Here is a 64,914-nt window from a genome sequence, read left to right as displayed (position 1 = left end):
ACAGATAGGACTTACCTGTTGAAGCATATCCCCTGCGTGTTATCCTCAGAATCTCGTTGTTTGCACAATAAGCCGGCACAATGGCTAGTATTCAGCTCCCGCTCGAGGCATTTACCTCGCGCCTGAACCTCACCGAAAGACTCAATGGCATTCGCTCCCAGTCCATGTCCAGTCGCTTCGCCAACCTACGGCCCGTCTCCGAGTTCTTGGATATCAAGCGAGTCTCTAAGCCGGCCAACTTTGCTGAATTCCAGAGCCGCGCAAGCTACAACCTCTCCTACTTCTCTAGCAACTATGTTGTTGTTTTCATTGTGCTCAGCATCTACAGTCTGCTCACCAACCTGGCCCTCCTTTTCGTCATCCTCCTTGTTCTCGGAGGCTCTTATGGTATTGGTAAACTGGAAGGCCGGGATCTAGATGTTGGTATTTTCCGTGCAACCACTAGCCAACTCTACACTGCTCTTTTGGTTGTTGCACTTCCCCTAGGTCTCTGGGCGTCACCGTTGTCTACTGCTTTGTGGCTTACCTGTGCTACCGGTGTGTGCGTTATCGGACATGCCGCGCTGATGGACAAGCCGATCGAGAATGCTTTTTCGGGGGAGGCGGTCTAGGTGGTCGACCGCGAGCTCCTTGTGATGTGCCCCTATGGGGAAGACCACTAGGGGCATTGTGCAGGGGGAAGAGTCAGAGGAGTCAAAATCGGCTGACGGAGAGTGAAAGTGGTGAAGAGGAAGAAGAAGACGAAGACGATGAAGACGAAAGTGATGGCGAGGAGGAGGAAGGCGAGGAAGATCCAGGAGTGTCTTTGGTTCCTTTTGTCGATAACAGGAGAAGGGAGACTTGTGGTGGTGAAGTGGATGAGATACCCGGAGAATGGTCTGAAAGTGATGAGGATGAAAGCATGGATGAGGCTGAAGACTCAGATGGTGAGAATAATGATGATGGCTATGATGGTGTGACTGGATATGACGGGCATGAGCTCTCACACAATGACACTATTGCGTATGCAGTGGAACTTGCCATGCGAGACGACGATGATGTTCTGGTTGAAAATGCGCTTGAAAAGATTCGATATGCACGAGCGAACCGGTTGAACAACTTCACCCTTACGGATAGGGAGGTTGACGCATTGGAAAGGAGGAGACGACGGAATGCCGAAATTGGACCCAGCCGGCCACGCACCCCAGCTACCAACGGAACAGTTAAAACGCCCTCAAAAGGGAGTGCCAGGCAGATATACAGCTCTTCTAAGAAAAGTAGGCCATCTGACACCGTGAGCGTTGCCGATACGACTTATTCATCACCGGCATACCTTGGGCACTACTCTGTCCCATCCTCTCCGGTTCCTAGTCATATATCTCTAAGGAAATCATCTAACCGGCTTAGGCAACCACCTGCAACATCGCCCAGACATGAACCAAATTTCCCACCACCGCAGCCACCGCCACAGCCTCAGTTTTACCCCTTCGACCCGCATCCCTCAATGTTGCCTGGACCTACTACCGCTGGAGCAATTCCTCTGTCTGTGCCTCAATCTCCATATCCTATGTACCCCCGGCCGGCATATCCACCTCCGCCTCCAAACATCATGTGTCAGCCTGTGTATTCTCCTTTGCCTTACAATAACTATCTAAATCACCCCTCTCCTGACCCGTTCGCAATGCATGGGCCACCTCTTCCATCCAACCAAGCTACCAATGGGACTGGCCATAGTGTTGACGGCGTCGAAACCATAAACACTACCTCTAGTAGTAGAGACGAAGGATTTGCCCGCCGAAGAAAATCATCAACGAAATCGTCTCCTAAAAAGACACAACCCGCTTCCACAAAACCGCCTGACACACCCAAACCTGATCATGCATCCCCTGCCTCGCCTACTATGACAGAGACTTCCAAGTCATCTTCTTCCAAACCTACTACCACCGCAACTCGGAATGGCTTTGTTCGACCAAAGAGGAAAAAGTACAAATGGATTTAATACTCGCTGCCTTTCATCTCCCTCGCCGACCAGTTTCTTCTCCTGACTCTTAACCTGCGCAATGTCTCTTGAAAGTTTTCATTTACCGGGACGCACTTCATGGGTACTGATTTTTAATGCCATTAGACTTGTACATCTCGTCTCTTTCAAGATTATACTTCTCTTACCTTCTAGTCGGATACTTTCCAATTATTAATTGTCCTCCAGAACGAGCTGCCATGCTCTAATCTCCTTTCCATTGTCCATACATTGCAGCTATCCTAGATAAAGTTCCAGCGAAGTTAATCAATGCCATTCACGTACTGAGTGATCCATCCAAAGCCCATTTTTGATAGATCCTGTCTATACCTACACTGTCGATTTCATTGAAGAGGCATGTACTTATTCAAATGCCAGTCGAGGTTACTGCCGGTTTTTTTTTTTTTTTTTTTTTTTTTTTTTTTTGGATCCATAGCCTGGCGACAGGGCTAAAATGCAGCATGTCCTAGGATTATGCAGGGACAAAGCAAACCGACAGATATCACACTCGGAGATTCAGCTTGCTCCCACCAATCGCCAACGAGGAGGCCCCATGGAGGATGAATTCAGCAAACCAGCCGTGTTGCATTTGACTTTTTCCAAACAACCCAGGTATACTACATGATATTTGGCTGCCAGACATGGAACACCCGCTATCCGCATGAAAAATAATCAGCGAATAAAGAGCTATGGAGCCCGTTAGTTATTCTGGTATAGAGGAAATGAGAAACAAGAAACAAAGTCAACCAAAAGTCTCTTGACTTTCTGCTCTTCCATTGGGCAATAATTACTGTCCTATTTCGGCCCAGATAGCGACGATCCCTAGTAGTTCCACTGACAGGCCAGAGCTCTCACTTCGCGATCTATCTATCTCCTCGCTAGATCTTTGGCGGCTTCTCACAGATAATCTCACGAATCCAACCACTGCAGCGTCGTAGTGATGTTGACGTTGTAGTTGTAGTAATTGTTGTAGTTGTCGAAGTTGAGATGCTGGCTCGTGCTTCCCATGCGGGTCGAGCTCTCCCGTTAATGCCGAAATTTAACTCCGCCGGCTTTTAGCGGGTGCGGCCGATGACATCATCATCTGACAGGCCGCGAGAGCTTTTTTTTCCCGAGACTCGACACCTGGCACGCTTCGTGGACACATTGCTCTATACACATAATAGACAGCCAGACTCTGCAGTCGACGCGGAGTAGGAGCTGTGACATTCGCTCAACTGTTATTCCTGTCTTCTGGTTTATATATATCCTCAATTGCCGTCATTTGTTACCTATAACCGCCCACCCAGGAAACGCCGGAATCTCGAAACCCACCTTAGTTTGCCTGGCTAACAAACTAGCTGATTCGACACCATGTGGTATATTTCCTACTGGCTTTTTCCCCTGGTGGCAGCCTGCGTATGGCTAGGTATGGCAAGCCTGACCCCAAAAGCACAAGAAGAAACCTGCTGATAAGCCCGGATAGCGACACTGATAGTGCTCCTGGTGCGGTGGAAGATTGATGGATCCCCCGCATATCCGTCAATGGAACCAGGCCAGTCTATAGCGTATGGTACCCGAAAAATAGCAGCAATTCGTTGCATTGTACTGACTTTGATTTCATAGATATATATCGGACGTAGCTGCACAAGGCCTCAAGCCGCTGTTTGTAGCGGGATGTGCCGTCTCGTCTGTATTCTTTGTGCTGGCATTCATCTCGGAACGCTGGCTACGGCATAAATATCGCCTTGTGCCGAACAGAGGAGTATATGATAAGACTCTTTCTTTGCTAGCGATATTATTCTCCATGGTCGGGGCAGCTGGGCTTATTCTTCTGGCCCATTTTGACACCCTAAAACATTCCCGCCTTCACGGTGGATTCCTGATAATGTTCATGTAAGTTTGGTCCATCCTCATTACGCCAATTGCTAACATCCGCACGTTACTAACGTATATTGTGTTGACCAACGTTAGAGGAGGGTACCTGCTCAGTGCTCTATTCATATGCCTGGAGTACCTCCGCCTTGGAGTTGAATACAAGGAGCACAAAATCATCTTCATGAGCTTCCTGGTCAAGGTGTTTTTCATTTTGGTTGAGCTAGCACTGGCAATTGCATATAAAGTCCTTGGAAAGAGAAGACGAACGAGAGACACCGCTGCGATTATTGAATGGGTTGTTGCTTTCATTTTCGCGCTATACGTGCTCTCGTTTGTTGTTGACTTGTTCCCTGCAGTGAAAAGCAAAGATCATATTCCACAAGGCGAACGTTCTCGGGCCATGGCTCAAACATCCTCGAGCCTGGAGTCTGGGTCCTATCCCTCGACGCAGCCCCGGCTGAGCCAAGAAGCACAACTGGCTACCGATCAGATGGTGGATGTAGGAGCTACGTACCGGGGACGAGTGGGTGATGGAACCAGAATGCCCGCTGCCACTTATAATCCGCATACTTATAGACAGACGCCGCTCTCATGAACAGGAGATTTCGTATGTATATAGGATTATGATACCCACTGCATATAAATGGGAGGAGGCACTATGATGGCAACCCGGAGCATTTGTGTGGTCAGAAGATAACAGTATAAAACTTAGCTAATGATTGAATAGTCATTATGATATAACTAGCATTCTAGATAATCCAAGCAGGTTGTGCCTATTAATTTACCTGATGAGGATGATATTTTGACTGACCAGGGACTGGTCTTTTTATACATCTGGAGGATTACGTGCAGCCAGCTAGCTGTATAATAGGGGGGGAGGGAAAGAACTCGGGCTGAACAGGCTCATAACGAGATGATGATTATTATTAAGAGATGCCTTGAAGAACTTTTCAGAAACTCCATACCCAGCAGATACGCTGTAAAGCTAACTAAAAGAGTGGTGTATATTTATATATCTATCTAGTTACCAAGCCAGTCAAATCAATAATCTGCCCCTGACTACCCGTTAGGTCGACTATCTGGCTGTCATCAGGATCATCATCCAGAACTATAACTCCTTCTTGTCCGGCCTGTTGGTTGTCCCGTACGGAGTATATATATATATAGATATAGATATAAATAGATACATGAAAGAAAATAAACTATCTCCTTTCAACCCTTTCTATCATCTCGTAGTTGTATTATGGTCGATAACGGTGTATACCCTTGGATGCAAAGATTAAGCCATTTTTGCGGGTGTATTGGTCCTCGATGGCACCCGACTAGCTGGACGGCCGTGGACTGGCGATAGGATTCTTCCCCAGAAGCTGCGTGGAAAGGGGGTTCACTCCAAGGTTGGGCTCTTTGAGCTTTGCCGTTAAGGAAGTTGATTTGATGGTCATGCCGCGAATCCAGAGCCCACTGTAATCACTGGGAACCTGACACTGCAGGGTCAACGAAACCCCGGAACTTGTACCTAAATATTTATCTGGCGTCTTTCTCATGGCGAGTAGGCACCAGTTAAGCACGTGGATGCCCCCTTCACTGAGGCATTTAAACACCAGTAAAACCCGGTGATATGTTCTATCGGTGTCAAAGGTTGCTACATGTATCAATGCAGCGCACTCCGAAATTGCAGCGATAATGGAGAACACGTATGCCAGACATAAGCAGCGGCTGCTGCTGCACCGGGGGAATAACAGCATTCTGGGCTGGTACGCTAATCCCACCCATCCTAAAGCCTCTAGAATAAGGTAGGTAATCAACCAGCCACTTTTTTCTCGGTATAAAACCAGAGTTGTCTTCCTCAACGCGGAAGACCCTGCTCTGGACAAAACGAGGACCGCTATGCAGGTTATCCAGAGCCTATTCTTAGAAAACCAACTTACCCGGCCATCGTAGGCTCTCGGCTCTCTAGTAGGAGCAGAGCCACCTATCGGAGCAAAGAAAATCTCAGCAAAATATTTTTGACATATTTGCTTCTTTCTCCTTGCGTCGTCTTGACCTTTAACTGCCGACTCGCAGTAATTGGAGACGGCATCGGAGGCCAGCTACTTCCTTAACAACTGGCGATCGACTCTGGAGAGTAAAAGGATATTAGCAGGAGGAAATAGTTGATCTAAGGGAGAGGGGGTGAAAACGAACTCGTTGGCTCCTGGATCCATCTCGAAACGGTGATCAAAACGGATAGGAGGTTATCGAGGGAGGCGTATCAAGTGTTGCGCTTTATTATGGAAGGAAGAAGAAGAAGTTATTCATTCGTGTTCTTGTGCCCTCGGGCGATGGGTTAAAACCGAACAAGAGATCAGGCCATCGTTCCTCTTCTGCCTCTGCTTTCTTCTTCGAGCTTCTCTCCGCCTCTCCTTCTTCTCTTGCTCTTTGTCGGGTCGGGGCCACGGCAGGGCTGGGTAGTTAGTTAACTTAGTTAGCATAGGTGGGCTGATGGTGTTGCCGGTGCTGCTTGCTGATGCTGCTGTTACCGCCGCCTCTGCGGCCTCCAGCGCTGTTTTTGCAGTTGCTGCTCCAGCTGCCGCAGCTTCTGCTGGTCCTGCTGTTGTTACGAATGTTGTTGCTTCTGCTTCCTCCGCCGCCGTCTGCCAGGCGTCTGCTGCTGCAGCCACTGACGCGGCCACCGTAGGCCAGTGTGGTTGTTGTTTTTTGTTGCTGCAGCTGCAATTTTTATTCTGGCAATGATCTATGGTGTTTATTCAGTTTAATAACTATCGGATCACACGTCTAAGGGCTTAAAGGAGGATGTAGAGTGCGTGGACGGGGCTATAGGGTATACACAGCACTTACGTTGGGTTAAACCACTGGGCTAAAGGGGGGAAGCCCCTGTTTTTCGGGGTAGAGAGTCGTTATATCATTGACAGGTATATACCAGAGAGCCGGCTCTGGACGTCGAGATGTTAGAAGCAGTGTATGGTAATGGTATCTGAAGGAAAGGAGGAGAGACAAACTCCTTGCTCCTGGGTTCGTCTAGGAATGGTTACCTAGATGGAGGAGGTTTATACGTAAGGGTATCAACAGTGGCATGTTGGCGGGAGGGGAAGCTGTAAGCTGGAGCAACCGAACGTCGTGGGAATGTGAAAAAGAGTGATGATGAAGAGAAGAGAAGAAGAAGGAAAAGAAGAGGAAGAGGAAGAGGACGAAGAATAAATAAGAAGAAGAAGAGGAAGAAGAGGAAGCCGAAGGTGAAGCCACGACGTGAAGACGAAGGCGTGAAGGAAAAGGGGTGAATCGTGGGTTCCCCCAGGCCTGTCAGTCAGTCACTAGTTAGTTAGTGAAGGCTCCCCTAGTTAACTACGAAATCTACGAAACGACAACTCTTCGGAGCCCGCCTGTCAAAATATATCCTACAGACATTGTCCGTAACCACAGGCCAGCCCCTCGTAAGAACGAGGGATGTCTTGCTTCCCTGCATACCTAAATGGGACTCCTCTTCGCGTTCTCGCCGGGGGATAGCACAAATGGCTCGAAGTATCTAGTTAGGCCCCGTCGTAGTTGTGTGTTGCTCGTGTGTGTTGCTCGTGTGTGTTGCTCGCGTGTGTTGCTACCGTGACTATGTCTATATAGAGATTCGTCTCTTCTTCCTCCCTTTCCTTTCCTCTTTCTTCTTCTCTTTTTCTTCTCTTTTTCTTCCTTCTTCAGACCGCAAGAGACACCCACAATGTAAGTATAATGCATCCTTTTAGTTCCCTCGTCTATCCTACTACATAGCTGTTGACGCATGATAGCATATCCAACTTAATAACTACATTTCGATAACCAACGATGTCTACCCAAACACCAACAGAGCAAGCCCCAGAGCCAGCACCACAGGCAGCACCACAGGCAGCACCAGCAGCGCCCACACCAGCCGCCGCAAAGGTGGAAGCGGCGGCAGCAGCATGGAAAGCGGCGGCCGAAGAATGGAATGCAGCCGCAAACGAGTGGCTAGCCGTGTCAGAGGCCGGAGGAGCAACAGAAGCAGCAAAAGTTGCAATAGAAACAATGGAGGCAGCCACGAAATCGATAGCTGCGGCGAGAGCAGCAGCTGCAGCACTCGCCAATTGCCCTGCCCCTGCTGCACCAGCGCGCCCGCGCCGCCATCGGCCCCATCAGGTGGCCAAAATGAGGGCCAGGAGGGCTGAAAGACGCCGCCTGGAGAGGGAGATCAAGAAGGAGAAGGAGGAGGAGTAGTACTATTAGGAGCATGACGAAGGGGAAAAAGGGGACGGACGTTGATTCTCTTCTGTGTTTTTAACTAACAAGTTTGACTCCTTAACAAAGTGGAGAGAAACGAGCTCTTATCGATAAGGACGTGAAGTTAAATTAGAGCACTCCGCGCTTCTGCCTAAAGTTACGGTTCTTTTCTTCTTCTTCTTCTTCATCCTCAGAGCGAGCAAGCTTGACGGAACGACCGCTGGGGATGGCATTCGAGCAGTACAGCGTCAGAGTCCCAGGTAATTACCTACTTATGCGACTTCAGATTTACCCTGTCTTGCCCTGGCTCTGTTATTAACTAACTACGTAACTAACTAGGCCGCGTCCCGGACGCGCTTGCATGGGTCACCAGCTCCAGCCATGAGAGACACGAAGCGATCTCAGAACCTCCTGAAAAACGAAGAAGAATTGATAGAAACCGGCCTTGTATTGATCTACAATATGCCGCGGATATCTTGCCCCAGTATATTGCCATTGGTAAAATCGAGATGTTACTCGTAGGCCGGACCACCTCTGCTCGTCTCGCAGGCAAGCCCTTTCTTAGATCGCCTAGTCAGCTAATAATTCCGTGGTGTCCCTTAGGAATTCGATAAACCACCACTCAACCCTTCCTTGAATGATAAGCACGAACTAGATGTACCCGTAGTTGCACTGGTTAGAAACCCGCATCATACCAGACCCGGTGTGAATCTGGCCTTGTGGACAAGCACACACGAAGTACTTCTGGAAGAAGTTGAAGGTCTTGACTCTCGACTGGAAAATTGTCTTGTAGACGCTCTACGGACATCAATTTCAAACTCGACTTCTATATACTGCGCCCATGGAAAGCTTCCTGCTGTTTATTCGCAAACACACCTGAAAAGAGGCCCGGACGCTCAGACTCGATTCTACGTCCTCGAGACAAGAATACTCTGGATAAATTCTGCTGAGATAAGATATACAATACCCGACTTTGCGTTGAAGGCACTGTGGCAGTACTACAAAACACAGCTTGATTTGCCCGAAGACTCAAGCTACCCTCCGCACCCACTCCCAAAATTATACCCCCATGTAGAACCGCCACAGCTAGGCCTAAGTGATTTTTATGACAATGTCCATGTTCCTCCAACACAACAACACATACCGCAGATTGAAGGATTGGACCTGATAAAGTGCTCATTGTTTCCATTCCAGAAACGAACTGTCAGCTGGTTACTGACAAGAGAAGGCATGGACATTTTACCTGATGGAACTTTACGTCCACGGGAAGTTTCTGAAGAAATTCCACTATCTTTTAGCCGGGTGCTAGATGCAGATGGCCGACCTTGCTATGTTAGCCTACTCTTCAGAGTAGTCATCAGGAATCTATCCTCGTGGAACCATGCAGAAAGACGCTTGAGGGGAGGCATTCTTGCCGAGGAAATGGGACTGGGAAAGACTGTGGAAATGCTTTCTCTGATATGCGCCCACCAGCGACCCGACATAATCAACGGATCATATCCCCCCACTCCAGCAGGGTTGCTTGAATCCAGAGCAACATTGATAATAACACCACCTTCGATTTTGAAGCAGTGGCAACAAGAGATTGCTATTCATGCCCCAGGTCTTAGAGTCAAACATTATACGGGACTTAAAAAGAGCAAGGTAGATGACAGGGAACTGACACACGATCTGGCCTCCTATGACATAGTCCTTATGACTTATAAAGTTCTAAACACAGAAATATATTATGCAGAGGACCCTCCTGACCGGCCCTCCCGTCACGCTAAACAAGCTCCTAAAAGGAAATCTCCCTTGATGCAAATATCCTGGTGGCGTGTATGTATTGATGAAGCTCAGATGGTTGAATCTCAGTCTAGCAAACCTGCGAGGGTTGCTAGGATTATTCCACGATGTAATGCATGGGCTATGACTGGTACCCCATTGCGAAAGGATATCGAAGATATATATGGTCTATTGTCGTTTTTACATTATGAACCTTTCTGCCTCTCGGCAAGCATCTGGAAAAGAGTTTGCACATACCCTCCCGTCTTTAAATCGATAATTCGAAAGATTGCCCTCAGACATAACAAAGAAATTGTCTCCCGTGATCTTCGGCTGCCGAAACAAAAGAGAGTCGTCATCACCATTCCATTCACTGCCGTGGAAGAACAGCATTATGACCAGCTCTTCCAACAAATGTGCGAAGAGTGTGACTTGGACAGATCTGGCGCTCCCAAGTCATTCGAATGGGATGCGCAGTTAATACAGCCCCAGACACGGGCCGTTATCGCTAAGATGAGGTCGTGGCTATCAAGACTCAGGCAAGCCTGTCTTCAGCCTAAAGTTGACACTGCCACCGCCAGAACCCTTGGAAGTAATGGACCGCTTCGATCTGTTGCTGATGTGCTAGCGGTTATGATTGACCAAAATGAAACCAAGATACGGACAGAGGAGCGTACACTTCTCATATCCCAGATCCGAAGGGGCCAGATAATGGAAAATGCCCTGAGACCAAGGGAGTCCTTGGAGATTTGGAAAGACGCAGCGAGGAGATCAGGCTTAATAGTCAAGGGGTGTCGAGATCAACTCGATGAAGAGCTCAAAAGGCGGGCAGAACTTGCAAAGGAGAGTGTAACAAAAAACGAAGTCAATGGCGATGACAATGAAGAAGATGAAGGTAGCGGGGACGATGAATCCGAGAATGAACTGCTCAACAGGCTGGGAGTGCTTCGTCATCGGCTTCGAACCGCTCTAGAAATTGAACATATGTGTGAATTCTTCATGGCCAACGCTTATTATCAGATTAAAACGGACCCTGAGATTACTGAGCCTGACTCTGATAGTTTCCGCGAATTAGAAAAGCAGGAAGAAAACGGGTACGAAGTTGCGAAGTTGATCAGAAGAGAAATGCTTGCAGATACGATTCAAATGGTCAATGGACAAATCAACCGTCTCAAAGTCAAGGTGCAAAAGGACGGAGTATTCCATGTTCCTACAATGTCTACAGCCTTGCACTCTGTCGGCATAGTAAGTCGACGTTTGCTGGATCAAGTTGAAGATTTCTGCGATGCCATGAAACCCCATACCGATACATTCAACAAGTGGCTGGACCACATGGCACAGCTGCTTTTACAAGCGCTGGTCGACGAAGAAGAAGGCTCGGAACTGAAAGGTGACGAGTATGAATCATCGACGAAACACCAAGACGAAATGTACGTTTACATGGAAGGCCTTCGAGTTATGTTTGCAAGACATTTTGCCGCAATTACGGGCCAGGTGAATAACTTGATCACGCACGAAGTCGGCGTTGCCATGGAGAGGGCAAAAATCGGTGAAGGCCCAGCTCCAGAATTATACATTTCTCTCATAAATAAGTGTGAGGAGCTAAAACTGCCTCGTGGACAGCTCTCATTGCGAGGACTTGTGAATGAACTTCGCAACTTAGTTGTGTCTTTGGAACGGCAAGAAATACAAGGGAGTTCCAGAGCCCGTGCAGAGCAATTGATCGTTAAGGACATATTGCGTGAAGTGAGCAAGTTGTTTTCAGTTCAATCAAAGGCCATTCCTCCCTTAGAAAAGCAAATGGAGCTTTTCAGAAGTGTTATGAACAAGAGGCTTGAATATTACCGTCAGCTCCAACAAATTTCAGATACAGTGGCACCATACGACGAAGACCGAAAGGGGAAACCTTTGAATGAAGAAGACTTTGTCACTAAGCTAGAGGCTGAAAAGGAAATTGACTCCAAGCTCTCATCCTTGAAAGCAAAGCACCGATACCTTCTCCATCTCCGAGATGAATCTGGTACAGATGAAAACACAAGAGTCTGCATCATCTGTGATTCTACATTCGATATTGGTTTGTCTGCTAACTCCTTATCCCTTGACTCAAGTCAAATTCTCAAACTAAACGATTTCTAACACAAATGTATATAGGTGTGTTGACGATTTGTGGTCACAAATTCTGTAAGGATTGTATACGGCATTGGTGGCGTCAAAGCCAAAGCTGCCCCGTCTGCAAGAGCCGTTTAAAGATGAGAGACTTCCACGAGATTACCTACAAGCCGCAAGAGATTGTTGCTCAGGAAGAGAATGCACCCAATTCCGAACCAGGAAACCCACAAAAGAACCCTATATATTCTGATATAAGCTCAAAAGTGCTGGAAGAAATCCAGAACATTGATCTTCCCAGATCTTATGGAACAAAGATCGATACTCTCTGTCGGCACTTGCTATGGCTGCGGCAACATGACCCAGGAGCTAAATCCATTGTCTTTTCGCAGAATAAAAGCTTTTTGGTCACACTAAGCCATGTCTTCTATTGGTTCAAAATTGGTCATTCCAGTATTGATGATCCGTCTGGTATCGAACGGTTCAAAGAGGACCATACTGTACGTGCCCTGTTTTTTTATCCTGCTAACTTACGATCTTGTCTTTAACAACTGAACAGACCGAGTGCTTTCTCCTACATGCAAAAGCCCATGCATCCGGCCTTAATCTTGTTAACGCGACCCACGTCTTTCTTTGCGAACCACTGATCAATACTGCAATTGAACTTCAAGCCATAGCTCGGGTTCATCGTATTGGTCAGCATCAAGATACAACTGTATGGATGTACCTGGTTGCTAACACCGTTGAGGAGTCCATTTATCAAATCTCCGTGGCTCGCCGTCTAGCCCATATTGCACGTAGACGCGAAGAGAACCTGAAGAAAAGGGAACATTCTATGTCCTCCAGCTTTATATCCGAAAGCTACCTGGATCTGGATGGAAATGGCCATGCAGAATCGAACGGTACTTCCCATAACCCTCTAATGAGCCTTCGGCACCTGGACGAGAATACCCTTGAGTCTGCAAATTCCCATGAATTAGAAGACGTAACACCAGGAAATCTGTTCTCTGGGCCCGGTGCCGAAGGGGAGAAAGTTAGAGACTCGGATGTTTGGCAGTGCTTGTTTAGCAACCAGAAGAGAAATGGCACCCTCTCAAATGAAGTTGCAGATGCGGAGACAATGGGTGACGTCGAGAATGATGTCAGACGTGTTCTAAGGGCTACTGCAGCCGAAGCAAGACAGCTGAACGGTCCAATGCCTTAAAAACTCCTTGTTTATTTTTCGTACGGGTGATGAGTTGAAAATATGGGTTTCGTATGTCTATATATAATATAAGCACAACCCTGGATAGGTTGTTGTACATCTAGATGGCTGGAATCATTGATAAATATGGAAATGGCAATAAATGATGGGTAATTGTGTGCCTCCGTCTCTATATCTTACACCTTACCCGTCTATAGCCTTGATTCTATTATATATGTTCATAATAATACAGTTCGAAAGTAACCCCATTATCGGAAACGCCTGGCTTAACCATAAACAAAACGCTCATGTTTTAGTCTTCGGAAAGTAGTTTGAACCCTTCAAGGACGGCCTCATATACGCCAAGTGTGATGCCTGCAGAAGGGATAGAACGAAGTAGATGCGGCGTCAACCCACCATACAATGCCCTGAAACCCTCTTCCCTGCAGAGGAGTCGGAAGCATTGGACTACTCCAGTATATTTTACATGGCCATTGGCCATGGGGGCCTGTCGTAGTCTCGTCCGAATCACCTAAAAAAAGTTGTGAGTTAACTTGGACTTCCTGTCTTGTCTCACAAAAGGTTATATCGATACTTACCTCATGTGGATATGCAATAATAGAAGAAAGGAATTTCGAAAGTGCGGCGGCACCACCCATACCCAACAAGCCAGACAATCGATCCCCAAGGGTTTTGTTCCCAGTAGTACGAGCACAAGGCTCATCCTGGTTAGACCTCATCCGCACTATGAGCATTTTTAACTGCTCATAGAGTGCAAGATGGAATGTTGTTTCTAAGCTTCCCAAGTAACTTGCCGAGAGTCCTCTGTATAGTCCTCTGGGACCTTCTTGCCGCAAGACCTATCTTGCGCAATCAAAACTGTTCTTGTATCGTCTCGGGGCAGCTTGTGGACTGTTTGCTGACTGTGACTTGTCTAGTTGAAGACGTGTCTTGATCACCCAAATCGGGCTTGTGAGAGTTCCGGTGGTTAGGCCTGCAGTGACAGCTGAAATTATGTGACAGCCCATAGCATTTTCGCTATTCGACCCGAAAATCTGCGATTCGCCTATTATGCGTTTGACGTTCCCATAAGTGTAGTACTTAATGGCACTGGCTGGTACAACACCAGTTAAGTTCGGCCCAAGTCCTCGGAATAGCCCACGCCAGCCCTCAACATGGTATATCGAAAATAGTATCTGGAAAGTTTCACGAATATGACCTAGCATAGGACGAGACGCGTGAAAGGCTGGCTGTTGCATGACTTTGGGGCTGGCGGTTGATGAGAGAACTGGGCGGTAAAAGTCGGATTGTAATCGAGTTCTCAGGACATCAAGTGGCGATGTGAGAACTGCAGTAATGGCGCCTCCGGTACTGGATGGAAGAAGTATGCGGTTAGTGAAGAAGATTGCGGGTTGAAGAGTGGTCCTCACTTACGCTCCAGCGACCAGATGCGAGAGAGATTTAACGAAATCATTGTCAGATTTTGGTTTTAGCTGCGGGCTTGAAATAATAGTAGGATGTATTAATGATTCTTTGGAAGAATGCGCCATCTTTTCGTTCGTAAGGTGTAGCAACTTGGTGTACGATGGAAGAGGTTCTAAAATGGACAAGAAAAGGCGTTGTCAAAGTATTAACATATGAATATCAGGAGTAACTAGCCAGTGAAGATTAAGGACATGTTATCTAGGATTATAAGATCAAAATATATGAGAAACAAAGGTATAAGGAACGTATCGAGCTCGCTGGCTCTTCACAACGTGCTCGACAACTTTCTTATCCTCCTCGCTCAGATAAAAAAAAAAAAAAAAAAAAGAAGACGCCAGGAACAGAGTTTGATTATCGCTTATGTAATACCACAATCGATAAGGGCGCTTATTAGACGCCAAACGCGTGAATATTCAAGTTACTAATCCGATTAACCTTGACCCAACGTCAAACTTACAAGAACACGCCAGCTTCTGGTTGCCTTGGAAAAGTTGAAGATGAAATATAGTGACATCTGCCTGGTAAAAAACAACATATTGTTAGAAACTGATATCAAGTCCTGAACCTATAAAAAAGAGGCAATCCTGCTCCTACAGTACCAAATTTTCGGTCAGCCACTCGATAACCTTCGATAACAATGGTTGAAAGCACAGAAGAGAGGGAGCTTTCACTTGTATCCAAGTTGGAACTACGTGTTGCTCTTGCAGACTCAGATTCAAAACTACAATCTCTTCTTCATACATACCTTGCACCATTACTACTGAAACTTGCATCTGAGAATGCCTCTGTCCGAAACAAGGTTGTGTCTCTATGCCAGCACATAAATACCAGGGTTCAATCTCAGTCCATCGCTCTTCCGGCTGAGGCCTTACTGAAGCAATTCAAGGAGACCGATAATTCCCTTGTCAGACACTTCGATCTGATCTACATCCGACATGGACTTAATCGAATGGGCCCTACAAGTCTAACTCTTTTACCGTCATTGCTTCATGGAATATCCCAGTTCAATGGTTCTGAAGCTCAAGCTTCTATTCTGTTTAACTTGATACTGAAGCTACTACCCCTTATAAAGCTACCACCTAAGGGAAGCAGTGATGATTTAGACTTAGGAAAAAGCATGAAGCTTCTCCCGGGAGACAGCACATATCTCTCATCCTGGTTTGGAAAATTACTTCTTCTGACACCCACAATAGAGGCTTGCCCAGGCTTATCTATAGCAGAAACAAGATTTTTAAGTCGTCAGTCTTCAGATGGTCTAACTTGGGATCCAACAGCTCCCGGGGGCTTAAATATCCTAGACACAAAAGTGGCCGCTTTAAAATTTCTAAGCAGCGGTGTTTTCGATGACTCTGACCGGTTCATTCCTGCATTGATTGCAACTGCGGATCCCAATGCACGAGTCTCGGACATTGGAGATGACATACTGAAACGATTTCGCCCAGATTTGGAGTCTGATCATGTAGTTGATCTGCTATACTCCCTTTATCTAGGCTCGACAGAGGCTGGCGGTGCTTTACCTGCCCGCCCTGCATTGAAAATGAAAATTCTTCACTTTCTGAGTAAATCGGTTCAGGCAACTACCAAAACCCAGCATATCATTCGAATCCTTAATGATGCCCTTACCTCCGACAGTTTTGGTGGAGCCAGAGGGCTAGAAGTCTCCAAACTACGACAACAAATATTTTCTTTTGTCACCTGGTTGACGAGGATGGGGGCACCTTCAGACTTAAATTTGGTTGCGCCAAACATAATCAAAGCCCTGAGGGAAATGGTCGAGGGTCAAGGCTGGCCAACCACCAGCCAGCCATTAAAACCAGCCGAATTTAGCTCTAGGAGCCTCGCTTATGAGTCTATAGGGCTGCTTGCCCCGAAGATCGATCCATCTCTAACTAGAGAAAACGAAAACCCTATTGATATTGACTTGCTAGAGTGGATGTTTACTTCCCTAGGCTGTGACACCTCTGGCCCTCAGATTTTTGTCAGCATCGATGAGGCCCTTGGTGGAGTTCTTAACTCTATAACCAAAAACTTGGATCAGAACTCAATAGATCAGATTCGCCCTATTTTAACTAGGTTTGCCACTATTGAACCCGGATCTAGAGATGAAAAAACCGGGTTCAACATTGTGAGGAGCACACGGTTTGCTGCTGTCCGTTTTTCCAACCGTTGTATGCCATACAATGACATTTGTGGCAGATCTATTGATCTACTGGCCATTGCTGGCGGGCAAGATGGCGGACTTGAAATTGCAGAAGAGGGGGGGAAAGGACTCGATCCTTACTGGTATCGCATGTTAAATCCATGTGATAACATAGCAGCTCCAGTCACTGAGGGTAGACGATATGTCTTTCCGCGATTCAAGGAATTAGCGAAGTATCTGTTTGAGGAAGATAATGAAGAAAATGATGTTCTCCGACAAGCTCTTTGGTCAATCTTCACTTCTGAGAAGTACACCATTGTTTACGAAACTGCTATCACATATCTTCGAAATTTACTGCTTTGTGAAGCTCTAGTGAATACCGATGCGATTCAGGACATAGAGCACAATTGGGAGCAGCGTCTCGACAATGTTCTTTCGAACGACGAGGATGCTCGAGCTTCCATTAAGGTATATCTTGCCGAATGTGATGATGTTCTTCCATTGCTCCTGAATGCTTGCCTAAAGGGGCTGTTCTTAAACTCTGGGCAATCCGCTGGCCGGTCAGCCACTCATTTCATTGAAATTGCCTCTCTCACCTCCAACAAACTCCTTCAACCTCTAGTGAAACACAGTCAGGCCCTAATCGACACCTTACTCAAGGGAGCATCTCCTCAACAAGAAACGGCTGCTCAAGCCTTCGGCATCTTGATAAGCCACCCCAGCTGTCCTCAGGCACATAGGGGTCAAGCATGGGAGGCTTTGTCCCCCCATGCTACTAGTTGGCAGACCGCTATCGGTACTGCAGTATACAAGACTCGTGGAGCCCTACTAGGCCAAGCATACATGCTCTCCCGGCTACGAATTCGCGGCGCTCAGCTTCAAGAGCTGCATGAAAAATCACAAAAGTGCTTAGATACAGCACTCGATATATTGAAAGGCTCCCGAGATTCTGCACTTAGGAAAGCAGCTTATGATATCATTGGACAGCTCAGCCTTTCATCTGCCATTACTCTAGATAACATCCAGGGTGATAAGTGGGAGGCGATTATCGAATCTATCTCCACCGATGCTAAAAAGCACAGTGAACCAGCGATAACTGCTCTTGGACGCTTGTCTCTAATTATCCCAAAAGACGATACCGGATCTACCAAGGTAGACCAGCTGCTCAGTTTGCTTCATTCTCTACACGAAGTGAAAGTGATAGAAGTACAGTTCGCCATCGGCGAAGCCCTTAGTATAGTGGCAGAAGGCTGGAAATCGACTTCCCTAACATCCTCTCTAGATGTAGATGTCGAGAAGCCTTCTTCGAACATTCCCTCCCACGTGCTCTCTAAGATCCTTGAAAAGGTCATGGAGGATTGTAAAGCATCCAAACCGTCATTGAGAAAAGCGTCAGTCATATGGCTTCTCTGCCTTATACAATATTGTGGTCGAAATGAGGAAATCCAGTCCCGCCTCTGGAAATGCCAGCAAACGTTTATCTGGCTGCTTTCTGATAAGGATGAAACCGTTCAAGAGTCGTCTTCAAGAGGCTTATCACTGGTGTACGAACTGGGAAGCCAAAACCTCAAAGATGACTTAGTTCGTGATCTTGTGCGATCTTTCACCGCTGACAGCTCTAACATGGGGGGTGGGAAGATATCTGAAGAAACGGAATTGTTTGAGCCGGGAGCCCTACCCACTGGTGACGGTTCAATTACCACCTATAAAGACATTGTGGGCCTTGCATTTGAAGTCGGCGATCCGAGCCTGGTCTATCGCTTCATGTCACTAGCTTCTAATAGCGCTATATGGTCGAGTCGTGCCGCCTTCGGCCGTTTTGGTCTCAGCAATGTGCTGTCCGACTCCAGTGAAAACGGATATCTTTCTCAAAACCCAAAGCTATACCCAAAATTATATAGATACAGATTTGATCCGAATCCCAATGTACAAAGGTCAATGAATGATATATGGAATGCCCTCGTTAAAGATCCAAATGCAGTCATTGACGCCAACTTTGACGCAATTATGGAAGATCTCCTACGAAGTGTCGTGGATGGGAAACAATGGCGGGTGAGGCAGGCTGCCTGTGCCGGTATTGCCTCCTTACTTCAGGGTTGCCAAATCGAAAAGTATGATAAGTTCTTGAGCGAAATCCTCACAAAATCGTTCAAAGTTCTTGATGATATCAAGTCAACCGTACGGCAGGCGGCAATGTCATTATGTCAAACCCTTAGTGAGATTGTTTTACGTGCCATGGAGAGTGGTGACACCTCGTCAAAACTCATGCTAAAGCATATTATCCCATTCCTGCTTGGACGTGAAGGTATTGAGTCCAGCGTCGAAGGGGTCCAGAAATATTCAATCATGACCATCACGAAGATCGTCAAGAAAGCGCCAGGACCATTGATTAGGCCTTTTGCAGCTCTTATTTTGGAGCGACTTCTCACATCGCTCACATCAATAGAGCCCCAGGCCGTTAATTATGTCCACCTGAATGCTGATAAATATGGATTAACGGGCCAGGCTATTGACAAAATGAGGTTAACGGCTATCCGGAGCTCACCCATGATGGAATGTATCGAGCTTCATCTCCTCGATTCCCTTGACGATGAGAGTATGGCTGAAGTGGTTCCTGCTTTAGAGGCTTCGATACGCTCTGCAATAGGCCTCCCGTCGAAAGTGGGCTGCAGCAGAGTCTTAGTAATTCTCAGTTCTAAGCAAGTACTATTTAAGCCCTACGCAGCTCGGTTTATCCGTATTTTGAGGAAACTGGTGTTAGACAGGAATGAAACTGTTAGCGCATCCTACAGTTCTACTATCGGTTACCTTACTCGCTTGGCTAGCAATGAAGATGTCCTGGATACCATCAAGTTTGCAAAATCACTCTATTTCGAATCGGAAGATACAGCACACCGCATTGTTGCTGGTGAAATCATGAATTCCATGTCCAAATTGGCGAACGATAGAGTTCAAGCAGTTGCAGCGGCCTTCTTACCCTTTATATTCCTCGGAATGCACGATACTACAGATGAGGTTAAGGAATTCTTTACCAAGACATGGAATGATAATGTGAGCAGCTCTAGAGTTATTTCATTGTACCTTGATGAAATACTCGACCTTGTTTCAACAAAGTTGGACTCCCCCCAATGGCCAATCAAGCACGCATCTGCGCTTACTGTCGCCAAAGCAGTCCTTTCCATTGACAAGAATATGGATATTCCGACGGCGAGATCTCTCTGGCCACACCTTGAGAAGGCACTTGAAGGGAAAACTTGGGACGGGAAAGACAAAGTTCTGGAGGCCTTTGTTAAGTTTTCGAGTCTTTCCAAGGAGTTCTTGAAGGAGCAAAGTGACATCAAGGATCGCATGAAGGTCAGTAGATGCATCAGACTATGCTCGGAAGGATCATTTATTGACTGGAATTTAGACCATTGTCATCCGAGAGGCCAAACGGAAGAATGTTGACTACAGACCTCATGGACTAAAAGGGCTTGGGCAATTTGCTAGGAATTTAGAGGATCTTGATATGACGAAAGAAACCCTGGCTATAGTATCCCCTGTTTTTGAGGAGATGGTCGAAGAAGTAAAAGGTGATAAGATGGATATCGATTCGAAAGACAGCAGAGTACCAAAGTAAGTCCCTTCTGCGTATGACCGTCACACTCATACCTGCTAATAATCTTATTACTGGTGTAGCATTGAAGACAAAACATTTATTGCAGGGATAGAGTGTCTGTATAATGTTGCAAACCCCAACATTTCATCGTCAGGTACGTCCAGTCCATACACCAGGCATAAAGCATCACACCTAGTAACTCATGTCAACCTCATCCAATAGTTCTCGGTCATTATCTTGCTGGTATGTCATCCGTAATCAAGCCGGTAATTACACATTCCGGAAGATCCGTATACCCTACTTTATTTGATTGTGTCAAGGACCTTTTCAATCGCGTCGATGAACGCCTTCTCAGTGGCAGGAAGGAGGATAGTGGTTCGACACCTATGTTCCTAGACAAGGAACTTGCATCAACTCTGTTCAAAGAACATGAGTTTTTGTTCCAGGACATCGATCTACCCATCGAGAGTGTGAGAAGCAAATTTGCCCAGGCAGTTTTGGCGTACGTCAAAATCTTGAAGAAGAGTTCTTTGCCACTCGACACCTCCCAGAAGTGTGCGATCGAGAAGTGGAAGGCCAATGAGCGGTCTGAATCAGTTAAAGCTGTCTGGCACGAGATTCTTGAGCAGGTGTAACTAGTATCAGTGTATCGAGTGTTAGGGGCAGGGCATCATCAACTCACGAAAACACAGCATGACTGATAACTGATTCATGATACAGTTGTTCATCAACTGGCCAAGGCAGCAGACTATCCTCCTGCCGAATGTAGTGCAGCTCTCCTCTTGTTTAGGAGTAGTTAATGCTGCCTAACGAGCTGCATGCAAGAGTTCTCCGGAGTAAACAGCGCCGTATTACAGAATGGCCATGTGTCTCGGAGTTGCCATGTCTGCTACCCAAAAAAAAATATACACAACCAGCACTTGTTCCTAGACCCGTTCTCATACACGGAATATTCCCCTGAGGGTTTCATAGAAGTCATATCGTAAAACTCGACCTGTCACTGTTGCTTGACGTTATCACCATCAAGATTGGAACCTCCTGCAGATCACGGGACGCCGCTGAGTAAAAATGTCCGTTTCTGGTTGTTCCAACGACAACAACGACCGCGACAGCGACATCTTCCTCCTCTGCTCTGCAGTGTCCGAGATTCCACCATTTGGTTACCATCTGCCAAGTGAAACAACAGATCAGACGACTGGGTTAATCCATCGGGATATCCAGCCGGAGCCCGACGCATCTCCACGGTTTGTAGAACCTTCTACCAGCTGTCTGGTGCGCCGAAGGAGCTGGCTCATGGCCTGGCCGTGACGATCGTGCGTACGAGAGCTTGAGAGCAAAAAGATCGGATTTGCTCCTTGCTCGCCCAAAATTACCCTGGCTCTGCAGCCCAAGAGCTGTGACTACCCGCATAATGATGGAGCCATACAGAGCATCAGCGAAACAGGGCTGTGGTGAAGTGTCACCTCTCCAAGACGGAGGGAAACTAGCGCGGTTGTCTTCTACGGGCATACGGACGCAAGGGCTTCCCAGTAGCAGTCCAGCATGAACAAAGCCCCCCTTCCTCCAGTCAATCATGACCAGGCCCTGATGATGGTAGCGAGCGAGTCTGGGTGCCCTTGCATGAATTTTAGGACGAGCTTGCGAAGTGCAGCACACTTGGCTGCTCGTATTCTTTTCATTCAAACCAGCGGACATTTCTTTTACCATCACTGGGTCCTACTGACGGAACCTCAAGAAAGAATCAGAGCGAAGAAGCATTTCTCCTTGGTAAAGGCTAAATTTCGGAAAGCTATCGGCTCTGTTCGCTTCTGTTCAGTTAGTTACTGCTGCAGTTATGTCCTGAGATTGCCGCTTGGCACAGCGTATGCAAGGCTCTCGCGACTACAGAGAGCAAAATACCCCAGGTTCAAAGCTACCTTGCTTATTTATTCGGATGCTTAGCTCGTAAGCGCGTTTCGCTGGCGATTAGCTTGTGGGTTAAGGTCATTATGGTCCGCGTGGTCTACAGGTCAACCTGTAAACTACAACCTCAAAACGTCCAACCATTCCCTCCGTAGACCAACGGACGCCGCCGGGGACATCCAAATTATGCTACAACACCAGCTAGTGGAACTTTTTTGTGATTATCATGGCTATCACGGAAGTGTTCTAAACTCATGCTACTCTGCATTCTGACAGTTGACATATTTGAAGGAGTCGCAACGCCACATCCATATCCTCATTTTTTGTCCTTTTTTGCCTTCTTACGCAATTTATTCCCTCGATGGCACTTACCAGGTCAGTATCTGATTTTTCATGGTACTGCCGTCTTTGAACAATTCGACCGGTGCCACTAAGCCGTTAAGGGGCTACCTCACAGGCAGGGCGACAGCTATATATAGTGAAATTACCGTTACATGCACAAGTCCAATCCACTTTCACTCACAGTGCTCAAAATCATACGCCTCCTTTGCACCAGTTAAATACATCCATTTACAGTCCGGCAGCAGTTACGGTCAATCCAACCGAGAGTCCATTCCAATAGAAGGAGAAAACAATACGTTTAGTATGGCTTCAACAAAACATTCTCAGTCACTGCCACCAATCGCTCCAAAATATGGCATGCCCAAGTTGTCAAGTCTAGACAGGGGATGGGACCTGGAACCCTCTAAGCTTAAAATGCCGACAAGGGTACGTTTACCTCCAAGGTCAAAAACAGGCTGCTGGTAAGCAGGATCTGAACCCCGTTGCATTTGCGTATGGCAATTCACCCAGTTTGTCTAATCATTATCTGAAAATTCAGGACTTGTAGGGTAACTATCACCCTATTCACCCCTTTCGTTATGTAAATAAACCTCAGAAATGCTCACTTTTCTGGTTTTTTATTTCATCCACAGGCGCGAAAAGGTGAGGAGCTGCGTCAACTTATATTATCACTCGCAACTGCTAATGTTCCATCTAGTAAAATGTGACGAAGGCCATCCAAAATGTGGTGTAAGTACCCTCGCAAAATTATTTTCGCTGTTATACTTGTCCTAATCGATTTGATAGCAATGCACTCGGTTGGGCCATGAATGTGACTATAGTCCAAGGCTTTCGTTCCGAGACGATACGTTGAAGGTCATGGAAAGGATGCAAGATGTTTCTATATCTGGAAATGCCGTTTGGGACTGTACGCTCGATCTTCTGTTATCTAGTTGATATTGCGCAGCTAACACTCCAGATAAGCATCTTCTTCCTCACCTTCAGAAGGAAGCTCCGGCTCAACTACCAGCTCGACTAGCGATGACATTCTCCCTCCCTTTGCATCATTGACTACAGATATAGAGCGGGAAATGAAAGCGGAGTGTTATCGTCCTGGAACGTATCATGTCGTGGTGAACCCGGATAGCTTCGCAAATCTCACAGACGACAGTGAAGACTCCCAAGACGAACTCCCTCCAATAAAAAGGACTGTCAGGCCTTCCCAATCTGCTTCCCATAAACGAAATACTTCCAAGTCTCGACCTCGGTCATCTACAGAATCATCAGACCCAAACGTCGTGATATTGGCGAAGTTTGAAGACTCCATGGCTTTGAATACAAGCTACTGGAAATCAATGCGGTCATCCCCCCTGACTGTAACTTCCAGATCCAAATCGCCTGAAGAGTATGAGGATAGTCACCTAACGGACGCAAACAAACCAAAACACCCGATATTCATTGGATCAACCGGCAATTTGGAGGATGCAAAGTTACTGGGCCATTTCAGGAATGTCGTATGGAAGCATCTCGTTCAAGTGGGGCTTGGACATAACCATGCACATGCTAGTGACATCAACATGCCCGGGGCTGATATCTTTGAAAAGGAAGCAGCCAACTTTCTACCTGTGAGTTCCTAAAAAGTTTTTAACTTATGTACAAACACCGATAACTAATGCTCTTTTATTAGCTTTTCCATGCAATGATGGCCGTTTCTGCCTTGAGCTTATCTCGCCAGGATCCGTCAAAGAGTATAGATTCACTGCAGCACTACCAACAAACACTTCCGTTTCTCCAAACAAGTATGAGAAGTCATCAGGATCTATCGTCAGATGGAGTATTTTTGACACATTTTCTTCTCTTAATATATGAGGTACATATATCTCACCCTATCTTTCTCCACATTGGCCAACTTCGATGTACTTACATGTATTTCATATTTAGATTGCTGCTGCAGAGCCAGGCGGTTCAAATCTGTGGTCTCATCATATCCAGAGATTAATACGAATTTGCTATATGAGAGGTGCAATACTGCAAAGAGAGCCATTTCCTTTTGTCGTTTGGTGGATCTGTTGGATCGACCTATATGCAATGTTCACCGGAGCCGGCACGGGTGACTTTGTGCGTAACTTACTAGCTCACGATATGATACCGGCCGCTCTGTCACAGCTATATCCTATCGGTGAAGATGGAAAAAGCATGATCTTCCCCGGAGAAGAGCACACTCTCCCAGTGATGCTTCGTCTAAATCGAGATACTTTTATCCTTGCTATCAGACTTGGTATCCTTGCTGCTGACTGCCGACGAGATACCGTATCCCAGACTTTTCCAGACGGGTCAATCGGCTGTACTTTGCTGGGCCGCGCTGCCAAAGAGAAGCGACTTTTTGATATTCAGCAATCTTTCATCCAGCTATGGACAACACCCCGAGTATCTTTATTCCAGCAACAAGTGCATCAATTGCCTCCCCGTTCAAAGGAGGTATTTCAACACGTACGTTCCACTTTCCCCACCATCTCTTCCATTCATGTGAACAGTCCCGTCTGTGTTTTGTTTTGTTGTAATTCTATCTTCTCATACTTCTCGCCTACCTGGGCTTCTACCTACAGACCATACTAATGTCTCCTCCAATTTAGTGCTCAACACTCTTCAATAGCTGCATGGTATATTCCTATATCAGCATGTGGCCCAACCAAGCCGCGGAGACCAGTGCCATATCCGCCTTGGACATTGACCAACGCATATCGGCTATCCTCTCCATTGCCAATGAGATCACTAGCATGGGCAGGTACGATCTTCGATTTATCATATTCCCTACCTTCATTGCTGGAGTAGCCGCTACTTCGCCTACCCATAAGATGATAGCACTCGATATACTGTCTAATTTCGAAGCAAACGAGGGAGTTGGCCGTAATGTTGCCACTACTCGTCAGTTATTGCAGACAGTATATCAGCATCAAACAAACGCCTATATGAGACGTGGCCATGCATTTGACGTTGACTGGCTTGATATCATGGCTAAACAGGGACTACAGTTGGTTAATTTTGGTTTATAACCGATATCTCATTATTCTCATTTCCTATTTGTGATTTTTCATTGACTTATTCCCCCTTAAGCCTCTGATAGCATTTGTGCACAATTGGTGTTAGTGGTACCTGTTTTGAATTACTGGTAATTTTAGGCATAGGAGCGAAGCATTTTGGACTCTATTTTTGTATAACATTCCCTTGTTTTCATGGTTCATTCATTATTGTTCATTGAATATGTTCCAATCTCGAACCTTTAAGGCCTCCACTTGTGTCTGGACCTTAGTTGCTGCAAACCAAACATCTTACTAGATGTCCCAGGCTGTTTAGCTCCTCAGAGCCTCAATGGCTATCGACTTGGCATTATTTCGCACTATTAGTTAATTCGTTATGGCCCCAAGAGTCCAACTAGACCATGGCCAGTACACATAAGTCGATTGGCGCTCAAGACATTTTCTCGCAAGAGCGGACAAGGAATGTGTATGCTCGGATTCAATCAAGGCCGTTGGACGTCTCTGGAATTCATACCGGAGACTGCACAAGAAAGCAGGGCCTGGCCAGCAGGCAAGGACACTGCCATATATGAGCACTCGAAAGGGACTGAAGGGCCATTGTAGGCCCGAACCGCTGAGGGATGGTCAAACGAACAGTTACATGTCGTGCACGTGAAAAGACACTATCGGCTATCGTATTGACAGCCCGACCAGAATGGCTTGTGCAGCCTGTGCAGTTTGTGTGGCTGAGGCTTGCTGGTCGATGTGATCATTTTGTATGGCCATTCGATGTTCATCCAGTTATCACCTCAGCCACTGACAAGGTTAACTCACCAGTGAACGAACTTTTCCAAGGCTCGATGATACCACTAGTTACCAAGCGAATCAACGGAACTGGCAATCTCTCCACACGGGAATAACACCCATTGAATAGGAGAAAGGAATGTAAGAGTTCTTCAACAGTTACTGTGAGCGTTTCCGTGGTTATTTATCCCGATTAGAAAGTGCTCAAAGTCTACCTTGACTTCGACTGAAAAACCGCTGACATTCTTCCGCAGTTTTGATCTTCCAACATCGCATTGTTGAAGGTGCATGCTGAATGTCTGCAGGGTTCCCGGCGCTAAGGCGGCCTGCTCCTGAACGGCCGACGAATGAAGGGGGCTTGCGACGTCGATGCGTGGCCCGCCGGTGGCTGACGGCCTCTTCCCTGAGCCAATCGCTGTCCCCAGATGCAAGTCGTCAGGTTTCACGTTGGGCCATGATCAATCTCCCGGCGAGGACCCAATCATCTCGTGTGCGGCCTGTGTAGCCGCCAGCTCTTACCCTTGGCGTTAACTTGGCCGTCTATCACACGAAGCTCCAGGGGAGGGAGGGGACAGAGTCGAGGGAGAATTTCTTCGTCGAGCTGAGGGTTGACACTGATATTCTGGCATACATCCACCCCCTCCGTCCTTTCTTCATCATTTCCAAGATAACCATATTCAAAGTGACCTGACATTCTCATCTATTCAGCATCAAGCCTTCTTCTCCCCACTTTAGTTAACGTGGGACTGTTTTTCCCCGCCGAACCGTGGCAGCAGCAGCTGGCGGTTTACATCTATCAGAAGGAGTTGCTTTGCGCTGAAGTGTGATAAGGCTGCATAAAGTGCTTGTTGATAGATCTCGATGACTCTCTGAGACAAGCGCAATGAGCTCTGGTCACAATACCGGCAAAGAAGGGGACGAGATGTTCCTAAACTCGCCCTCCGGCCATGAACAGCCGATTGTCTCGCCTCTTCGAGTTGCAAAACGAGGCACTCCTTCACCTGCTCCCAGCAGCTCGTCGAACCCCCAACCAGACCGTCAGGGTACCGCTCAGCCATCGGTATCCCCACTGCCATACCCCGACGATCGAAGGGCACAGGATCAATCATGGAATCAGAACAACAGCTCTCAGCAGAGCGACTCGAGAAAGCCCAGCCAAACAACCTACTCACCTGCCTCACTCTCTTCACCAGCGTCTAGTAATGCCGATATACCTGCAGCCCTAAAACCGCAGGATAGACGTGATCCCAAACAAGCCCAGTCCAGCCTTGCGGAGAGAAGAGGTGCCGCTGCGCCAAAACAGCTGGAATCGCCAACAGCCGAGAGCCCTGACAAGGAAGGCCTCTTTCAGCGTCTTCCACAGAGAGCGGCTCCTCAACAGCCTAGTTCTTCTACCCAGAACAACAATCCATCGGTTGTTGTGAATCCATACCCGGAATACCACCAGCAGTATTGGCCTCCTCCTACACAGTCTGTTACTTCCTCTAGCAATCTTCAAGCGCCGACTAGTTCTATAAACCGAATCGATTCGACTGCCTCCACTTCTACTACAAAGGCCCAGCGCGGTTCCCCTCCGCCGCCAGAAACCCCGATAGTTGGGCCTGGGCAACAGCCGAGTTCGGATATTGAGGCTCGTTACGCCGCTTCTGGAATTGCCGGCGCAGCAACTCTGAGCAGCATTCATGCTCACAATCATGCGGCACAGCAAAGGGCGCAACAATACAGTGGTATTCCAGGAAGAAGCAATCCTCCAACTGTACAGCACGCTGCAGTTGCACCACCGCGTCCATGGACGCCAACTGAACAACCAGGAACTGAGCCCCATGGTCCTCCAAGAATCTATCAAGGTGACTCGGATGTCACTCCAGTCCCAGTGACCGAAGGACCCTCCAGCCAAGTATCCAGGGCACCACAACCTATCACTACAGCCGTCACGGCTCCTACGAGTACTGCCACTACTACTAATAACCACAATCATAGTAATAATAATCCGCAGGGCCAACTGGAGGATGATTTCCAAAGACTGAATATGACCGCGTCCCCGCCGCCAGCATACTCAAGCGTAATGGGTGGACAGAATATGGCATACCCTCAAGAAAAGCATGGTGGGCCTACCGCTCAATATCCACCTATCGCAGGGTCCGTAGCGGCCAGTGGCCCTCCATCTGTAGCTGGCTCGCAGCCATCAATACAAAGCCATCCTGCGTTCGCAAATGACTCCCGTCAAGCACATACCGGAACTCCAAGCCAGCATAACTTCCAAGCCGGACCATCTGCGTTTCCGTCCTCATCGAAGCAGAGCGAGCCTTCTTCGGCACATCCTGGACCTGGGCCAGCTTCTCCGCCTCCACTTCCAGAAGGTTGGATAGCCCACTTGGACCCCAATTCTGGTCAATACTACTACATTCATTTGCCCACACAATCCACTCAGTGGGAATTCCCCAAGGGTCCCACGCCGCTTAATCTAAATGAGACACCCATGTCTCCTGGCCACAGCACATTTGGTGGTCACGGACTGACATCTCCTGGACTCTCCTTTGCAAAACCCTTGGCCTCTCCAGCTCTATCTGCATTTGGACAACCTTTAGCATCTCCCGCCCTGTCCGCCTTTGGTCAGCCTATGCCTTCCCCAGGTTTGCCGATGACTCCTGGATACGAAGGAAGTGTTATGGGAATGAATAGTGGCTTTGTAGGACCACCGCCTGCAAGCGGCGTAGAAATGTATAAAGTTGCCCCCACGAACGGTGTATATTTCGGTCCTTACTTGCGGTATACCAACATGGATATGGAGCGAGGCCTTTGGCTGGGCTCCATTTTGCTTGTGACTGATGCATCGCAGCCTCCAACAATCCATATACACAAGAGCACCGATCTATCGCCAAACCCAAGACAGCTCCAACCAGCGCGCATTGCTAGCCACCAACGATGGATATTCTATAAATATAGTATTGACATACAAATGGATGACAACTCGTCTCACAAATGGACCTATGCTATTACCTCCCACCTTGGCTGCACTCGTTACGAATTCTTAGTCGCCGGACGACATGAAACAGCATGGAGGGTTGTGGCCACTTCAGGCAATGACTTTGCTTTGAACATAAATGCCAACGAAAGATCTCGTTTGGGTGGGGTGGGCTACATGTGGAAAGATATCATGCAAAAGCACGTCGAATGTGGCGGATTCCATGCCCAATTGTGCCTTGGAGGGCAGATCAACGCTGACCGGCTGTGGAAGGAGGTCCCTTCTCTCAAGCAATGGCTTGCTATCAGCGGTAAGGAGGCTAGGAAAACTGCACCTTGGACTGCTGCACTGGAAGAGGATGTAACCCATGCCTATTTCCATTACTATACCAGCCATTTTGACCAACCCCATTTGAGGGAGGCTTTCGCTCAGCTGCCTCATATTTCTCAGGTCGACGACCATGACATGTAAGTGTTTGATGCCGTACTATTTGTGGAGCACGTATTTACCTACTGTTTAGTTTTGATGGCTTTGGCTCATACCCCGACCATATGCAGTTTTCAAACATGTTCAAAAACATTGGCCGGCTTGGAATTGAAATGTATCTCCTTTTCCAGCACCATACCACCCTAGAGGTTCTACGGCACGTCGTAGATGACTCTGACCTGTTTACTATCACCGGAACCGGTTGGCATTTCATTAAATATCTTGGCCCTGCTATTGCGGTTGTCGGTCCTGACTGCCGCTCCGAGAGAAGCCCTCACCAAGTGCTTGCTGGTCCAACATATCAAGGCATCTTCCCCAAAGTTGCAACCCTCCCTCCCAGTGTCCAACACTGCATATGGATGGTTTCAGTACCTCTGGTTTACCCGCGCCTAGAATCCGCAGAACATTTCGTCCAGACTGTTGCTACCGGCAAAAAGGCTGTGACTGGAGCTTACAACATGCTTGGAAGAGTCACGAGCTCTGTTGCTGGTGTTGTCGGTGCTAAGAGTGCGGTGGGCTCAGGATTTGACTCGGTTAAACGAGCTGTGGGAAAATCTGGCTTAATGGGCAGTGTGCTGAGTCCGTTTGGTGAAATTGATATTTTCGATGAGCTGAAAGACCAATGGACCCATGAATCGAAGGTAAGCGATTGCTCATCCTTATATCTATTATTATTATTATTATTATTATTTTCCGTACCATGGCTCACACAATTGCTCATCAGGACCTGGAGAGAACATATCTTATCCGCACCCTCCAAGGAATTGCACACCAACGAAGTATTAGAATGACATTCCTCTCTGGTGCAGTAAACTGCTGCGGAGCTGGACTCGTTCACGACCCTTCACACCCAACAGATCACAAAACAATGTACCAAATCATTTCTTCTGCAGTAGTCAATGCTCCTCCCCCCTCATACATTCTTAAACTACTCCATGGAAATAACAAACCTCTCTACATACCCACAAACGGCCAGCGATCAGTCACCGCCCAAGTCTCAGATACAAAGGAGGACATGATGGAACTTTTCCAAACTGATGTTTCTGGTCAACCAAGAGAACACCGAAAGCTTATGGGCAGAAGAAACTACGTTGCAATCGTTGGATATGACCCTGATGCAGTTCAAGCCGCATACAGTGGTATGCAATCCCCCATGTACCCACCGAACAACTCTGCCACTGGCTCGTTTCCGAAATTGAGCCTTGCAGTAGACTTTTTGGTACAGGGAGAAGGTTCGTTTGGCAATGTGGTTAAATTTGGCCCTGTTATCGTTCCTAGCTTGGAACTGGGCAGGTAATTATGCAAAGTACCTTATTTTGAGAACTGCGGGAGGGACCATTCATATATTCATATACCAAGTTGATTTTGCTGGCGATCTTCTTTGATATATTTATCTTTCTTGCTAAGCGTCTGTCATGTTTGCTTTTCTAGCGATGTAACGCCTTATTCCTTTTCTGTTTGTTGCAGATTAATTTTGCATCTGGGTTTTCTAATCGGTATTGAAATGAGCCTTTGATGTATATTCTAGAACTATGCCTCACCTAAGCAGTTTAAACGAAATGAAAATGAGTGACGATGAAACTAGACTTGTACTCGAACAGCGAAGGAATGCCTGGGTATATAATATAGAAACAATTCTGACTCCAAAAAAAAAAAAAAAAAAAAAAAGAAAGAAAAGAAAACCATGGGGTATCTTGAAACTCCTAAATATCCAAAAATATCCCGACATAATTTCATTCACAGATTGTCATGGCCAGGGAAAAGCCATTTGAATTTCCACCAAGGTGATTTCTTATTCTTATCACTTTTGTCGGGAGAGCCAAAGATATTTGGAAAACATATACCTACTCGATGGAAGTAATCACGGTGGGCAAAGAAAAGTTCCCACGGTTTGACCATCTCAGTATCAACCTCAGAGTCTGCGTTTTCGGGGTCAAGTGGGCTCTGATCATTATCAGGCATACCGGATGGCATCCACGGTAGTGCATCCTGTAACTTACGGACATACTCTTGCTCTTCCTCACTGATACAAGTTGGGTCAGTGGGCCCATAACAGACACGCAGATCAGTGATAGCCGGAGGAACATCGACCTTGGTGATGAAAATTTCACCCGAATGCATACGATAATCCAAACTAGGTGGAGGAAGGAGGGGAACAGGATCATTGGTATGGGTTACGCGGCGGTATGGGAGATGAAGGTCATACCCGAGGCCTGCATTCGAAGGGGCCGTCGAGTTAAGGCCGAACACCTTATCGAAATAATCCGCCAGTGCCTGGTTCCCTATTCGGGGCTCACCAAATGTGGTTACATGAGGATTCCAGCCTCGCAACTTGAACTCAAGGCTCCCCAAAGCGGCCACGGCACCACCAAGTGAGTGGCCTGTGACAACTAGTTGGTAATCCGGGTACTTCATCATAGCCTCTATAAGATCGGGTATTATCTCCGGTCGCGTATTCTCCCATGAACGCATGAAACCACCATGTGCGGTACAGTTATCGCATTTTGCATAGGGGTGCTCCTTTCCGTTTGGATAAGGCACGTAAACCTGTGGAGCAACAGAGAGATCCGCTATGGCGTTTACGATAGAATAAGTTCCTCGGAACGATACTATGATTCTCTTCGCTGACGGAGGGTGGGAAAGAGCAATGTACCCGCAAGAATCGGAGAGCAGAGGGCCTGTGTTCCAGGTCTGCACAGTAAAGTCAGTATGATTCACATCACTACCATTCTCCAGGTGTATACGACATTATTTTTTACAAAAAAAGAGAAGATACTTACCTTCACTAGCTCAAAGTTGGGGAACTGCTCGCACAGGCCCGGACAGCTAAACGGTTTGGTCATGCCCCAGTTCCCAACACAGTACGCTATATCGACGATATTAGCGAGCTCGTTAAGTTCCTCAAATAGAGGCTGTGACACTTGGCGTCCGGTATTCTCAAAGTACGGCACACTATAGCCCTCATCATCTTGCGCAACCCGACCAGCCGTGGTCGCTGTAGGTAGAAGCGAGTGCAGTATCGCAGCACCTAAGAGGAGAATGCTGACACGAGCCATGGCTAACTATGGTTATGGAGTCAAGGATAGAGAGTTGAGAAGGAAAAGGACAAAATTCATCACAGGGAGCATGCTATTTTATACGTGCAACGCCCGTCAGCGTGATGCCTCTTTGGGTTTTTATGATCACGCCACGGAGAAAGAGGAAAAGCGAGCGCGACGAAGTTGAGACGGAAAGAGAAAAGTCACTCTGATGTCATCAGCTGATCTAATCACGGAGCCGCATCCAACCTTAACTTAAATTCTACTTTATTTCTACAGACTCGACGTTCCGATTTTTTGGTTAAAATACCTGCTAACGAATATGTATCGTCATCTTTGTCACTCTACCTAGCAAGAAGGTATTCTAGATATGTCAACATGGTATCGAGCATTACACATCCCAAATAACAACTCTACCATCGACACCGCTAGCTGTAGTCACAGTTAGTAGTTGCAGACACGAAAGGTAGGACGAGGGGTAGTAAACTTACAGCTGATCTTCTTAACAGTACCACCGTCCTCAGAGTAGACCCTAAGAGTTGAGATTGTGTTCTGGTGAACACTCTGGAGTTTAGAGTCATCCTTGGTGCTGCCCTTCAAATCCATTTGCCTGAATTTGTTGAGCGCGGACTCTTCGGCAACAGCACCTCTAGTGGCCGCTTTAACCTCGAGAGATCCAGCCAGCTTCCAGCCGGCTTCATCTCCGTTGAGACGATAAATTTGGCAATCCTGTCGTTAAAATCATCAGCATCAGCATTAAGGTTAAATGAAACATAAAAGAGAGCCTCTTACATGGCCAGCTGCGGCTATCTCGTTCTCACTAATCCAAACCAAGCTCATGAATGGCAGCAATCTCGTACTAATGTTCAACATGGCACGGGGAGGCTGATCCGGGGCAGATGGGTACACCACAGTAACGCTGCTGTCATGACAAGTAAATGCCAAAGCATCACCACTCGGGGAAAAGGCACAGCCATGGACCCATCCAGCAGAATCGTTCAAGTATTCTCCACAGTTGGTGTTGAAGGGAACCCTCTCACCCCAAACACTGGGTTCCGGGCGCTGGTCAATTCCCTTGATGTAACTAGAAAGCACTCTGCAGTGCGAGTCTGTCGAGCCGGTTGCGAGGAAGACGGAGTTGGGGTGCCATGCAAGGGTAGTGATGGTACTTCGAATCGGCTTCTTCAGGTGTTTAGAAATCCACCAGTCATTCTCCTCTTCAAAGTAACACACTGCAACAACGCGGGCGCCTGATCCAACAGCGAACTTCTGCTCGGAGGGGGACCAGCGGACAAAAGTGGCGGCACGGTTAATTCGAAGCAGCACGAGCGTAGGTTTCCATCCAGAGCCGGTTTGTTCCCATACATAGGCATTTCTGTCTGTATCATTGCATCCGTAGTTCAGCAGCTGCTTCTCCAACAGAGGTTACATCCATACCTTGGGAACAGGTCACGATCTGCCCGCTCTTGGGAGCAACGTCTACACTGGTAACGGTTTTGTCGTGGCCTTTAAGCTCCTCTTTCAAGGTGTACTTATTGCCTGCCGTCTCGTAGAGCTCGACAACATTGTCCTTGGCCACTGCGAGAGTGCCTCTGTCCGACGAGAACGAGTGGTCCGCAATCGGCCGGTGGAAAAGGTGGTGGGCTTCGGGGGGTGCCATAGCGTCTAGACAAAATGCGATAGGAGGAGCTCTCTACTATCGCCTTATTCTCTTCAATCAGCCCATACAATAGCAGCTACAACAACCGTTTCTCCTTGTCGTCGTCGTCGTCGTCGTCGTCGCCTCTATCGTTGTTGTTTCTTATCCCAAAAAGCCCCCGCGAAACTCGTAACTATGCGGATTATGTAATATTATACTCACGTGACCCTCTCTCATCCACACAGCTTCGAAGAAGCTCCAAAGCGAAAAACCGACATGTTAAACTGCTGGATTTTGGGAGCAACAACACCGGTCGAACACAGATACTCGCGTTGATTCTACATAGATACGCAGATTGGAAGAGAAGCTGCTATTCCGGCTGCTAATCTTTGACAATGGCTTCGAACACCGCCCCTACCAATGTTGGCGCGCCAAATCAGACGTGAGTTGGGAGCAAAGCAAACCCCAGGTCCCTATCTATTGTGATGATGTAGAGAACTGACTTTAACAAAGGCTGTACTGCACAAACCTCCCCGATAAGATTAAGAAACCCGATCTGAGGACCGCTCTCTACACCCTTTTCTCTACCTACGGCGCGGTTCTCGATGTGGTAGCCATGAGATCGAAGGGTATGCGCGGCCAAGCACACATTGTGTTTAGGGACGTTCAAACGAGCACACAGGCGATGAGGGCGCTCCAAGGCTTCGATTTCTTTGGAAAAGAAATGGTATGCATTTTACAATTGGCCTGTTAAAACAACATATGACAATTTTCAAAAAGGTTATCTATCTGGCTAACTTCTCTTTTAGAAAATTGTTTATGCCAAAGGAAACTCAGATATAATTGCCAAGTTGCGGGGCACTTACAATCCATCAGGCCCGAACGAAGACCAGGGAATATCAACGGAGCTTCAGAAATCTATTTTCAATGCTCCGCCTTCCGCGGCCACTGCTACCACTTCCATACCACCTAAACCGGCCAATGGCGAGGCTGCCGAGCCAGCACCACCACAGGGTGTGAAACGAACACGGGAGGAGGAAAGTGATGGCGAAGCACCTATGGACGAGGAAAGTGACGTGTCTATGGAAGCATCTTCCGATGAGGATTAATCAGCCATGAATTTGTTGCAACGACATGGTCTATCAAGAACCAAATGCTCAGTGCAGAGATCTGCAGCTCGGCAAAAATAAACAAAAAAAGACAGGGTAACTAATCAAAAAGCAGCAACCACCTCCGCGCGTCCGTTATGAATTCCCTGCCTGTGCAACAACTTCCAGCGGAACGTTTAGCCCGACACAATTTCCTACCAACCCTATCCATAATAGCAGATATGTCTCAGTCGTCTGCTCCTTGTCTCCCGCTACACTCTTTAGCGCCTCGCTGGTAGCACATGGGTGGACAAAATATACCGGTATTCCGGTTAGAGGGTGGTTCTGATCATTAGTTTTTTGATGAGCCTTTGACCTTTCAAGGCGAGAAAGCCAAATTTTCGAGGAAGCATAGGATATTGACTCACAGTGATGCTTACGCCCCCCATGACTCCTACGTCTCTCAACTCAGACCTGAACTGTGTTGGAACTAGCGAGTTGTACATATTGTGAAGCTCTTTCGGTCCACACGGTGGGCCCCCTGGCAAGAAGAAGTATAGCACAGGGACCCGATATGTTTGAGATAGCATAACATGATACTCTACTTCACTTTTGCGAGTAGAAACTGGCTGTCGAACCAAAGCATCCTGCATATCAAAAGGTTAGAATAGACGTAATCAGACTCGGTTGTTGAATACAGAGGATTTGTCGAACAGGGTCATCTTCTTTCTCTTCTATATCTTCTTCTTCGTCTTTAATATTGGCATTTTTCTCGCCAACGCCTGGTTCCGTCTCTGTAGACTCTGTAGGCTGGCTGTCGCGGTCCGTATATTTCCTCACCACCAAAACAGGTTCAGCACCCTATATCCTCGTTAGCTGGTTTCAGAGGTACGAACGCTTCTGTCCATATACGAGACAAGCCCAGGTAGCGAGATGAGCACGCATACGGTTTCATCGAATCTGGCCTTTGTCCATCCAAGGGGCTCCAACTGGCCATCACAGCCGTCCACCAAGCGTATGAATTCCCGACAGGCCTGCGAGAACTCATCGCTAGTCAGGAACGGGAAAATCGACAGCTTCATGTTTAGCCTGGGGACCTCAGTCTCGGGCATCTACCGTATGGATGATGACGGCTGGGGTATGTCTTCTTTGCATGGTCTCTCTTAATAAATGCTTGAATAAAAAAAAAAAAGATCTCACTGAGTCGAAATTTGAATACTTTAGTTAGCTATTTTCCCCTACAAACTAACTAAATCAACCATACATTGACCCGATAATTGCAGAGTAACCATTTAAATAATTTTTATATCCAAATAACTGCTATGCATCTATATCAACGTTATATATTGCGAATGACGGTCGATGTATATGGCATCACCACTGTTGGATTACATCCTGGTCGTCTACACCCAGCACTCCATATTGCATGGCTCCAACGACGCCTACGTCCTTTTCATACTTTTTCCATTCAGCAATGAGGGCAGCCAGCTTGTCCGGGAAAAGCTCTCCCAGGTCCTTTGTCTCGCCCGGATCCTCACTCAGATTGTACAGCTGCCATTTCCCAGGCCCAACGGGCTTCGGGATATGCAATGCCTTCCAGTCTCCCTGGCGCACCGCCTGGCGGCCAAAGAGCTCCCAGCTAGTAACATGGTCCTCATCATGTATCTATGTCCGTTCTCCCTTAAGATACGGTAGCCACGATGATCCTCGCATGGGGTAGACGGGCCTGGATCTGTAAGACGGGGCAGGGTGTTTGATACCCGCAAGCTCAAGAAGTGTAGGTGCAATATCCATGACAGTGCCAAAGGTATGGTCTATACCGGCCTTCCCAGCCGTGAGAGGAGGGTAGTTGAGGATAAGGGGAACCCGTATGCCGCCCTCGCTAGTGAACATCTTATACAGCCGGGACGGAGCAGTGGCTGCAGACGCCCAGTGAGGACCGTACCAGATAAAGGAGTTGTAGGCCCCCAGGTTCTCGATGGAGTTGTCGTAGTACTGGTCTATGTGCTCGAATATATTGTTCTGCACGACCGGCAGGGCCTCCAGAAGCGCTCCCTCCGCGCCATTGTCAGACATGAAGATGACGAGGGTATTTTCCATGTCTCCGGACTGGCGGAGCTGGTCGAGGACGCGGCCGATCTGGGTGTCCATACACTGGACCATGGCCGCGTACACTTCCATACATCGAGACGAGAACCGGCGCTCCTCAGGGGTCAGGTCGTGCCAGAACCTGGACATCATGCGATTGCCCATGACGACCACGTCGTGAGGCGCGGTTCCCGCTGGTATCAAGCCAAGCTCCTCAAGCTTGCGAAGGCGTTTCTGGCGAAGAGCTTCCGGCCCCTCATCGTAGACGCCCCGGTAGTCGTCGATATCTTTCCGGGGAGCCTGTAAGGGCCAGTGCGGCGCCGAGTAAGGGAGGTAGGCAAAGAAGGGTTTCTCTGCGTCCTTACCCCTGAGATACTCGAGCATCTTGTCCGTAAAAGCAACGCTGGAGTAGAAGTTCTCCCCGAGCTCACTGGGGTCGATACGCCTATCGTCTTCTACATAGATGCTCGGCATATGCGACATCAAGCCGGGAGCTTTCTCGTCTGGATTCTGGAGCTGCGGTTCCCAGCCATAGTGGTTTGCTGCTCCCTGCAACCGATATCAAAAAGAAGAACTCCATGCATTAGTTAAACGAAACGAGGCTGACGGCGGCCGAGTCAAAACGCCCGCTAAACGCAAAAAATAATGCAAGAAAAGAAAAGAAAAGCAGAGCAGCCATACTGGAAGCAGAGAATATGATCGATCGAAGCCGCGTGCATGAGGCGTGTGATCTGGATCCAGCCCCAGGTGCCATTTACCAGACATCAGGGTTTGGTAGCCTGCATCCCGCAAGAGCTCCGACAGGGCGACGACTCGGTCGTTCAAGTAGCCTTCATACCCAGGCTTGCCGCGCTGGAACTCGGTCTGATTCTCGTTCATCGTCCCCAGGCCGGCGATGTCTACACGATTGATGGGCGCGCGGGCTGCTTGTCAGTCTTGTTTTTTCCCACTAGGGGTCACCATTGCATATACGGAGCGAATGGTTCAGGGGTTCAGCATATTATTTACGGTTATCAGTGCCAGAGAGCAGCATCGAGCGCGTGGGCGAGCAGGCGGCCGCTGCGTGGAAGTCTGTGAATCGCACTCCTCCATTGCTGGCGATGCTGTCGATGTGAGGTGTCTTGATCTCGCCGCCGAAGCAGCCTGCATCCGAGAAGCCCAGGTCATCGGCGACAATCACAAGGAAATTCGGTCGTGAAGCCATCTTCTGCGTCTCGTTTCTTTTCTGGCTCGCTGGCTGGCTGACTGGCAATCAGCAGCATGGATCTCGCGAGCAGCAGCAGGGGGGGGGGGGAGCAGCTTCTTATGTACAGGCAGTGTTCAGAGGATGAACACCCCCCCGGGAAGTGATATTCACGGCAACCTGTTTCAACGCCCTGCAAAAGGGAGGAGACTTGTATTGGGCAGTTAGTTATCCTGCATCCCATTCTCCGCTTCCTACAATTAATCATGTCATACAGAACACCTTAGCAAGCTAGCAAGGGAGGGGGGCGAGGGGAGGGTCCCAACGATGGAGTTTTGTCCAACAGCCCACTTCCTCCAGTCAACGCCATGCGCTTGTTCGGACTCCGAAGGCCAGAGAGGCTTCAATCCTGGCGAAAAGGGGGACATGATTATTGTGGGCATCCGCATGGAATAAGATGGCCCGTCTCTGGGGGAGGGAGACCCCCCCCCCCAGCAGCTAGCCAACGCAGCTAACGAATGCACCAAACCTCATTACGAGTTCTTCCCAGTAGCCTCTGGGTGGCGTGCAGGCTTCATCTACTTGGACTGGCTGGGCCTTGATGCCACTCCTCCCTCGAGGCGAAGAGCACCGTCTGCCAGCCCTTCACACCATTCCGGCCGCTGCTCGCGAGCAAAACGAATATACTCGAGTGCCAGGCTAATGCTCGATCCAGGCCTTGACCCGGGCAGCCTCCGCACGGGAAGACCGCGCTCGCAGTTCCGCTGTCTTCGGATCTGAAGGATCGCTCACATTTAAACGCTGGCTGGATGGCGATTTAAGGTTGTTAGCAGCTCACTAAACCAAATGTTATGCTGGTTTGGGTGCTGCCGTCTCTTGATACGGACGCAGTGTTACGACAATCCCGAGAGAGAGTTAGGTAAAAAAATCCTTCACCCCCTGCAAGGGCTCGACTAGCTCGCTTGGACTCGAAACACATCATGATCCAGAGATGAAGAAGATGTCTTGATACGGGCGATCGCTCTGTCAACCAGCTCGATTCCTGTGGTCAGACACCGGCCCTAGAGTTGCGAAGATATCTACGGAGGACCCGCTCGCTACTTGGAATCAACCTGGCAGCTATTTTAGGTGCTGCGGTTGATGGAATCTGGTGATGATCCTCGCCCGCATCGCAGGGAGTTACACACTTGGTTGGCTAACATATTTGTGGGATTTCCATATCATATCATAATCAGCTTCTTCCGGGGAGCTCAGAGACGTGCTGGCTGCAGCCAGAAAAAACACTCTACCTGTTGGACGAGCTCTCTCCGGCGCACTGACAGAAGCCTCCTCTTCCTCCTCGTCTAGTTTTTTTTGGCCATTAGTTATCTGCCGTTCTAGAGCAGTTAGCTTGATTGGAGCAACGAGCCGTTTCCGAAGTTTCTTCCTACTTGGACTCATGTCGTGACACGAAACGGTTTCGCTGCAGGCGGGTGTGGACAAGAATCATCTTTTTGCGTGGAGAACAACGATCCCCCATGAGCGGCTTTTGACAGGCGTGGGATAGTTGCTCGTGGCTTTTAGGAGCTGATCTTGCTGTCTGCGATTTGCGCTCTCCACCGAGCCAAGTGCGATGGCGGCTCTTCTCTACAGAAGCATAGCGGTGCCCAGCAACCCGATGGCAGATGGCTCACAGCGGGCAGTGAAGCTGTCGATACTATGTCTAGTCATGGCTGTCATCGCAGGCATCCTCGTTGTCATCCGTTTCGTTGGGAGATACCTGAAGCGCTCCATCGGCGCAGACGACTGGACAATACTGGCTGCGTTTGTATGAAGACTCCTGACCTGCGCGCAATTTTACGATTTTTTTTTTTTTTTGTTTATTTTAACGGAGATATAAGGTCCTCGCGCTTCTCTACACTGCCCTACAGATAACTTGTAAGTGGCAACTATCCAAGAGACGTCCCGGATCAAAGCTGCTAATCACCAAACTTCAATCTTAGGCGTGGAACATGGCCTAGGAAAACACACCTGGGATGTTTCTCCAGCGGACAAAGTGCTAACATTAAAGGTAAGCTGGCCCGGTTGTTCCCTCTGGCTGGCACTATTCAATCTTGGACTCGATCGATGCTCACTAATCCTGCTTGGTCAATATAGTACTTGTACGTCCTACAAATATCATACAAGATATCGCTATCTCTTATCAAAATATCATTCCTCCTTCTATTCGTACGGATATTTTACGTCCAGAAGCTGTTTGTATGGACCTGCTATGCGCTCATGGCAATAACCGCCGCGGCTGGCATCGCTTTTACATTTCCAACCGTGTTCCAATGCAAGCCCATATATGCATATTGGAACCGCGCAGTCCCACACAAATGCATTGAGAATGCCGAGTGGAGAGTCTCATATGCACTATTAAACGTTATCACTGATTTCTTCATCCTTGCGCTTCCAATCCGAGAATCCATTATACTCTTATCCAACAAAAGGGATAAAATACTGGTTATCTTCATCTTTTCCCTTGGCCTATTGTGAGTTAAAGACACGAATCTACCCGCTCTCTTGTCGTGGTATGCTAACTTTTCATGCTCTTCAGCTGCTGCATAGTCAGCATTATTCGAACTACAACTATCTTTGGGACCTCTGACAACCATGACCCATTATGTGAGTTCACTTGTACCACTATAATCCACCTCATAGCGTATCTGATGGTTAATGGTTACACAGGGAGCGTTGCCCTTATCTCGGTATGGAGTGCGATTGAGCTTAATACAGGCATCATTGTTGCTTGTTTGCCCATGCTCCGCCAGTCATTTTTCTTGATATTTCCAAGGTCCCGGTCTGCCTTTGAGACGTTGTCTCACAGCATTGAGCACTTTCCGCACCGAATAAAAGACTACAGATTCAGCAGATCGGCCCCTACTTTGACCACCCTGGATGGGAGGCCCTCACACTCGGTTACTCACAATGACACCCTTTCCATGGGGGCTGTCCGGTCCGATGCAGACCATAGCCATACCAGAACGGATGGGAGAACAGAGAGCCAGGAGAGGATTGTGTCGATGTAAAGATACCCACATGAGCTACGACTGTACATATGCAATATATAACAAACATATAATTACAACGGCCATACTTTGCTAGTAAGGAGTCTCTGTAACAATAGCCGAATCGTAGATGTCCTTTTTGTCCTGCTAGTTTTAATGCCCGATGGAGCGAGTCCACTTGGATTTACAGTTATGGTTATGGAGCCCCGGCGGGCCGCAGCTCCGGGCCGGATTTTCTCCACCGGACGCTCTTCTTCCGAAGCGGCTCGAGGAGAGAGTGTGGAAGCAGGAGAGGATGGAGAAGACATTGAAGAAGTCGAGGACATTATCTTGTCGCCATGTGCAGTGAGGGTGTTGTGCTTTCTGATATTGAATGACTCGTTTAGTACACGATGTGGCCATTAGTTACTGGCCGGTGTGACTGACTAGTCCGCTGGCTACCAGGGTCTCATGCTGTGCTACACGAAGCGGAAGAGAGGAACTAACAAACACAGCGCCAGTATGTCTTTTTTACATATATACAACTAGCACAGCCTTTATCCCGCCATTAATATATATGCAGCAATAATATGAACTATCCCCCTCTCCCCCTCAAGCTTCGAGAAACTCGCTGCCTGCCTATCTAGATAGCGGTTCTATTCAGGAAAAAAGCACTCTAAAACTTAACCCCCAGTTTCCATCCGACGCAGCAAGCTCGGCCCCAGATGAAGCAGGCTAAAGAAATAACGTAGCAAAGAGTGGTCCATAAAACAACTCCCCAGTATCGTCCGCCAGTATGCTGGAGAAGACTCCCCGCAATCGGAATGCCTGTGAGGGTGCCGAAAGAGACGATCGTATAACATGTTGCATAGTATCTCCCATATTCATTCGTGTCACACAGCTGGCCCACGCACACCGGAGCTAAGGAGACATTGGACCCAGAAGCAAAGCCAAATATCAAAGCAAACACAATGGACAATGCTTTGATTGTCGGTGCTGAGGAAGGAGTTGTGGTAAGGAGCGAGGCAGGCAGCCATAGAGTAATGGTCATGGCTGTGCAGATAACAAGAGCAGCAATCATGTTGTTGAAACGACCAAGCTTGTCAGCCACGTATCCAGGTAGCGCTCGGCCAATGCTGGATCCCGCATTCATTATAGCTATTAGCTGGTAGGAGAACGCGGTGGACATGGCACCCGTCGACAGGGCAAATGCGGTGATATACGCAATTGGGACAAAGAGAGCCCATTCCATGAAATATGTCCCCAGAGTGACAGATAGATATGCCGGGTTGCGTAGGATGCGTAGGCTGGGTATAACCGTCTGTCCGGGCTTTGGGGGCAGACGTGAACGCACCAGTATGACCGCCACGGCACAGCAAAATATCACGACGAATCCAACGATTCTTGTAGCCCATGCAAACGAGACCACTGTATATAGCTTCTGCAAGGCGAGAGGGAAAACAATCCCGCCGACTGAGCCGCCCGCCGCAGCAATCCCAGTAGCCGTTGCCCTCTTCTCGTTGAACCAGTGGCTGATGGCTGATAGAGCAGGCGTGAAGATCAGGGAGGCTCCCGTCCCACCAAGGATGCCGAAGCAGAGCATGAAATGCCAGTACTGCGTACACAGTCCGAGCAGCAGCATGCTGGCACCCAGACAGACGCTGCCGGCGAGTATCAGCATCCTGGGGCCATGGGCGTCAAACACTGGCCCAACCTGGACGCCGCCGAAGAAACCAAGGAAGATGAAGGTACTGAATATCCATCCGGTTGTACCCTCGTCATACTCCTTGAGCTGGTGCTCGCGGACATAGGCCTGAATTGTACCGACTGTGTTCCTGTACCCGTCGTGAGCAAGCTGGTCAAACACAAACAAGCAAACGAGCAGCAAAGCGATGTGACACGTAGTTAGTTAACTAGCATGCTGGTATCAACTCACATCATCCCCAGAGTAACGGCAGTGCCAAAGCAAGATCCCACGACGACCATCCACGCCTTGAAGCCGCCTTCGGGGTAGTAGATGCCATCGTCGTTGGGCCGGCGTCTCGAATACCGGCCCTCAGCGTCACCATTGCTGCCTGGCCCATCCGCAGCCCTTCCTGCGCCGTCGAAGCGGTCCTCGACGTCACTGTCAGACTTCCCATCGGCCGCAGCCTCATCGTATCGAGCTCTCGGCGTCGAGCATGTCGAAACAGCCGGCGGGTCTGTAGGGGCTATCGCTAATTCAGCCGCCGCCGGTGGGGGGACAAGCGCCATCGCCAGCTCACCAACCAGCTAGTAAGCCCGCAGTCGACTCTCGTTAACGCCGGGTTTGATCGCGATATACAGGCGGGCTCTTGCGTGTCTGCCTTGGTCTGCACGACGTTATCAGGACGGAGTCTCACGGTGACTGGGATGAAGACAGAGTAGGACGCTGTTTTTTATATGTCGGTAACCAACTGTGCGGACAAGCACCACCGGGAGACAGCGACGGTTAGCCGGCTGTCGCCCACACCGCCAGCTCGTCAGCAGACAAAGGGACGAAAATACGATAGCCGGCAAGGATCAAGAGTGGCTGCTGGGCAGGACTGGCTGGGGGGTTCGAGCGGCCGCTGGTTATCGTCCTTTGCCCTCGGCCGGATGCTGGTTTGGTCCTCGCTGCCGGATTTTCCAGCGCTGAGATGAGATACTTGGGGGATAACTACCTGAGGTATCCCTGCGATGGCATTGCCACTCAGGCGGATGTTGCACCAGCATTTCTCGTCTTGCTGCTGGGGAAATCCAATACAGTGGGATTGGGCCAGTCTGGCTGTTTCCGGGACTGTTCAAATATCTGACTACGGTGCCAGCAGACCGTGGAGAATGCCATGAGGTCCGCCTTCAAGAAAGAGAGCAGCCAAATTCAATGGATGGGATGCTCATATCCCACCCGGATCTTGCGGTTCATTACTATTATACCCAATACATACCACAGAACAAAGATCATGAAGGTGACTCTGTTCTACCATCTACAACCATGAGGTTTTCCACGGAAACACACAGAAACAGTGTAACTTTGCTTTCAAATTCAGATCTCATGCATTCGATACCTCTTCAATAGCGTCTCAAGATGCTATATAAAGAGCTTTCATGGCCGTTGGAATCAAGGATGCAGGAGTTCATTTCCAAGCATTCCATTTATCCGCCAAACTGTTGACTAGGAAATCAACTATATAACCAATCATACCCGAATTCGTCTCCGAACATGCAGCTTCACTGGTTCATTACTCTTCTGCTCACCAGCTCTGCCATTGCTGGTGTTGTTGATACCTTTTCCGCACCTCAGCTGGCCGAGTCACTCGGCATCAGGGACGTAAGTTTCATTGATAACGTGCATATAACAGCTGCGGACAAGGCATAAGGCTAACCAGATGCTAGCCCGGAAGATGCCACCCAGGCCGTAGATGCATCAATAGGCATGAATGCGGCACGCGCGGTGGATGCATCTGCTACGTATGTCCTAGATTCTTATACCCCCTTTTGAAAACCATCGCTGACGTCCTTTCACATTTCGATACCAGCGCCATAGATGTGGATAGGAAGGATAGGAACTTGTCTAGGCTCGCTCGCCTGGTCACTAGACTTTACGCAAGAAGTATGGATCTCGGGAGCTGCTTTTACTGTTGGTACAGGCATTATTGAACCTATTTTGTCCGTACCTCTTCCATTCAGACAACAGAGATACCGCTATTAAAAAAAAACTTCATGCCCAAGCTATAATTATTAGGATATAACCTGTATCCTCTCTATTCCCCTGTTCCCTGAATACCAGGATTCTACCCCATCACAGCGACCGAAAACGGCATGAAATGAACACGAAGTCATTTAAATTGCGGTCCTGTAAAGGTAGTCATGGACTGGACTAGACCGTTGGCATGGCGACTATTGACAAGGTAACTCTGAGGTAGATCCTATAGCAAGCTGATGATAACATGGTGACTCCGTAGATGGCTACAGACCCGGATTACTTAGTGTATCGTCCATGGTACTCTGTAGAATGCTCGACATGTCATACATATTCCTCTCGAAACGAGTTATGTATAGAAAGGTCACTGGCATGCGGTTAGATAGCCGAGCGGAAGTTTTCAGCCACGACAAAGACAAAAAGTTATTGACCTTATTTCAACGTCAATCAACCTCTCATCATCCACCACGGTTTTACTGAAAGCGCATAAAGGGAACAAGCAGTGAACGAATAGCCATTTAAATTGGTTCTATCTATCTATTTCGGATCGCGATATAACAATGGCAACCTTTAGATGGGAAGCTGCAGCATTTCCGTTCGATAATACCGATGAGCCGCCCATAGAAGAAACACACAGTAAAGCGGTCCTCCCCATATATCAAGAATGCCATAGAAGACTGCTTCACCAGTAGGAGACATGAAGTTGCCTCCCTCGTTCATGCCCCATGCTAAGCCATACAACAGGAATATTATCGATACTGCAATGCAGAACATGAGATACACCCGTTTCAAAGAGGGCGTTGTTGCGCGTACGTGGTTGTAACCGGACTTCAGCATCGTCCAGCCGAGGGCAGCACATGCAAAGAAGCCATAGACACTGATAGCTGCGTCAGAATCAAAGGCAATACAGGCACCGGGATGGACAGGGAACAACTTACAAGTACGCCCACTTGTACGCGTTGGGTATCAGGGCAGCTCCAAGGCCGGTCATCATCACTATGCTTACCATGAAGACTTCGTGGAGGATGAGTTTCAACGGAGCTTTTATTAGCAGGAGCAACTGCGTCATCAGGAGGGGTGTTGCGAGCAGCCTGGATGATGACCTGTTAGCAGGTGAAGGTAACTAACTAGGTTGCTGGTATCTATCTTGTTGGAAAGGACGTTCTCACCAGCCAGCATAGCGGATCCAGAAGACTTGTCGAGTAGGATTCTCGGTTCCATTATCGATGACGACGAACTGGCCCACTCGACGGAATTCAACCTCGACTGCTACCCATCCGAGATTGGCGCCCATGGCGAAATATGCCATGGAGAGGATATAGCTCGAGAGCGCCGAGAGGTAGTATTGAAGTCGAACATTTGGGTTGCGGACGACGAAGCTGCCAACTAGAAAAGCAACGGCAGAGAGGGAGAAGATGCCTGTGACAACCCAGTACCTGGATAAGAGGTCAACACGACTTCATGGTTATACAATATGAAGACAAAAGAATCAACGTACCAGATGGTACCCTCGTCTGATATCGAGATATCAGCATTATCCGCCAGGGTGGTTATCACATTCGATGATTGCGACATCGGGAAAAACTCCAACTAGTTTCACCTGATGAGAGTAAATAAGGAGAAACGAAGGCCTATGCGTTCAAGTTAATTGAATAACCTGACAGCATGCATCTCCAGCAGCGAGCACACAGCGGTCCTCGTCGTGACGGTCACCCTCGAACATAAGGGGGTGATGCGAGGAGGATGAAGGAAGGAAAATAGGATAGATCCAACGGACAGCCAAATATTTAAGGCAGTATTGGCAGTCCATGTATCTGTCACGCTATCTACATAGTGGACAGCCTCTTCCAGGCAATACGGGGTACTATTATGATCATGCATGATCTTGGCCTGACGATCCCTGATGGCCGAAGTGGTGCCAGCATGCATTTTTCCGCTGCATGAGCTGGCTGTATGTATCTCAGCCCTCTGCTGTACACCATCAGACATCAGACGGGAGTAAACATCTTCACCGCTTGCTTCGCTAAGATTACGGGGAAAGGTCCCGGAAACACTCAAGGGTGTTTAGCGCCTGATTAAACACTGTCATGGGGTAACTATCTCGGGCTGGACGCTTAACCGGGCAGCCGGGTGGACCAGGGGGAGGTGTCGCATCCCAAATACGGCTCAAAAATCGGATACGGAGCGAGGTCCTTGATCTAGGCTGGTGGGAACAAGCATGCCATTCTCCGTACGGGGTATATATATCCGGTTTGCAGGATATAAGCGTGAGCATATATAACTGCCTGCAAAGTACGGGAAGGTTGAAGCACCAGATCAGTTCTGATGGCACAGAACATTCTAACGCTCAACGAAGCAGAGAATGGCAAAGAAAAAGGCTGGCTTGTTAACTACGGAGTACTCCATGGCATAGAAGGGCATCGATCAGTGAAAAAAGTCATGTGGGTGGCCATTTAAATAACGAGTTTTTTGGTCTTTAAACAACAACAGGGAAACATCGCTGTTGTGCAGTTAGAGACTGCTATCGAGCCTGAACTCGACGCTTCGCCGTAGCTTCACAGCGATGGTGACCATGGCAGGCGATGGCAATGATATCAAAAGCCGTCCTCCGTGCCAGAGGAGTCGTCGCGGGCTACTCCGTATGCGATGATGGACTGAACATGCAGTGGTCGCCACCATGATGTTATCTCTACCAACAAATCGGATATTTATTGCCCATATAATGCAGTGCTCGATCATACACTCAGTGAGTAGCTAAGCTATGATGAAGCCAGCAATAGGTCTACTTCAAACAATTCTTCTGAAATTCTGGAACCAACGCCTCCAAGGACGTCAGATTCATGACAAGCGACAACGTCATGGAGAGCAAACTTGTAGGATGGCTAAAGCTTTGGATAACTGACTAGCAGCTTCAACTCCTACACGACCAGGTTAAGTTGTCGCCTCCTTGAAGAAAATTTCAACCATCGATAGCTATCAGAGAGGAGGCGTTTCAATGAGTTCAGAACGATTGAAACTCGGTTCGACAACAGTTATTCAGCATCTAACTAAGTAGCTGCTACTTTTCGACGGAGACAAACATATCATCAGCACGGATATCACCGTTGACTAGTTAATTTTACCTAAAAGAGCTAAAGAGGTTACCTGTGAAACCGGCGCTCTCTGAGGTGTTCCTCTATAAATATGGGCCATGAATAGAAACGACAACTATGATACTATGGATCAGATATTAGCTGCCTCTTGTTTCCTCGATGAAGCATTGAATTATTCTGTGTGGAGCTCGCGGCCGCCTTGGCCTTCGGTCCATCCTGAAGCTACCAGCCGGATAACCAGCTTCATACAATTGCGAAGCGAATCAACTAAGTAGGATGGGGGGAAAGGGTTGGACAGCTGGGCGAATCTGCTGTTCGCAGGAGTCTTTTGATCTCTCCTCATTCTCCTCTCCCGATATGGCACCGAGACTGGTTCGTGGTCAATTAAGAGACGAGAGAGCTGTGTGACAAGATACGACGGGACTTGCGCAACCCAGCGATCCACGCCTATCAACACATGTGAGTCTCTTCGTCCTCCTGGCACAGATAATATTGAGGTGAAAGCACTCGTCTCACGGCGGCTAGGACTGTCAGCTATGGCCAAAAAAAGTCAGTGTAAGCCGTCTCCATCTGTGGAGGAATAGGGGCCAACAACGACAGCGGCTAGCTACTGCTACGACAGTTCATTAGGCTCTCACCCTCCCCCCCGGCGAAGTAACTATCCAAGTAACAAACAGTAGTTAGCTGGGGATCAGGATCATCATATGAGAATGAGATCATGAACATCCAGGCCTTTTGTATACGCTCCATCGACAGAACAGAATATATGCTCAACTATCAGAAGCTGGACGAGACAGCCAAGCTGTATTAAGTACGGGGCGAAGTCGCCCAGCCTCAAGCTTTTCTCCCGACCAGGCATGAAGAAGCTGGTTAAGCATAACATCATAGTTATCCACGTCTCGCCCAGAGGCAACTCTTGACAACTCGACAGCAACAAACGTCAACCCATGCCTTGCTGTGTGACGGGAAGCTCTCCCTTTTCCCATTCTAAGTTGCACCATGGCGAACCTTGGACATCTTGACAGCAGGAAGTTGGACTTGGTGACAGCGAGCATGACGGCCCCCAACACCCCCTTTGCCCCCCCTTGCTGCGAGTTATATATTCCGCAGCTTGTCGGTGCTTCATTCGCTGATAGCTGCCGGGTTTTAAACGTGTTTACCTTCTTTTCTTCTTCTTTATGCGGGGAGTTTCAGATCGCATGAGTAGGAAGAGAACGATAGAGCGATAGGCGCCGGCTGCATCTTTGATAGACAGCTTCGCCTGCAGGGAGGAAGACAAAAAAAAGGGACACCTGTCGATGCCAGTGGCGGACAGGGAGCACGCCTCGCCTGAGGGATATCGACCTTAATTATCCCTCGCCGTCACCCGTCCTGTTGGTCTTCGTCTTTCTTCTTCTCACGGCGTCTGTCTGCTTCCTCTTCGCCGGCTTGATCCTTCGTTGCTATGAACCGTTGTATAGGTAGGGATTCTGCTAGGCTAATTTCAGTCTAATTTGGTTTCCTTCCACCCTGGCCAGGCCCTGGAGGATCTGAACGAGAGGGGACGAAAAGGAGCTTTGGGAGCTCAGGGAGCTTCGGGGAGCTGTTATTATTGGGAGAGCTCTCTCTTTCTGGATGCTCGATGCTCCCTCTTTTTTTCCTCGCTCCATCAATTGATACGAGAGAAGGGCGAGCTGCCCGTTTGTCCACGGAGACCAGCAGGTAACTAGCTGCCGCAGCAACATCAGAGTTGGAGGAAGATGGGAAATACACAGTCAAAACACCACCACAATCGTCTATCAAGGCCATTGTCTGCAGCAGCTTTAGCATCTTCAACGTCTCTGGTAGCCGCAGCAGCTGCGGGAGCTCCGGAATCTTCAGGGAAGACGTCGCAGGATGTACCCAACAAGTCGCCGGTTGAAGGGCAGCCACAGCCTTGCCAATGCCAGTGGTGTATAGACTATGCGGTGCCAGACCCGTACCAAACACCGTCTACGCCGCTCGAGGAGTTCTTTGAATTCAGACGACAGCTCCTCGGTCGCATGAGCGTGAAGAACAGCGCATCGCCAGCATCATCAGGAGCGTCTCCGGCGGTAGAAGAAGAACCTCGCTCGCCCATATCAACCAAGATGGATGGCTTTAAACGCCGTTTTTCTCGGTCAAAATCTAACTTCCAGCGTCGTTTGTCTCTCACTTCAAACGGAGATAATAATGCTGCCTCTGCTGCAGTCAGCCATCCGCGGGCACCAGATCCAGCGTCGCCAGCTCTTGTTGGCCTGGGACTCATTGGCGGTGGTTCTACTGCCGCCGCTGCTGTTGGTGGTCATCATGGTAATACTGATGCGCCGATGCCGTCGCCCCAGAATCCTCCGTCAGGACAGCCTCGTTTAGTCTCAGCCCGCCGACGGTCATTTAATATCTCGACTAGATTCCCGCTCTTCAGCAAGTCAAGGCAACACACCTCTCATCAGGACGACTCCGTCTTCCACTATAAGTCTAACCCAGAACCGCTGCGAAGAAGTTGGACTGACGTTGGTGCTGCTACTGATACTGCCGCTACGACTACCACCTCTGCTGCCTATCCAAGACCAAGATCTGCCTCCCCAGCTCGAGCTATCAGTCCGAGCGAACAAGGCTATACGCACCTAGGAACCTTCAAGTTTGGCTCTCTCCATGTTGTAAACGGCTGCGCCTCGCCAGCACCTAGCAGCAAGAAACAAAGGTCTTATCCAGACTTGAATGCCATAGAGCAGTTGGACTCTAAACCAGAGACGGAGACAGAGCAAGTGCAAGAACCACTGCCAGAGATGGAGACAGTCATGGTTAGAGCTGAAGAGCCTGTTACCATGCCTGCTATTGCTACTCCTCCTCCTCCTATCCCAAAGAGGTCGTCCTCCAGGCTGAACATACGTCGTTCGGAGGGCGCGGTCGAAGCCCAACACCTCCCAGAGTTCGCTACCCAGTCATCCCCTCGGTCTAAGCCAAAGCTCACTCCTTTGGTGACCTCTCGAAGACCAAGTGTCTCCTGGTTCGATGACTGCCCTACTTCGCCAGCGGGTTTCGGAAGCCCGGATTCGGCTCATCTCAGACCACTGACTCCGCCATCTGTCCAGCCTACGCCTATGTTGGTGACAACCACGAAGCAAACTGAACACGATGACAACCTCTTTGAAGATGAAGGAATGGAGATTCCTGTCTTCTGGGATGATACCGTCCAATCCCACGAGAGCTTCCACGATCCCCATTTCCACTCGTCCCTGAGCAAAGAACGCCAAGAGACGACGAAGCTGGAGTCTAGTAAGCGCTCTGGTGCTCTGAACAAGACCGACAGCGGATACAGCTCCGCCTCGGGAAAGTCAGCCTCCAGACACCGCTACACATCGTCACGACAGAGGAACTCGAGGGATAGAAACGGTCGCTTGTTCGATGGAGACTCGAATCAGGCGCTCATCCACTGTGACGGAGGTATTAATGATCCAGTCGAGGGCACAATCTCAATCACTTCTCATGGAGACAAGGAGATTATCAACGCTGTCTTCCCCTGGCCTCCAGCCCATCTTAGATACCCGGTTGAGCCTTATACAAGCCAAGAGATTCGGCCCAAGCAGCAGCCTCAGGAACCTACTTATGAAAATAAAGCAGATTCCATGTCTGAATATAACCTGGACCCAACATACCCCGTCAGAGCCAAATTTGAACCCTCTCGTCCACCGCCTATACCACCACGGTTCCGTCAGTCTATGCAGGTTTCCCGCCCCCGGCCTGCGGATAGTCAACATACTCAGTGTAAGATTCCTTCTCCTGTGGGCCTTGCTATTGAAATTTCTCCCAAGTGCATTTCTCCTAGGGAACCCTCCCCTAAGGATCGTACCCATAGAAGTTCTAATAATGAACGGTCGTCAAGAAGCCATGCTAGAAGCCATGCTAAGGGGAGTTCCCACAAGAGCTACTCTAGCAAGGAACATACAACCAAGTCCCATGCGTCTGCTAGCAATATGACCAAGAGTAACCCACCCAAGAGCAGCACAACTAAACGACCTAATAGGAGGTATCGAGACTCGACTCCCGCCCGGATGACAGGAGGAAAACCACCCACTGCCCCCCATGTCCACGCAAGATCGGCTTCAGATGCCACCTCTTCGAGGCCGTCAAAGGGTATTAACAAAGACAAACCTCTTCCGGCTCTCCCACCGCCTGGTCATCCTCGCTTTCCCGAAGCCCAGATGCTCACCCCGCCACTATCGCGCTCAACTTCGATGGGCGACCTGAAGCTGCTTACCGACACCAGTCCTGCAGACCTGATAAACTATATCGATAACCACACCCCTGTTAAAATAGACAACAACTTGTGGGGATCCCTCTCCACTGACCCAGAACTAGACCTGGAACTCCTCCCGCTAAATCTAGACCTTAACAAGTCTGCTCTCGACAACTACCAACCTAGGAAATCCCTTCAGGAATCGATCAACCAGTCTACAGCTACAACTCGGCAACCCAAAAAACTCCATAGGAGCGCATCACATTTCAGCTTCTCTTCGTCTATCAATCAAAAGCCAAGCGGTCGATACTCCACTTTCCCACCATCGCCGGTCCGTGATGTCTTCTTCGATCGCAAGTCTCGGAAAGCGAAATATCAATCCACACCACCAACATCATACCGCTTCTCCCAGCTTAAATCAACTGTGACTGAGAGGCGCTCAAGTCACCTACCCGGCGCCCCATCGACAACTTGTGCTGCGCAAATGGCTCTGGCGCATCAGAAACCGGGTGCGCTCAACCATATTGAAAGTTATCTTTGATTAACACCTCTTTCGCATTCTTCTTCCCTTCTTTCTATCTTCTGATACCAACTTCCATTCCATTTAAAGCATCCCTATTTCACCAAGGCTTAAAAGCATGCATATACTCTTTTTTAACTTGTGCAAAATTTTACTCGTCCATGACGTTGCTTATATGACCCTCGCTGAATATACAATACCCAGCTGCTACACTCGCTCTATATATACCCAGCAGACGATCGTTTGTCCTTATGTCTTACGTTAATGTGATATTCCATGTCACGAATTTAATGACACCTCAACCAATCCTTTACAGGCTGCATGCCTTATTTTCTTAATGTTTTTATTTATTCATTAGTATTTTGCCTTTTTAGCGGACATGTTGTGGATGGTTGGCCGGTTGGTTGGGTGGAATTGTATTTGATTTATTGCCTTCTATTCAAAATTTTGAAGTATTCAACTGCATTGGCTATTTTACTGAGTCATTCATCGATTTCTTTAATTTTCGGGGATATGTACAATCCTCCCTGCCGTAATGTTGGCAGAGCACATAGCTTCGGGAAACTACCCGCTACATTATACGATAGCATAGGATAAATAACTGTATGAATATAAGTGTACTTTGGTTCTGATAATCTGAGGAATGGAAAAGTTGTTAAAAGATAAGTATGTGAATTATTAATGTAAAGACTGGTAAGAGGCTGGCTATAATAAATACAGTGTCATAGAAAGCACCAAGGAAACAAAGCCACAACGTCAAATTAGAATACAGAACTGCGAAAGAAAAAGTCGGAATGCGCCAGACTCATCAATTTCCCATAACCATCATAAAATGCGCAGGATCATTCGTAAAGTCACATGCATCATTAAAAGGACAAGACATATTGGTCCTCATTTCTCATTCACGCAATGTTGATCTTCTTGAGAGTTGGTGGAGCTGCCTTGGGCACCTTGATGGAGAGGATACCATCCTTCAGGCTAGCACTGACTGCATCCTGGTCGACTCGGGATGGGAACTTGAAGACCCGGTTGAACTCGCCAACAGAGCGTTCGGTCATCCAGTACTTGAAGGAAGGTGCATCAGCTTTCTTGACGGAGTTGTTGCTAGCCTTGGTGACTTTGTTGTCCCTAGCGGGAGAGGCAGGGCGAGAAGTAGTGGCTGGCTCCTCATCTTCAACAGTGGCTTGGTGGGAGTTGCGTCTGGAAGACTCCGGCTCATCTTCGATAGCTGCAGGAGTTGGAGCCTCTTCGATAGCGTTGTTGTTCATGTTGGTGGAAGTGTACTCGCGCTTGGTTTTGCCGCGAACAACGAGTGTTTGAGGATCGGTGAATTCAATCTCAATATCCTTCTGGCTGACACCGGGAGTTTCTCCGTCAAGATGGTACCCATCCTTGCACTCCCTCACATCGAACTTTGGAGCAAAGGAGCGAGCGATGTTGGTCTCAGATGCACAAGCACGGTGGGCATCATAGTCGTCAAGAAGACGGAAAAGGGGGGTGAATTCACCACCAGAGAGACGTGGGAAGAAGGCCATTTTGTTGTTGTGGTAGTTTGATAGAGTGGTGTTGATAATGTTTCTTGAAGATGGAATCTTGTTGACTTTGTAAAGAGTAGTCTTTGGAGTTTGAATGTTTCTCAGAGTGGATTGAAGGCTGTTGTTCTTAAATAGCATAGAGAAGTCGAGTTGTTCTGATTGTCTGTGATGAGAAAGGAAGATCGATTCTCATCGACAAGTTGGTTGTTTATATAGACCGAAGCCATTGTCCTAGAAGCTACGCGATCCTTGTAGATCGCCTTCACATTAACAATCATCTCCAGGCTGCTTCATGATGCTCGAGGCTCCTTGATGCTGCCTGAACCTTCGAGTTTCTTCTCGATTTCGCCAGTTTCTTCGCCAAGATTCGCCAAGCTTCTAGAAGCTTCGTGCACGTTCCATCATTGAAAGTTTATCGGATAAGCTTGTTTCCGATGAAAGTCACGTGATATAAAATTATTTCGATCAAGGTTATTAGAGATGCAGACGGAATCCAGTAGGCGATATGTATGTGCCATGTACCCCTCTGGCTAGAGCTTCGATTTTCCTTGAAGGCCGTCTTCTTTGTCGAAGAGGGTATCACCTTGTAACGTTTCGGATGGCTGGCGAAGAATACATCTCCACCTGGCGGTGACCTTTCCTCAGCAAAAATTCGATGGCGGCAAAATCCTTTTTACTTATGGCTTGATTTTTTCGGAATTCATCCCTATTTTTCCGTTAGCTTGCTGAACGAGGTTGGGTATTCGATGTCTCATGGGTGCAAATGAATGCGGTTATGGATGAAGTCGCCTGTGGTGTACGTGGTCCTCCCAACATAGTCACGGAAAGCGCATACCTGGCCAATTGTTTGAAGTTACTCTGGGAATTCTATTATACGATCAATTAACTAGCTGTTGGATTTTGATGGACCGTGAAACAAATAAACTGCACTCACAATAGGCTTTTTGCGAATTTCTCTGAAGCACTGGCGGTACAAACTCAGGACCTCTCGTTGTAGCCCTGAGAATCGTATCTGCCCCATACTTAAGAACGCACCCTTTCCTCTTGCTTCCTTCCGGGCCTCCTAGCCAATATCGAAATCCGTTTGTACGAAGTACACGTCCATGAACTGCGCCGGTCACCTGCAGATCGGGCCTGTTGATTTTCAGCTCGGGAGTACAATTTTCCTAACTAGTCCAGAACAGGCACCGGTGGAGATTAGTAATCCAAGTTGTCCGGCAATTCGGCTGAATCGCCATGACTAGGCTGTTGATAGACTTACTCCATTTAATGAAGGCGATATATCGATAAGAGACCTAGTGTAAAGAGGAAAAGATGCCTGCATTCTCCGTAAGAGAGCCCATCATCTATGATAGGACAATATTGAACTAATTTTGTCTCATCAGCGCCTTGTTCGTTTCCTGGCCAAAGACGGCCTGGTCTACCATGGAGATGCCATTCTTCCTTCCGGTGTTAGTGACCTTGCCAAAACTACCAAAGCCAGAGTCATCAAAGGAGAAATCTTCGGCAATCACCAGGTCACAGATCAAGTCCAGGAAGTGAAGAAGTTGCTCTGTCCACTGGCTCGGAAAGATATCAAGACCATACGATGCCTGGGCTTGAACTATGCTGAACATGCAAAGGAATCGAACATGCCTCTACCCAAATACCCAATCCTTTTCTTCAAGCCTGTCACAGCAGCTAGTGGGCCGACGGATGATATACCCGTCCATCCAATGGCCCAGGAATGCGAAGGGTTGGACTATGAATGTGAGTTGCTGATCATCATTGGGAAAGAGGCTCATAATGTACCGAAGTCGAAGGCACTTGAGTATGTGCTGGGTTATTCAGTGGGCAACGATGTGTCCCATCGAGAATGGCAGATAAAACGTGGCGGAAGCCAATGGGGTATAGGCAAGGGTTTTGATGGCTGGGCTCCCTTTGGTCCTGGAATAGTGACTTCAAAGATAATTCCAGACCCAAACGCACTGCAGATATCAACGAAGGTGAATGGTAAAGCCGTGCAAAACTCAAATACAAAGGATATGATATTTGGGGTAGCAGAGACGGTTGCTTTCCTATCGCAGGGAACTACACTATTGCCTGGTGATATTATATTTACTGGAACGTAAGTGCTGCAATACCTTCGGTACTCCGGCGTGGGTTACTAACATACAATTATACTGCAGCCCTCAGGGGGTTGGAATGGGTAGAAAGCCTCAGGTTTGGCTAAAAGATGGGGACAGAGTGGAGGTATCGCTTGAAAATGTTGGATCATGCAGTAACAAGGTTGTCCATGTCAATGGCTCCTCTAAGTTATAGCTATGCCATGCAGTTGGAAGCATCAATATGGGGGGTCATTACGATTTAATTCTTGGATATAATTGCAACGTCTATCTCAGGGTTGGCTGAGAAACACTAAGCAGTACCAAATTGAAATTGAAAAAGAACTGGTCATGCTTAGTTGACTTGGGTGCCATAGCCTCTGATCCTGTCAGCAAAAGCCCAGCTCTGGTTCTCCAGAGCTTCGTTCTCCTTAAGCTCCACGCCTTCCTTGGTAACAACTGCAATAGAATATCTGTCTGAACTTCTAGCATCTCTGTAGAAAAGAACCCTCATGCATTGCTTCATAGCATCAACAGCCTGTTCCTTCGTGATGTTGTCTATCCCATTTTCCTCTGGGAACAATCGGCGGAGAATAGGCACAGCCAAGTGGGCTCCGAACCCTGTAGCAAGGGCTGGTGCGGAGTAAGTTGTTCCTAGCAAGTCTGCGGAACTGAGGAATGGCTTGCCCTCATCGTCGAGTCCGGCAACAAGGATATGGTTCCAGAGGGGGTCAAACTTGGATCGTCGCTGGTAAAGCAGTTTAGACAAATATGTGTGCAGGTTTTTGGCGTTGAGAGAATGCTCTCCGTACGTAGAATAGTTTTCTTGTATGTCTAGGGAGTTCAAGACGCGGTCGATATACTGCATATCAGAGACGTCACCACCAAATCCAACTACGGAAGAGTTGTCAAAGGCCCGGAGACGCTTCAAGTCGGTAAATCTGGCAAGAGAACCATAGGAGCCTGGCACATTTATATTAGTACAGTTAAATACCGCGACATGCTATATGCCGTGGATAGCTCACCCAAGTTGTCCGACGCTATAACGACGCCGTCCTTGAACTTGACAGCAATAACGGAGGTTCCTGTCACGATTGGACGCTGGGTATGGGTCGTTGGGCCGGACGTCTGGAGATATGAGTGATCATAGGCCCCGTACACATCGTCTCGCGGCTACAGCAAATCAGTAGTTAGCTAAACGAAGCTGATGGCGGGTTGTATGTCTTCGTGCTCACCCGACCCCAGACTTCTGGAAAGTGGTTCATGATGGATAGTTGGGTCAAGACTTCGTAATGAAAAAGGAGACAAATAAATACGGAGCCGAGTAACTGCGGAAAGAGTCAGAGACAGATCCGCCTATCGTTGGGTCAGGCCGTGGCTTGTTGCTGGATGTTGTCTGTTGTTGATGCAGCTTGGAGGTTTTTGGTGAGCTTGCGACATAAGCGCAGCCTAGAAGACAAACAAGGCAAACATGTCGCCTCGCCAGTTAGCTAAAGTATCAGCAACGCCAATGGGTGATTCTACTGTCAGAAAGATGGGAGGAACTACAAATGATAGTAATTTGTACAATAGCATGTAAGTGACTTTGTAAAGTCTGTCTATCCCGGGTATATTTTATTTCTCCAGTTACGCCCAAACTCCTCCCTAATGCTCAAATATAAAGAATGCATCCTATCGAGACCTAGATCGTTTCCTTTTCCCCGGTGACCGCGAACGATGTCTTCTGTATTCCAAATCCACCCGTCTCTGTCGTTTATCCTGATCATTTCGCTTGCTCTGGTCCAGCTTAAGCGGAGATGGTTCTCGACTGAGACCAGCCATGACCCGCTCAGCCGCGCTAGACTTTAATCTGCCACTCGCGGGGGTGCCGTTCCCAGACCCAGAGACAAATTCGATTGCATCACGGTCAGTCTTCTTCTCTTCCAGCTTGCGGCGTATGCTCTGCTGGCTCTTTGACAGCTCATCTTTGTAAGCCCATGACGGGAGACTCGTAACATCCCATATTTCTGCGGGCAAAGAGGTACCATATTGCGCCCTTTCGTCTAGCCCGGCATGCTTCATCAGACTCTGAAGTAAATTTGGATTTTTAAGTGATGAAGAAGAAGCCAGCTTCTCGTTAAAGTGAGCGCCCTGTTTCTTTAGGGATAGGAAATGTTCGAATTTCTTATTCATTTCGGGATTGGGTGACCCGGGAGGAGACGGGGGAATGTCGAGATTTGGAAACGGAGGCAGCGTCATGTCTCGTCGTAGTGCGCCAATGGAAATAAAAGACGATGGTTTGTCGGATTGTGTGGTTTCTTCTGACAGCTGTGGTGTATAGTCGGCGGGTGGTAAAGGCCCAACTATAGGTTTGGTAGAATCGTCCACAGGTTCGGTAGATGGTATACTAGGTCCTACACAACTGTGAGAAGGATTGTCCACGGCATCAATGTGATAATAAGTCTGACTGACCTGTTGCTTCATTCTGCGTATCCTCAACGGGCTCTTTAGACAGAGTCTTTGCTTCAAGCAAGCCGTCACCCTGTTTCTTCTGGTCAACCGCTAGTGCGGACTTTACACCAACAGTTGTGTCTTTGGTGCTCTCATCCTCACTGCTGCTTTCGTATGAGCCTAACCCAAGCATCACTCCACGAACAAACGCCAACAGGTAGGCCCGCAGTAGCTGTAGCAACTTGACTGTGTCCTGTCCAGCTTGTTGTTTCTTCTCCTCCCGGTTCGGCGCAAAGTAGGAGAGGAGTGGCTTATGTAATCCAGGCAACTCCAGCTTGCGTTCGTCGAGCTTTGAAGAGCTTCAAGCAGAGCCAAGTCAACATACCAACAGTCAACAGTCAACGGCCAACAGTGCAACCCACAAAGCGATACCCGGCTTATTCTCATCTTTGACTCTTGATAAACGTGTTGTTTTTGGCCGTATAGCAGCTCGACCACTCAGGATGAACTCGCTATTAACCCACCCAGACCCTCACAGCCAGCCTGTTGGGTACTCTTTCTCAGAGCAGTCAAGCGGCGCCAAACAGCACAGCTTCTACCCGTAAGTTTTCACCTGCAACATAGTAGTACGCTATACCGAGGACTAATCCGCGTCTTTGGTTAGATACACGGACAATGGTGGCTCTACGCTCGGCATAGCCGGTGACAATTTCGCTATCCTAGCAGGCGACACACGATCAGTCTCTGGGTACAACATCAACACCAGATATGCACCCAAGGTATTCAAGATCGGCGCAGACGAGCACACCGGAGAAGGCGGCCACATTATTCTCTGTGTCGTTGGCTTCTCTGCCGACGGCCGAGCTCTCAAGGAACGACTCGACGCCATCGTCAAGATGTATGAATACCACCACAACAAACCAATGTCCGTTAGAGCGTGTGCACAGCGTCTATCCACGATCCTATATTCAAAACGGTTTTTCCCATACTACGTACATGCTATTCTGGCTGGAGTTGATGAAGAGGGCAAGGGAGCTTTGTACAGCTATGACCCTGTGGGTTCGTATGAGAGGGAGTTCTGCAGAGCGGCTGGGTCGGCGGCTAGTTTGATGATGCCTTTCTTGGACAACCAGGTCAATTTCAAAAACCAATATGTTCCCGGCAGCGGTCAGGGTAACGCATCTGTGGCCAGGAAGCCCGAACCTCTTTCCAGAGAGGGTGCACAGCAGCTAGTACATGATGCATTCACTAGTTCTGTGGAGAGACATATTGAGGTTGGAGATGGGCTGCAGATGATGATTGTCACCAAGGATGGTATAGAGGAGGTGTACCGCCCACTCAAGCGGGATTAAGTATGTTTTCATAGACGATATTACCAGCGCATCTTTCTCTGACGCACGCTTAAATGATGAAGTTTTAATCTGGTATCAATGCATCTCTTAATATTCTCCTATATCCGAGGCACGATTGAACTTCTTTTGTCTAAATCCCATAATATAGGTATTCGCTCCCAGGCCCATATATTCCGCATCATAAAAGGTAAAAAAAAGAAAGAATTAACACCGAATAATAGCATTCAAAATGCAGAGCCAAAACGCCGACATGAGACCGAATATCATGAGTTACTTTTAAAATCGTTCCTTCATTCGCGAGGCAACTGTACGTAGATTTCCATATACCTTGCCCTATGCAAGCGTTAGTCATGAACAAAGTAAATCTATAGGGGGAAGACAAACTTACCGGAGGGCTTCCTAGGATCAAGCTGACAATAGCTTCTCTAGCAACATGGATATTTCTGAATCCTCCGAGGATGTGTATCTTCTGGTCTGCAAGCACAACTCTAGTCCTGCTAGCGTTCTCAATAGCGAATTTCGTCTTCCCGTCTTTTCCTGCTATTCGGCCAATAGCTCTGCCCAAATGTTCGCCATTAAGGGTCTTGACATCCTTAATCTCAAACGTCTCAATGTAAAGATCGTCCAGTCGGAGAAGAGCAATAGCATCATCGGTATCAAACCCAAGAGTAAAAGCTTTGACAAAATCCTCACCCTTTTGGAGGGCTCCTGTATCGGTCGTGTGTTTCGATGTGCGCAGCTCAACTGCTCGGTTCTTCATGTTCATGCGCACCTGGAGCTTCAGATGCTCGACCAGTGGAGGATATATCTTTGGCCACTCGGCTTTGAGAGGTGTCAGGCGGTGAGGAGGGATCGGTACTTTGCGAGTTTCGACTCTGTATGCGTTGCCGGATGCTTTGATGGGTGTGAAGCGCAGTCGTCCTTCCTCGTCTACAGCCATTTCACTGTCTTCCTGTCCCTGTGTCTGCGGTGCCGATGGCTCCTCCGGTTGAGCACCGCTTGTATCTATCATGATATCCTCTTCATCTGCACCATATCATCAGTATCTGTCTGCACCTTCATCACATCATTGCTGATAAGAAATTTCTGGGAGAACAAACTTTGGGCTGGCTGTAGAGCAGAAACCTCATTCTCCTCTGGCTTGTCCAGGCGCGCGGTGGGAGCTGGCATGGTTCCGGTATGTCTATTACCGTCGGGCTATCTTCAAATCAAATACTAAGCGCAGGCCGTGGTCGAGTTACCGTCGATCGAGATGCTGAAGTTGCGATAAAAATGATATTCTTTCGATGGTGGGAAAATCCGCGATGCAAACAAGACAAACTTCGCAATCTTATCGAAAAACCTGCGGAAGCTTGACGTATAAAATTTCTTGGACGGCATTTTTTGCTTCAGCTGTTGACGGAAGACCAGAAGCATCAATTTGAGCAAGGAGGCATCAGAGAAGCTTCTTAGGGCCGTTCATGATGCCAGAGGAGACATGTCAGGACATATAGGACGACGGCTGTTCTCGACACTGCGCACCAGCTTCACCTCCGGCTTCCAGTCCAGCTTCCTCCAGCCCGGCCGACAGGGTGCTCTCGGTCCCTTTACAGAGAACTGCCATGGCTCGGCTTCCAGCTTCAATCTGTTTCGGAGTCGGACGATACGGCGATTTTCGAGCTCGAGACCGAATAATGTGAGGAAAGTCAGTCGCCAGTTTGCATCAGGCGGATTGTTGGTGGTTGGTACAACGTCCACGAGGAGTGCAGCTACGGTAGAGACGGGAGCGGCAGCTTGTGCAGCTGCGTCGACAGAGAAGAGTGTTTACCATGGCTGCAGGAGATTTGGAAACAATTTGAACGGCCTAGGACTTCAGAGTGCTGCCAGCTGGGGATGGAGACGGTCTCTGCATACATCGAAGGAGGGAGGCGAAAAGGAGCATACGCCAGAAACGAGAAGACAACAACCATCAGAGGCATCCAACGTGAATGCAGAAGCATCTAAACCGGTTCCTGGGCCAGAGACTCCAGCTGGACCTCCAAAGACTGATGGAGGACATGGTCGATACCATCTGATGGACCGGCTACCGCATATGCATCGGCCTACTAAGGAAGAGCTTCTAGCTGCCGCCACGGGATTCCGGTCGCGGCTGAAAGTGCGATTCAAGTGGTTTTCCATCAGGAGTGTCCGGCCCTTTAATGTTGACGAAATTAGTACTTTTTTTTCATGGGTTCTACTTGGGCATGTATTGTGGATTATACTGGGGACGACGACCTTCTTCTCACTCCTCATATTTACTATCAATACCGTTTTTGCGCAGGGTGAGTTATTCATCAATTCCATGAAGAAGAAAACACCGTTACTGACAGCTGTTAGAAACTCTTGCAAGATGGATCGGTAACTATCTAACTCGATCATCCGGAGTGAAGGTTGTCTTTGAATCGGCAATTGTGCCCAAATGGGGTGACGGAGTGATAACCTTCAAGAACGTGTTTGTCTCCCGCAGACCAGGCCAAGGAAAGGGGAATGTGAGCAAAGGATCGTCCAAGACAGTTGCCGCCGCCGCATTTCAGGAGATGGACCACCCTCGCCAACAGAATGATGAAGAGACAGAGGACTCAAACTACACGCAATTCGATGTCTCTATAGATACGGTCAACGTGACGCTATCCTTTACCAAATGGTTTAATAGCCATGGTCTGCTGAAAGATGTACATGTCAAGGGCATTCGGGGTATTGTTGACAGAACGCATGTCAAATGGTCGGAAGCGGATGCTCAGATTGATCCCAAATCATACCGGGTAGAGCATAACCCAGGGGACTTTGAGCTGGACTCTTTCAAGATGGAAGACGTCTTGGTCACTATATACCAGCCTAACAACTTCCGGCCATTTACCCTCAGCATCTTCTCATGTGACCTACCACGGCTACGACGACAATGGCTCATGTATGACTTCCTGTCTGCAAACATGATGTCTGGTTCGTATGATAATTCTCTATTCACCATCCACCCACGCCAAACACATCGGTACACAGGAGCCCAGCTACAGGGCGGTCTAGAAGAAGATGGTGGCCGGAGTCCCTGGAAGAAACATAATCGGATCCGCATAGACGGTCTGAACATCGACCATCTCAACACGGGCGTCCAAGGCCCCTTCTCATGGATCCATGAGGGCACTGTCGACATCGTTGCCGACCTTATGCTCCCAGCTGAATCAGACGAGAGTCTGGGCAAGGTCATGTCCGATTTCTACGATAGGATGGAAGCCACTGTTACCGCCGACCGATACCATCCAAATGATAGCGCACTGGCCAAGAACGAAGACAACAAGCGATTTGTGGTCACTGACCTACGCATACACTTGAACAATGTGCGCGCGGTAGTGCCTATTTTCAACCGGGACTTGTCATACGTTAATAATGCCCTTATCAGGCCCATAGTGGCGTATATCAACAGCCGACGAACTTTCATCCCCATCCAGTGCCGGCTAGTTAAGCGAGCCAGCGACTTTGATGGTAGCTGGACCATCTTCGACAGCGGACTGATGGACGATCTCTCTGCAGAGGTGTGTACATACTTGCTCTTTCTTTCTACGCAGCCCAAACTAACTGGCCTCTTACAGACATACGATGCCTTTGCACGAGACGTTGTCGACGAGCAGGCTCGGACACGACGCTTCAAGAAGGTCGGCCTTTGGTCTCTCCAGCTCGCTGCACAGGCCATCTTCATGGGCATGGCCGGCAATATCATTTAGTACCTGCCATCTACCACCGCCACCACTACCAACGTCATCGCCTTCTCCTCCACCACATCCACCTCATCGTCTCTTCTCATCATGACCCTGATATTTTCTGTACTTGACTGCTCGGTGTTGGGAGTTGCCATTCCGTTAATGTATTTTATCAAATTTCTTCATCTTCTGCAGGTGTCCGGGGTGATAACACGTAGTTATGGCGAGGAAACGTCTGTGTAAAAAAAGAGCCAACTTTCTAATGTCGAACCTGCATTTTCCGTGCATATCAAGCATCTGTCAAGTCCTTGTCAATCGTTCTCCATCCATCTCTCCGCCACCAGTCGCCTCTCGCGATCAGG

General features: G+C 48.3%; 26 protein-coding genes across 26 annotated transcripts, besides 1 other annotated feature; 14 read left to right on the top strand and 12 right to left on the bottom strand.

Annotated features, from left to right (window-relative positions):
- Nucleotides 1-80: 80 nt before the first annotated feature.
- TRV_03756 (uncharacterized protein) lies at nt 81-1,978 on the top strand (the record flags this gene model as incomplete). Its single annotated transcript, XM_003022106.1, has 2 exons — nt 81-541; nt 676-1,978. The coding sequence occupies 2 exons, from the start codon at nt 81-83 to the stop codon at nt 1,976-1,978; spliced, it is 1,764 nt and encodes a 587-aa protein (XP_003022152.1).
- Nucleotides 1,979-3,782: 1,804 nt separating this feature from the next.
- Nucleotides 3,783-4,448, top strand: TRV_03755 (uncharacterized protein; the record flags this gene model as incomplete). Its single annotated transcript, XM_003022105.1, has 2 exons — nt 3,783-3,871; nt 3,950-4,448. 2 exons carry the CDS (start codon nt 3,783-3,785, stop codon nt 4,446-4,448), a joined length of 588 nt encoding a protein of 195 aa, XP_003022151.1.
- Nucleotides 4,449-6,991: 2,543 nt separating this feature from the next.
- Nucleotides 6,992-7,051: a sequence feature (Short protein (TRV_03753, EFE41532.1) was converted to a misc_feature.).
- A 615-nt stretch (nt 7,052-7,666) lies between these two features.
- Nucleotides 7,667-8,074, top strand: TRV_03752 (uncharacterized protein; the record flags this gene model as incomplete). Its single annotated transcript, XM_003022103.1, has 1 exon — nt 7,667-8,074. One exon carries the CDS (start codon nt 7,667-7,669, stop codon nt 8,072-8,074), a length of 408 nt encoding a protein of 135 aa, XP_003022149.1.
- Nucleotides 8,075-8,458: 384 nt separating this feature from the next.
- Nucleotides 8,459-11,977, top strand: TRV_03751 (SNF2 family helicase/ATPase, putative; the record flags this gene model as incomplete). Its single annotated transcript, XM_003022102.1, has 2 exons — nt 8,459-8,524; nt 8,681-11,977. The coding sequence occupies 2 exons, from the start codon at nt 8,459-8,461 to the stop codon at nt 11,975-11,977; spliced, it is 3,363 nt and encodes a 1,120-aa protein (XP_003022148.1).
- A 113-nt stretch (nt 11,978-12,090) lies between these two features.
- On the top strand, nt 12,091-13,151 carry TRV_03750 (uncharacterized protein; the record flags this gene model as incomplete). The annotated part of the gene is made up of 2 exons (XM_003022101.1): nt 12,091-12,447; nt 12,507-13,151. The coding sequence occupies 2 exons, from the start codon at nt 12,091-12,093 to the stop codon at nt 13,149-13,151; spliced, it is 1,002 nt and encodes a 333-aa protein (XP_003022147.1).
- Nucleotides 13,152-15,252: 2,101 nt separating this feature from the next.
- Nucleotides 15,253-20,988, top strand: TRV_03749 (proteasome component (Ecm29), putative; the record flags this gene model as incomplete). Its single annotated transcript, XM_003022100.1, has 4 exons — nt 15,253-20,109; nt 20,165-20,370; nt 20,434-20,507; nt 20,576-20,988. 4 exons carry the CDS (start codon nt 15,253-15,255, stop codon nt 20,986-20,988), a joined length of 5,550 nt encoding a protein of 1,849 aa, XP_003022146.1.
- Nucleotides 20,989-23,667: 2,679 nt separating this feature from the next.
- Nucleotides 23,668-25,629, top strand: TRV_03748 (uncharacterized protein; the record flags this gene model as incomplete). The annotated part of the gene is made up of 4 exons (XM_003022099.1): nt 23,668-24,201; nt 24,264-24,446; nt 24,518-25,066; nt 25,210-25,629. The coding sequence occupies 4 exons, from the start codon at nt 23,668-23,670 to the stop codon at nt 25,627-25,629; spliced, it is 1,686 nt and encodes a 561-aa protein (XP_003022145.1).
- A 1,651-nt stretch (nt 25,630-27,280) lies between these two features.
- TRV_03747 (uncharacterized protein) lies at nt 27,281-31,145 on the top strand (the record flags this gene model as incomplete). Its single annotated transcript, XM_003022098.1, has 3 exons — nt 27,281-29,829; nt 29,883-30,489; nt 30,573-31,145. The coding sequence occupies 3 exons, from the start codon at nt 27,281-27,283 to the stop codon at nt 31,143-31,145; spliced, it is 3,729 nt and encodes a 1,242-aa protein (XP_003022144.1).
- A 440-nt stretch (nt 31,146-31,585) lies between these two features.
- On the bottom strand, nt 31,586-32,904 carry TRV_03746 (lipase, putative; the record flags this gene model as incomplete). Its single annotated transcript, XM_003022097.1, has 2 exons — nt 31,586-32,539; nt 32,629-32,904. The coding sequence occupies 2 exons, from the start codon at nt 32,902-32,904 to the stop codon at nt 31,586-31,588; spliced, it is 1,230 nt and encodes a 409-aa protein (XP_003022143.1).
- A 373-nt stretch (nt 32,905-33,277) lies between these two features.
- On the bottom strand, nt 33,278-34,546 carry TRV_03745 (uncharacterized protein; the record flags this gene model as incomplete). Its single annotated transcript, XM_003022096.1, has 4 exons — nt 33,278-33,318; nt 33,378-33,615; nt 33,679-34,265; nt 34,324-34,546. The coding sequence occupies 4 exons, from the start codon at nt 34,544-34,546 to the stop codon at nt 33,278-33,280; spliced, it is 1,089 nt and encodes a 362-aa protein (XP_003022142.1).
- Nucleotides 34,547-35,210: 664 nt separating this feature from the next.
- TRV_03744 (uncharacterized protein) lies at nt 35,211-35,634 on the top strand (the record flags this gene model as incomplete). The annotated part of the gene is made up of 2 exons (XM_003022095.1): nt 35,211-35,252; nt 35,335-35,634. The coding sequence occupies 2 exons, from the start codon at nt 35,211-35,213 to the stop codon at nt 35,632-35,634; spliced, it is 342 nt and encodes a 113-aa protein (XP_003022141.1).
- A 633-nt stretch (nt 35,635-36,267) lies between these two features.
- TRV_03743 (uncharacterized protein) lies at nt 36,268-36,695 on the bottom strand (the record flags this gene model as incomplete). The annotated part of the gene is made up of 2 exons (XM_003022094.1): nt 36,268-36,474; nt 36,561-36,695. The coding sequence occupies 2 exons, from the start codon at nt 36,693-36,695 to the stop codon at nt 36,268-36,270; spliced, it is 342 nt and encodes a 113-aa protein (XP_003022140.1).
- A 292-nt stretch (nt 36,696-36,987) lies between these two features.
- On the bottom strand, nt 36,988-38,905 carry TRV_03742 (arylsulfatase, putative; the record flags this gene model as incomplete). Its single annotated transcript, XM_003022093.1, has 4 exons — nt 36,988-37,252; nt 37,304-38,250; nt 38,383-38,600; nt 38,710-38,905. 4 exons carry the CDS (start codon nt 38,903-38,905, stop codon nt 36,988-36,990), a joined length of 1,626 nt encoding a protein of 541 aa, XP_003022139.1.
- A 1,158-nt stretch (nt 38,906-40,063) lies between these two features.
- On the bottom strand, nt 40,064-40,324 carry TRV_03741 (uncharacterized protein; the record flags this gene model as incomplete). Its single annotated transcript, XM_003022092.1, has 1 exon — nt 40,064-40,324. The coding sequence occupies one exon, from the start codon at nt 40,322-40,324 to the stop codon at nt 40,064-40,066; it is 261 nt and encodes an 86-aa protein (XP_003022138.1).
- Nucleotides 40,325-42,568: 2,244 nt separating this feature from the next.
- Nucleotides 42,569-44,145, bottom strand: TRV_03740 (uncharacterized protein; the record flags this gene model as incomplete). The annotated part of the gene is made up of 2 exons (XM_003022091.1): nt 42,569-43,727; nt 43,829-44,145. 2 exons carry the CDS (start codon nt 44,143-44,145, stop codon nt 42,569-42,571), a joined length of 1,476 nt encoding a protein of 491 aa, XP_003022137.1.
- Nucleotides 44,146-45,112: 967 nt separating this feature from the next.
- On the top strand, nt 45,113-45,268 carry TRV_03739 (uncharacterized protein; the record flags this gene model as incomplete). The annotated part of the gene is made up of 1 exon (XM_003022090.1): nt 45,113-45,268. One exon carries the CDS (start codon nt 45,113-45,115, stop codon nt 45,266-45,268), a length of 156 nt encoding a protein of 51 aa, XP_003022136.1.
- Nucleotides 45,269-46,162: 894 nt separating this feature from the next.
- On the bottom strand, nt 46,163-47,167 carry TRV_03738 (uncharacterized protein; the record flags this gene model as incomplete). Its single annotated transcript, XM_003022089.1, has 4 exons — nt 46,163-46,469; nt 46,531-46,683; nt 46,762-47,028; nt 47,091-47,167. The coding sequence occupies 4 exons, from the start codon at nt 47,165-47,167 to the stop codon at nt 46,163-46,165; spliced, it is 804 nt and encodes a 267-aa protein (XP_003022135.1).
- Nucleotides 47,168-50,172: 3,005 nt separating this feature from the next.
- Nucleotides 50,173-50,493, bottom strand: TRV_03737 (uncharacterized protein; the record flags this gene model as incomplete). Its single annotated transcript, XM_003022088.1, has 1 exon — nt 50,173-50,493. The coding sequence occupies one exon, from the start codon at nt 50,491-50,493 to the stop codon at nt 50,173-50,175; it is 321 nt and encodes a 106-aa protein (XP_003022134.1).
- A 212-nt stretch (nt 50,494-50,705) lies between these two features.
- Nucleotides 50,706-53,462, top strand: TRV_03736 (uncharacterized protein; the record flags this gene model as incomplete). The annotated part of the gene is made up of 1 exon (XM_003022087.1): nt 50,706-53,462. The coding sequence occupies one exon, from the start codon at nt 50,706-50,708 to the stop codon at nt 53,460-53,462; it is 2,757 nt and encodes a 918-aa protein (XP_003022133.1).
- An 881-nt stretch (nt 53,463-54,343) lies between these two features.
- On the bottom strand, nt 54,344-55,114 carry TRV_03735 (heat shock protein Hsp30-like, putative; the record flags this gene model as incomplete). The annotated part of the gene is made up of 1 exon (XM_003022086.1): nt 54,344-55,114. One exon carries the CDS (start codon nt 55,112-55,114, stop codon nt 54,344-54,346), a length of 771 nt encoding a protein of 256 aa, XP_003022132.1.
- Nucleotides 55,115-56,290: 1,176 nt separating this feature from the next.
- On the top strand, nt 56,291-57,277 carry TRV_03734 (fumarylacetoacetate hydrolase family protein; the record flags this gene model as incomplete). Its single annotated transcript, XM_003022085.1, has 3 exons — nt 56,291-56,305; nt 56,332-57,083; nt 57,145-57,277. 3 exons carry the CDS (start codon nt 56,291-56,293, stop codon nt 57,275-57,277), a joined length of 900 nt encoding a protein of 299 aa, XP_003022131.1.
- Nucleotides 57,278-57,415: 138 nt separating this feature from the next.
- Nucleotides 57,416-57,928, bottom strand: TRV_03733 (uncharacterized protein; the record flags this gene model as incomplete). Its single annotated transcript, XM_003022084.1, has 1 exon — nt 57,416-57,928. One exon carries the CDS (start codon nt 57,926-57,928, stop codon nt 57,416-57,418), a length of 513 nt encoding a protein of 170 aa, XP_003022130.1.
- Nucleotides 57,929-58,509: 581 nt separating this feature from the next.
- On the bottom strand, nt 58,510-59,683 carry TRV_03732 (uncharacterized protein; the record flags this gene model as incomplete). Its single annotated transcript, XM_003022083.1, has 3 exons — nt 58,510-58,604; nt 58,776-59,453; nt 59,512-59,683. 3 exons carry the CDS (start codon nt 59,681-59,683, stop codon nt 58,510-58,512), a joined length of 945 nt encoding a protein of 314 aa, XP_003022129.1.
- Nucleotides 59,684-59,993: 310 nt separating this feature from the next.
- On the top strand, nt 59,994-60,842 carry TRV_03731 (uncharacterized protein; the record flags this gene model as incomplete). The annotated part of the gene is made up of 2 exons (XM_003022082.1): nt 59,994-60,091; nt 60,155-60,842. 2 exons carry the CDS (start codon nt 59,994-59,996, stop codon nt 60,840-60,842), a joined length of 786 nt encoding a protein of 261 aa, XP_003022128.1.
- Nucleotides 60,843-61,118: 276 nt separating this feature from the next.
- On the bottom strand, nt 61,119-62,012 carry TRV_03730 (uncharacterized protein; the record flags this gene model as incomplete). The annotated part of the gene is made up of 3 exons (XM_003022081.1): nt 61,119-61,175; nt 61,231-61,868; nt 61,943-62,012. The coding sequence occupies 3 exons, from the start codon at nt 62,010-62,012 to the stop codon at nt 61,119-61,121; spliced, it is 765 nt and encodes a 254-aa protein (XP_003022127.1).
- Nucleotides 62,013-62,319: 307 nt separating this feature from the next.
- On the top strand, nt 62,320-64,576 carry TRV_03729 (uncharacterized protein; the record flags this gene model as incomplete). The annotated part of the gene is made up of 2 exons (XM_003022080.1): nt 62,320-63,142; nt 63,198-64,576. 2 exons carry the CDS (start codon nt 62,320-62,322, stop codon nt 64,574-64,576), a joined length of 2,202 nt encoding a protein of 733 aa, XP_003022126.1.
- Between the last annotated feature and the right edge of the window lie 338 nt (nt 64,577-64,914).

Source organism: Trichophyton verrucosum (genome assembly GCF_000151505.1).
Source record: "Trichophyton verrucosum HKI 0517 chromosome Unknown contig00304_1.f1.exp, whole genome shotgun sequence".
Taxonomy (NCBI): Eukaryota; Fungi; Ascomycota; class Eurotiomycetes; order Onygenales; family Arthrodermataceae; genus Trichophyton; species Trichophyton verrucosum.
This window is presented reverse-complemented; position numbering and strand designations above follow the sequence as displayed.